Raw genomic sequence first — 72,089 nt, forward strand, 5'->3', positions numbered from 1 at the left:
AGCATCGGAAGTATTTCAGACTTATGATTTGGGTGGTACTCAACTTATGATTTTAGTTGCTATTTGTTACATTTCTTGTATACCACCCAGATCATACGCCCGAAACGTTTCTGACGCTTTAAAGTTGACCAAAAAATAAAATGGTCGGGATTTCCCTCGCGTTTATACGTTGGAAAAAAACAATGGAAATTAGGAATAATCAATGATAACATGCATATTGGCTTGGGCTAATATTTATAGTGGAGCCGAAATATATTGAAATTCAAACTCAAATTGAAATTTAAATTCAAACTCCAATTACATATGAAATGAATTTGAAATGCAGTGTTAAATTGAACATGAAAATTGCATAATTGATTCATACTGTTCAAGTAACATGCTTTATGAACCATCAAGCTAAAAGACAATATTGATTGAGTTCAAAGCTGAGTTGTGAGTTGATGGAGTTGTCACACTTGTCACATGGTTGGAATAAAGTACTCACATGCGAGATAGATTGTTTTGTTATACATAACCCATCTCAACGAAATTAATCCAATAATGTACCCATAACAATGTTCAATTAATGTACCCACAACAATGTTTAATTGATTTGTTGTTTAATTTTCAATTTGAATTATTTAATTTAATAATTTCATTTGCACAAAAAATTATTTGATTGTTTTGATATTTTATAAAATAATATTTAGAATTTTTAATTTAATAATAATATATATCGCAACGTAAAAATAAATCATTAGACGCCTATAATTACTAAATTAATATCTTAAAACTCACTCAAAAGATAACCTTAAATTAATGTTTTCCACAGTGAAAAAAGTATGGACACTTTTATAAAAAGGATAGACACTTTACAATATAACCACTACCTATTACATTATATAAACGATACCTATTACATTATATAAGGGCTACCTATTACATCATATGTTTACCTATTATTGAAAGTGTCCATACTTTTTATAAAAAGGATCGATACTTTTTTAAAACTTATGTAATTTATGTTTCAATTTTTTTAACATTGTTTCATGTTTTCCACCTACAATATTGATTTAATAATTTCATTTGCACAAAAAATTATTTGATTGTTTTTATATTTTATAAAATATTATTTAGAATTTTTAATTTAATAATAATATATACCGTAACGTAAAAATAAATCATTAGACGCCTATAATTACTAAATTAATATCTTAAAACTCACTCAAAAGATAACCTTAAATTAATGTTTTCCACATTGAAAAAAGTATGGACACTTTTATAAAAAGGATAGACACTTTACAATATAACCACTACCTATACATTATATAAACGATACCTATTTCATTATATAAGGGCTACCTATTACATCATATGTTTACCTATTATATTGAAAGTGTCCATACTTTTTATAAAAAGGATCGATACTTTTTTTAAAAATTATGTAATTTATGTTTCAATTTTTTTAACAGTGTTTCATGTTTTCCACCTACAATATTGATTTAATAATTTCATTTGCAGAAAAAATTATTTGATTGTTTTTATATTTTATAAAATATTATTTAGAATTTTTAATTTAATAATAATATATACCGTAACGTAAAAAATAAATCATTAGACGCCTATAATTACTAAATTAATATCTTAAAACTCACTCAAAAATTAATATTAAATTAATGTTTTCCACAGTGAAAAAAGTATGGACACTTTTATAAAAGGATAGAAACTTTACAATATAACCACTACCTATTACATTATATAAACGATACCTATTACATTATATAAGGGCTACCTATTACATCATATGTTTACCTATTATATTGAAAGTGTCCATACTTTTTATAAAAAGGATCGATACTTTTTTTAAAACTTATGTAATTTATGTTTCAATTTTTTTAACAGTGTACTGCGAATTTAAAATGATAATATACTTGTAGTTATTGTACATACCTAAATATATGTACTGCGAATTTAATGTTGTACCCACCCTTTAACTACCACTACCAATGCCACATCCTATTGAAAGCAGCACGACAGAAACATGTTCAAAATGAACCTTCGTTTACATATCCATCAACTCCTGGAGCACTGAACTTGCACAACAAAATTTTTGCCATGGATAATACTGATGTAGACAATGTTAAGCCAACCGAGGAATGCCATGAAGTACATAATGTTGATGAATCTGACAGATTGGTTGGTCAGCTCTTCTGTTCACGTGATCAAGCCTGGCACTTTTACAAGGGATTCGCACGGGAACATGGGTTTAGTACACGTAAGGGAACAACACGGCTTGACGTGGAAGGGAATGTGAAGACACAAGAATTTTGTTGTTCCAAAGAAGGGTTTCGAGTATCAAAAGTCAATACTGTTGATCGTCAACGTGCTCATACGCCAGTCACAAGAACAGGATGTAAGGCTAGAGTCGTAGTTACAGCAACAAATACAAACGATCAGTGGGTTATAAGTAAGTCTGATCAGAAACATAATCATGCATTGTGCACATCTGCTATGACACCATTTATGCGTTCTAATCGAGCTGTAAGTAAGGCTGATATCGATGAGGCAACAACATTGAAGAGGTCGGTGTTGGCACGTCACAAGTAATGAACTATTTAACGCAGCAGGCAGGGGGCTATCATAATGTTGGATTTACACATAAAGACCTCTACAATGCACTTCAAAGAGGTAAAGCAAAGGAAATCGTCGATGGGGATGTGAATGCGCTTATTGCCTACTTTGATTATAAGAAACATGATGATCCCGGGTTTTTATGACATACTCGGTAGACGAATCGGGGGCATTGTATAATCTTATTTGGTCGGATTCTACATCGAGATCGGATTACACATGCTTCGGTGATGTAATTGCGTTCGACACAACGTACAAAGATAATTTGTATGGTCGACCAATTATGCCTATTGTTGGTGTCAATCATCACCATAACACAATTGTGTTTGCCACTGCCATAATCGCTGACGAAACGTCTCAATCTTTCGAGTGGGTGCTACAGAATTTTTTAGAAGCCATGATGAATAAATCACCTATTTCTGTTGTAACCGATGGGGATAGGGCAATGCAGAGGGCTATCAAATCTGTTATCCCTCATGCTAAGCACAGATTATGTTCTTGGCATCTTTCTCGCAATACACAAGCTAACATTGGTGACCCAAAGTTTACAGCAGCATTCTCAAAATGCATGGCTTCCTGGTGGACAACCAAGGAATTTGATATTCAATGGCGTTCGATTGTTTCAGAATTCAACGTCCAAAAGCATCCATGGGTGATTGAGAAGGGAAATACACGACACTTATGGGCACAGCATATCTAACCGGTCATTTCTTTGCCAATATTCGGTCAACACAAAGGTGCGAGTCTATGAATGCTTCACTAGCTATTGCACTGAAACACAAGAAGACATATTTAGATGTTGTTCGTGCAATTGAAGATGGAATTAGTAGAATGCGTATGAACGAGTTGAAAGCGGATTACTTAAGTTCCCATACCAAGCCCTTCCAGATCACAAAACTGGTCGACCTTGAAAGCCATGCCGCTGCGATTTTTACCCGCGAATCTTTTCGTGTGTTCCAAGATGAACTTATACGGGAGACATTGTACCGGATTGAGGCAGAGATTAAGTCCTTATCAGATGAATGTCAACATTATATTTTGTCAAAGTACGCAGAAAAAAATAGGAAATTGAAATTAGTTTTGATTCTCGTACGAAAACTCTAATTTGCTCCTGCAAAAATTCGAGACCGTTGGACTTCCGTGTCGCCATCAACTTCACATTTTGAAGCAATTGGACTACACATATTTGCCCGGGACTTTGATTCAAAGTAGGTGGACTAATGATGCGAAGGCTTCTGCACCCAGCTATGTTGATTTGAATGTGTCTCCAGAAGTGATGCAAATGGCAAGGTTCGCTGCTCTACGTTCAACGTCAAGTAGGTTATGCTACATTGCATCAAAGACAGACGAGTCTTTCAAAACCGCAAGAGATGAGATGAAAAAACTAATAGAAGAATTAGAAAACTCGTTTGGTTTGAATCATTCAGTCAACCAGAGCATTGTAGTAAACAATGTTCGTGACCCTCAACGAAAACAACGCAAGCGAAAAGAAGTGCCGAAGAACAAGGTCGAGAAGAAAATTAGGCGATGTGGGTACTGCAACGGTGAGGGGCATAACAACTAACATGTCCTCAAGTCAAGCTTAGTTTGAGTACAAGCACACAGCCTACATCAACTGATTTTTTCGAAGACGGAATGGAATGACAACGATCTCCATATAATATCGTAAGTATCAACATCACTCCTATTGTATGTACATATAAATATTTTGAATGAAGCAAGAAAAACCGCGTTACTTCAAATTATCGACACTTTTTTAAATGGTATCGACACATTTTTATTCCAATCTGGACATAAAGTACCGACACAATATTATAAAGTGTCGATATAGGTTGTAGACCTATTCGCTCATAAAACCGGTATATTTATACCGGTTATATTACAAAATTATCTATTACATTATAATTATGGGTTGCGATGTGTAAAATGTCGACACTTTTTTAAATCGTATCGACACATTTTTATTCCAATCTGGACATAAAGTACCGACACAATATTATAAAGTGTCGATATAGGTTGTAGACCTATTCGCTCATAAAACCGGTATATTTATACGGTTATATTACAAAATTATCTATTACATTATAATTATGGGTTGCGATGTGTAAAATGTCGACACTTTTTTAAATCGTATCGACACATTTTTCTTCCAATATGGACATAAAGTACCGACACACTATTAAAAGTGTCGATATAGGTTGTAGACCTATTCACGCATAAGACCGGTATATTTATACCGGTTATATTGCAAATTTACCTATTTTATTATAATATGTTGAAAGTGTCCATACTTTTTATAAAAAGGATCGATACTTTTTTAAAGATATGTAATTTATGTTTCAATATTTTTTAAGTATGTTTCATGTTTTCCACCTACAATATTAATTTAATAATTTCATTTGCACAAAAATTAGTTGATTGTTTTGATATTTTATAAATAATATTAAGAATTTTTAATTTAATAATAATATATACCGTAACGTAAAAAATTAATCATTAGACGCCTATAATTACTAAATTAATATCTTAAAACTCACTCAAAGATAACCTTAAATTAATGTTTTCCACTGTGAAAAAAGTATAGACACTTTTATAAAAAGGATAGATACTTTACAATATATTAAAAAAGTATAGACACTCAAATGTATATGTACACATAGAAGCAAATATGGAATAATTAATGAAAATATACATACAATATAATCACACCAAAATATAAATACACAAGAATGTTCAAATAATGTACCGACAAACAAAATTAATCCGATGAAAAAGGGTTGTTTCTAACGAAGTCCGGAACATTAGAGGCCTTCAACAAATTTTCCAAATACTCTCGTATGTTTCCGCCTTTTTCTGAGGACATACATAAATAATTTCAATTATCAAACTAATGAGGTGCAATTTTACTAACAATAAATTAAATTCGCATAAGCATGAATAATTTGTGTCATACCTAGAGCTTTGTCGTTCGAATGGGAAGCAGCGTCAAAGGTATGTGGACATATGTAATTGTATTTCTATATAAACACATAAGTTGTTAAAATAATCAATGTCTGAACACCTGTTCAACTGGAAAAACATATTGCATAAATGCAACTTACCGGATTATAAATCATTTTTTCCGCTGAATCATCGACCAAAAGTGTATTTAGCTCGTTAAATCTGGACACGCGTTCCAAACATCATTGAGATCTTTACAGTAGGTAACAGAATCGTATGTTTTGCATTTTTTTTGATCCTGTTCACAAACAGTCGAACATAAATATGTAGGAATCATAGACAACGAGAAGTCAGCAAACTGTAATGACATTCATCTTACCCACACGAATAGAAAATGCTCGGAAAATACAGGTAGTTTCTCAAGTACACGGTCGACGTTATGCCTGAGATTGTAATCAAGTTTGAATGTTAACATTCAAATGTATATTAACGATTTTGACTACAGTAATTCAATTGCCTCAAACATGTTCTAACCTCATCTTTGAAGACCAAAGGGCAACAACAAAATTGTCGACACAAAATTGCATAAATTCAAATAATCCTCTTCTGAGGACAACATCTACAACATGAAGAAAATGAGATTAAAGTTCTACGATTATATGTTAAAATAATGGATACAAAAGAATAGAATTAAAACCTGCCGGCAGTCTTGGGATGTAGGCAAGGACACCATTGAGATCAAAAATTAAAAGTTTTCTTGAAGGCGGCGTTGCAGACACGATATACTTGTTTGGATCATCATCTTCATCATCATCATCATCATCGTCATCATCTTCATCGCCAACTTCATCGTCATCATCATCATCATCATCATCTTCATCGTCAGCTTCATCTTCTGCGACCGCTTGGTTGTCCACATCTGTTAAAAGATAATAAAATAAAGTTCAGAACGTGTAAATGTTAAGAAACATAGATAATGAATTACCTAACTCGTTTGATGTCGTTGACGTAATTCGTTACGCAACATGGAGACTTCACGTTGCAATGATGAAATATCGGATCGCATTCCACTCACAAGGGAATCAATATGCTCCCGAAAATTGACCATGTATTCCATCACGGTCTTAATTGTGACATCCTCTGCAACTGGAGCTTCTTCCATCATTGCGTCTCCACTTGGTTGCTCTTCTTAATGGCCAACGGGGTCCATTTCCTCCCTCTCTTGATCTAATCCGACCTCCTTGACACGCTTCCAACTGAGTTTTTCAACAAAATCATATCCCTCTTTTTTAATAAATACCATGTCAATCTTGCGGGTTAATCGAATAGGGGCGTCATGCGAAAAATCAACTTCCTTCTTCTTCAACAGATGGGTGATGACACATCCATATGGTAGTGTAGTTGAAATTGTTGCTCCCTTTGACCATATATACAATTGTATTAAATATGAGTTTTGCAATGTTTGGAGCCGTTTTGGATTTATACTTTGCTATCCACCAATCGCTGTCTCGAAGCGTTGAATGTTTTCCCCCACTAGGCCGGATATACCATGTGAGCATTTTGTGAAACACTCTCGACTCTACATCGAGGTGAATTGGGCTATTTCTAGTAACCCGTTTAATTGTAGACCAATCTACACCATTTTCATCTGAATCCCCTGTATTCGCTACACCTAAACCCTCCGCAATAGTTTCTGGAGATATATATATCCTTCCCCATGACATGTGTATTAATTCCTATTATATTAGTCTTATTAGGCTCGTGCTGTAAGGAAGCATTGTTGTAGAAGACTCTAACTAGGTTGGGATAATATCTTGGTTCTACACCAAGGAATTCAAGCCAACCCCAAGATGTAAATGTGGATTTAAAACTAAATGCATATTTATCATCAAACAAGAAACCCAGGTCAATGACACGTTCGGGACGAATCTTCCTTACTTTAAAACTCGTCTGCCATCTTTGTTTCTCCATGTCGGATCTAAAGTTCAGAGTTTCGAAGGACCTGATTTCCTCAGAAGAATCGTTTGTTACAGAAGGAGGTGGTTGAGAAGAACTGGGTTGAGAAGAGCTTTGAGAAAGACCTCGCTTCTGACGCTGACGTTTTGGAGCCATTTTGGTTGGATGCTACCCCTATTACAATGGAACACAAACACATTCAGGATAAAAACTCCAATATAGAAATCAATCAAACCCATAAAATATCGATAAATTTACCTGAATATCTGATCGTCACTTATGATAACGGTAGAAGAAAGAGGAAGATCTGCCTGCTTGCATTTATGTTTAGGGTTTCTCGATTAAGAGTACTATATAAACGGTGGAAAACACTTGATATTTAAATTAGTATCGACACAAACTATATTAGTGTCGACACATTATTTAGACATATCCTCTCATAAAACCGGTATAATTGTACCGGTTAGATTGAAAAATTACATATTACATTATACTTTTGGGTTCGATGATTTTGGGATCGACACTTTTTATATGGATCGACACTTTATGGGTGCACCTTGTTTTCCATTCATTCTGGAAAAAATATCGACACAAACTATATTAGTGTCGACACATTATTTAGACATATCCTCTCATAAAACCGGTATAATTGTACCGGTTAGATTGAAAATTACATATACATTATACTTTTGGGTTCGATGATTTGGGATCGACACTTTTTATATATGGATCGACACTTTATGGGTGCACCCTGTTTTCCATTAATTCTGGAAAAAAATATCGACACAACTATATTAGTGTCGACACATTATTTAGACATATCCTCTCATAAAACCGGTATAATTGTACCGGTTAGATTGAAAAATTACATATTACATTATACTTTTGGGTTCGATGATTTTGGGATCGACACTTTTTATATGGATCGACACTTTATGGGTGCACCCTGTTTTCCATTCATTCTGGAAAAAAATATCGACACAAACTATATTAGTGTCGACACATTATTTAGACATATTCTCTCATAAAACCGGTATAATTGTACCGGTTAGATTGAAAAATTACATATTACATTATACTTTTGGGTTCGATGATTTTGGGATCGACACTTTTTATATATGGATCGACACTTTATGGGTGCACCCTGTTTTCCATTCATTCTGGAAAAAAAATATCGACACAAACTATATTAGTGTCGACACATTATTAGACATATCCTCTCATAAAACCGGTATAATTGTACCGGTTAGATTGAAAAATTACATATTACATTATACTTTTGGGTTCGATGATTTTGGGATCGACACTTTTTATATATGGATCGACACTTTATGGGTGCACCTTGTTTTCCATTCATTCTGGAAAAAAAATATCGACACAAACTATATTAGTGTCGACACATTATTTAGACATATTCTCTCATAAAACCGGTATAATTGTACCGGTTAGATTGAAAAATTACATATTACATTATACTTTTGGGTTCGATGATTTTGGGATCGACACTTTTATATATGGATCGACACTTTATGGGTGCACCTGTTTTCCATTCATTCTGGAAAAAAATATTGACACAAACTATATTAGTGTCGACACATTATTTAGACATATCCTCTCATAAAACCGGTATATTGTACCGGTTAGATTGAAAATTACATATTACATTATACTTTTGGGTTCGATGATTTTGGGATCGACACTTTTTATATATGGATCGACACTTTATGGGTGCACCTTGTTTTCCATTCATTCTGGAAAAAAATATCGACACAAACTATATTAGTGTCGACACATTATTTAGACATATTCTCTCATAAAACCGTTATAATTGTACCGGTTAGATTGAAAAATTACATATTACATTATACTTTTGGGTTCGATGATTTTGGGATCGACACTTTTTATATATGGATCGACACTTTATGGGTGCACCCTGTTTTCCATTAATTCTGGAAAAAAATATCGACACAAACTATATTAGTGTCGACACATTATTTAGACATATCCTCTCATAAAACCGGTATAATTGTACCGGTTAGATTGAAAAATTACATATTACATTATATGGATCGACACTTTATGGGTGCACCCTGTTGGCCATATTGTAAATTTGCCTTTTACTTCCAAGTATCGACATGACCCTTAATGTGTATAAGAAACATGTACAACAACATACTGCTAACTTTTCTCATCTCATTCATAATTATATTCACATACAAAAATATAAATCGTATACAAAATTATAAATCTTATACAAAATTAACTCGACATTTACATCATTGCATCCTTTTGTTATTCTTATGTAATATGCAGCTTTTGTTATCTCCTGTCTTCGTTCATTTGATTGTGGCTTACGAGATCATTTAATACTCGCGATCGATCCCAGTCTCCAACAACCTATATTCAAATTGTCAGAACGTTAAGTATTGTCAACTACAGCATTCAATCTACGACTTTTAACAATTTTACCACAAACAATTTTTTCTATCCACTTACAAAATCACCAGTTGCCCCTGTAGAACCGATCGATTCCATCCACATCATCACATACATGCCGCAATCATATCTGTTACAAAATTTGAAAACCACACATGTCAATTATGATGAATACTGCATAAATTAAGCTTTCTATTTGTGATAACATCTCATACCCATTCAATTGCTTATTCTTCTTATGCTCCACAAATTTGAAGTTTTTCAAGGGATACTTTCCTAGAGATCCACATGACTCAACCCAAATGCGTTTCTTATTATAAGAATCTAATATTTTAATCTGCATTAAATAGAAGAAGTTATGCACCAAAAAATTATGCATTATAATTTACATAATGTCCTTTCATACATACATACATACCAATCTCTTAGCATCCTTCACTCTCTGTTTAGCTGCTTCAGTTGTAAACATACTATCATATATTGTTACAACATGATCTACCATATCCAACACCAACAGATACCAGTGTGAATTATGGTAGTTTATTGTGATCATTATCTGCAACAAATTTCACACCCAATTTGACAAAATTCAACATTCTATATCCGAAAACATCATTTGCAATTGGTATGGTGTCTTACCTTCTCACAGTCGGTGAATTTCACATAGTTATCCAATATGACACCCCAGAAGGTAGAAATATTCTCAACACTTTCTTTATTGTTGGCTTCCAACGCCTGTTGCTGTAATTACGCAACAAACATTATTAATTTACCGTCTATAACACTACTTTTCAATATTATTAATTTAACTCACCACTAAGAGGTATGGAAGGTAGCCAATCCTCCGGTGTGACTTTTGAGAATCGTAGCATATGGTCCAGGCGAGCAAATCGATAACCTAACAAAATTAATTACACAATCAGAACATATTCAATAAGTTTTATTTATTTTTCTACTTTCTACTTACCACACCGCAACCATTCTGTAGGCTTCAACGTTGCAACGTCGTATACAGTAGCGAATTGATTTCCCATTGATATTACAGAATATCTGTATGAATCATTAGGATTAATATCTTGTCATGAAATATTTAAATATCACTCACAAAACAATATTTCACTTACCCCGATTCTAACTCGCTATTCCATAAATAATCACAAATTGCAGCTTCGATGTCATCAATTCCGGTTGGAATGTCCGCTTTTCAACCTACAATTTTGCATACAAATTTTTGTCACAACAACATAATAAAATCAAATTAAGTATTCTTTTATTAAACTTACCTTTTGCTTCTTCTTCTGGGGTGCAGGACATTCCGAATCCAAAACTGCTGCTATGACACTCCGGTGTATAAATGACATCGACTTCCTTCCTCCTCATTCTTCCATCTCTTCTTCTTCCTCCTCCCTCTTTTCTTCTTCATATTTTTTCAGTTCATCGTACTTTTTTCTACATAGCTCTTCATATCTTTTATTTCACCCTTCAATTGAGCTCCTCATCCGAGTATTATCAACCACCCCCTTCACCCCCGTAAGTTCACTCCTCAAATCAACAACCTCCTTCACCACTCCTCAAATTTTCTCCCGTCACCATCTTAATATCACCCCTTAACACCGAAACTTCTTTCACCACTTCACCCCTCAACACCTCTACTTCTTTCACCACTCCATCTATTTTCCTTCCACTACCCCTTATGCCTCTCGAGTTTCTCTACGACTTGATCAAGTTTCTCTTCGACTCTTGATTGTCTTTGCATGATTTCAAATTGGATTTTTTTGATATCAGCCAATTCAGACATCAAAATGTCGAAGTTACTCTGTTTTGCTTCACCGTCGTCCCACTCACCTTCATCCCCCAATACAACCATCCCCCTTTCTTCTCCTCTGCCTCCACTGCCTCCTCTACATCCTTGCCAATAACCTTCAAAAAATTAAATTACAATATTAAGACATTGATATATTCTTAATATTATTTAATTACATTTATTACCATTTCTTGCTTCTTCCCTCTATCCAACTTCAACTTCACCATCACTCTAACCACCTCTTCCTTCCCCCATGCACGGATGCGTGCCACTCCGGTTCTTTCATAAGCCGGCACTGCCTCACAGCCCGACCAAAAATCGAACAGTGCAACCTGCATTTATAATAAAATTTATATTTTTATATAAAAACACAAAAAAGTGATTCAACTCATTTACCTCTAAGATTGCTATGCACCCTTTGAGGTATCTCTGGCTGCCCTTTTAAAGGTGATAATTGATTCAATCAATCTCGAATGGATATATTTAGCCCAATTGAATTCACCCTTCAAGCCTTCATCGCAAATGAGCTTCATATATTCCTTGTTCGTTGACGTATCACCGTTGGACAAAGAAATATACCGACAAGGTACAATAGAACTCGGGCCTTCAGCTCATCCCCCAAGTAAGATCCACTTTGATATCCTCTTCAACTTCAGTATATGTCACCTTATGATTCAAACCATATTTGGAGGCAAGTGCTTTCCAGTTCTTACTCCTACAGACTTCTATAACACTTTTGCCTTTGTTTTGTACCCCCAATACGGCTGCAGCAGTCGATACCCCAGAGGGAATGAATAATCACCATACTTAGCCATACATTGACTGACGTCAAATTGTGCCATCAAGGATCGACACAATTCCCTCCGAATAGGTCGATCCCTTACTCCGATCAACGATCCAAAACCTATTTCTCCAAGCACATTCAACTGACCCTTCTCCTTAAGGTGTTTAATAATAAATTCACCCTTTTAATGCTGCATCTTGTCGACACTTCCTACATTTTTAACAATATATAATGTTATAGTTCTTATATTTTTGTATCAACGTATTTACAAGTTTAATGAATACCTTATTTTCATGTGCTTTCCTCCGTTCTTTGTATTCTTACTATCATTCCTTGACTGTGTGATGTAAGGTTCCTTTTCAGCATCACTCATTGAATTCCATTTGGACCTCACATCTTTTTTCACCTAATATTAAACATAAACGTTTCTTATCAATACATTAACACTAAATACTAATACTACTCAATGTCAATTTCATTTTACATACCGAACCGCTCTGTGTGCCATCTCCCTTCATCCTTTTGCATTCGGCCATACTGTTAACATTTAAAATTTGTAATCAATTTAAAGTTTATCGATACTTTAATCCAATTACCATTTCAACAATAATAACAAAAAGACATTGATACTTACTAGAAGTACATATATCCACCCTTTGGTTGCTTTCGAGTCTCGGCCTCAATTTCAAAGTCATCTGCTCACCAACAATTTTCCAACCCATTGACTCCATTTTTCCTTCATATATCAGTTTACGCAAATCAAATTATTTTGTTACATACACTTTTCAATATACAAATATAGATAACTACTCTTGTGGTAAAACGGTTTTCTTCAAAAGAATTTGAATGGCCACACCAAATGTGTCGGCACATTTACAACCTATAATATCATTTTCTACCTATAATATTTAATAAAATATCGACATTTATATTTTCCTTGAATATCTATTTCTACCTGCAATCGGTCCCAAATGCTTCCTTACTCCAAAACCCCAAACAACACATAAAAAACCCTATCGCGATTACTGTAATAATAAAAATTAGGGTTTCGACAACATACTTTTCGATTCGACTGCAGCAACAAACAAACAAACTTCGCTTTAGAAACGCCTTCTGAAATGCAGCAACAATTACTCTTCGATTTCAAAAACTCGTCCGTTCTATCTTTTTTCAGAGGATATTTAGCTATGGCCTTTATATTTTCATCGGATATGTTATTTATATTTAATCGATACAAACAAAAGTGTTGATACTTTTATGTCAGGTGTCGATACTTTCGAAATGATAATTACCTATTTATTTGAAAGTGTCGATAATTTATTACACGTACTTACGAAAGTATCGACACTTTCAATATATCCGTATCATTTACCGGTTTTAATCATTTTGATACCGGTTTTATCATATTTTACCTGTTATCGTTGTGGATCGATATATTTTTTAAAGTATCGACACATTATAGGCGCTATAACTGCTTCTCTTTTAAATTCACAAAGTGTCGATCCTTATATAACGTATCGACACTTTTAAATTTACGGTTTTATCATTTTGTTACCGGTTTTATCATATTTTTACCTGGTATATCGTTTGGATCGATATATTTTTTAAAAGTATCGACACTTTTAGGATTTAAAACTGCTTTGAAAGTTATGTAATTTATGTTTCAATTTATTTAATAGTGTTTCATGTTTTCCACCTACAATATTAATTTAATAATTTAATTTACACAAAATTTTATTTGATTGTTTTGATATTTTATAAAATATTATTTAGAATTTAAATTTAACAATATTAACCAAATATAATAATAATATGTTTTCAACAGTGAATAAGTATGGACACTTTTATAAAATGATATACTTTTTTGAAAGTTATGTAATTTATGTTTCAATTTATTTAATAGTGTTTCATGTTTTCCCACTACAATATTAATTTAATAATTTAATTTACACAAAATTTTATTTGATTGTTTTGATATTTTATAAAATATTATTTAGAATTTAAATTTAACAATATTAACCAAATATAATAATAAATGTTTTCAACAGTGAAATAAGTATGGACACTTTTATAAAAATGATATATACTTTTTTGAAAGTTATGTAATTTATGTTTCAATTTTTTTAATAGTGTTTCATGTTTTCCACCTACAATATTAATTTAATAATTTCATTTACACAAAAAATTATTTGATTGTTTTGATATTTTATAAAATATTATTTAGATTTTAAATTTAACAATATTAACTAAAGATAATAATAAATATATTTTCACAGTGAAATAAGTATGGACACTTTTATAAAAAGGATAGATAATTTACAATATAACAGGTAAAAATATGACAAAACCAGATTCATTATGACAAAACCGGTAAAATTTACTTGATATGTTAAACGTATGGACACTTTTATAAAAAGGATAGATACTTACCGATAACCAAAGTTTACCGGTTACCAAATTTTTTAATAGTTTTTCATTTTTTCTACCTAAAACATTATTAGTTGTCAACATAATAGGTACCGCTAAACCGAATTTATTAAATACATTTTAATGTATCCGGTAATACTGTATATTAGCCGTATATTAACCCGCCTTTCCTGAGACAATCCCAAATGATATGTATCAAATAAACAAAGCGTACAACCGAAATGGCTAAAAAAACATAAAGAAAAGAAAACATCATTCCCAAGAAAAATAAACGAATCAGAGTTTTATATAAAACCAAAGCCAGTTTCTGCTTTTCCACCATCGAACAGAGAAAAATGTTTTCGCTCTGCCGCTTTCTTCAATCTCAACTCGCCTACCGACTCGCTTCTCTTTGACTCTGTTAGTAACTCGAGTCCCTTAATCATGGATGGTCAAGCTCGTAGGAGACACGGCTCCCGCCACCGATCATGGTGTTGTACGTTCAATGCACCTCCGCCGAGTCCTGAAAACCCACATTTGTCTCAGCGTTATCATAACAATAATAGCAACCGCAAGACTAAACTCGGTCCACAACTTCCATCTCTGTTCCCAACTCACCCCGGAGTTCCAAATCCGAGTTGAGTATCTTGGGTCGGATGGACCCGCGTCGTATCCTTTCACCCGGACGAGTTTCACCAATAGATCACACCGATTCCTTAGAAGAAGATCGCCGCTCTTCACACGCAGTCCCATCCGCCGCCGCGGTTGATTCCATACCCAGATCGCGATCGCAGAGCTTTCGAGCCAAAATAGAGAGCCCGGATACAAATTCGAGTTTGGATCCTAGCGGGGTGGAAGAAGTGGGAGGAGAAGCGTACGATGTCAGGCTGAATTTGAAAAGGAAAAATGGCGGGGTTATGGTGCTGGAGCTGAAGTCGGCGGTTTTAGCTTCGAATTCTGAATTTTTTGCGGGTCTGATTGCAGGTTCTTCGGGAAGGAAAATGTGTAGAATAGAAGTTCCTGAGGTGGAAAATTTAGGGGTTTTTAAAGAAACCATCGAGCTTATGTTCGAAGAAGATATAGCCAAGAGGCTTGTCAAAATTGGGGTTAGTAGAGCCATTGACATTCTCGAGGTAAGCTTTCTTTTTATTTGATTGTTATCCTTTTGTATTGGAATGTCTAGTTTTTGTTGATGTTGTATTGAGAAAAATATGTTAAAAAAGAAGATAAAGTGTTTTAATAACTAAGAAACTTAGGGAGAATTCCTTAAATAGACCACACACACATACAAGTAATTATTCGCTTCAAAAACCATTAGTTGTCAAATCTGAAGTTTTTCTTTTCATTTGAACTTTAAAGATTGATCTAGTTAAGGGGTTGGATTTATTTGAAGATGCAGTTCGTTCATAATGTAGACAATTATTGTATATGATATTTTCTGCCGGAAGTTAATGATTAGGAAGTTCTTAATTTTATTAGAAGCATATGTTGAGCATTGTTCCATACTAATATTTAACAAAGCAAGGGGTTTTAAACAAAAAGCCAGTAAAAAGTTGTTGCCTGTTGTTCTCTGATCTTTCTAAAAAAATTTAAGACTGTGAAGGTCATTTAGGAGAACTTGGTTATTATTGTCAAGTTTATTGTTTTCCTTTTTTTGTCAGAAATTGGACTCTAATGCTCAATATGCTATACTTCTTTTTTTCTTTTAACTGACAATAGTATTACACACTGCAGAAAATAGGACAAGTTTTTGAATATGGTAAAACTTGATATCATGCTAGTAATTTCCCTCCCGGAAATTTAAATATATAGCTACACGTGTGGAAGGAAAGGGTATTATCATAAGGCATATTACGAGAGCTGCAAATTGGGAAGCGCATGAGTTAGCTATAGGTTGATTTTTAGGTTTTCTGTAGTGGTTAAAGGTGATGTGCCTTGGTTCTTCTTCTTAAGGGAGTTTTGGGTCATGTGTTATGTATTAAATGTTATGTTGTAAGCAGTTAGATGTTTAGGTGTGGAGGTGTATTATTGTTCACATTAATAAAAGTCAGAGGCACTCTTTTCCTCCTTCCTATGTCCTTCATGTTACGATTGTAACATGTAGGATATGAAGGGGTTTTTTAATGAGGCCTAATATTCTATCAAAAAAAATTTGTGCTAACAAGGAATTATTCCTATTTACTAAATGTAATATAGTGGAAAATATGGAGTCTTCTTGTGCAGGTTTTAGCAATGACTCCAGCAAAGGTTTGTTAATGTCTTTAGGGGGCAAAAAGAAAATAAACTTTTTCCTCCTACCTCTTTGTTATGTAATTCTATTTAATCGAATTAAGAGTTTTGTTTTATCAGTTGTGTTACTTATTTACAACTTGTTTTATCAGTTGTGTTACTTATTTGCAACTCCTTACCTTATTATCCGGTAACTTCCTAGCTGCAATTTTTACAATATTCTGTGTTTTATCCTTTTCTAGAAAATTCTTAAAACTGAATATCATTCTTGAAAATTCAGTTTCTCTACACAATCCTTTAATGTTGCTTCTTAGCTCTTGAAGCCATTTGTCTCTATAACTGTCATCGACTCCAATTCAAGCTTTATGTCATGTAAAAAACTTTATCCCTTTTGTTGCATAACTATTGGACTAAAACCTTTCTTTTTTAACCTTAGCCCCTCTAGAATAATCACTTAGGCAATTTAAGCTAACCTATTATTCCTTTTTTTGTCGTATGTAACTGCGAATAGATAATTTCATACTCAATAACTCCAATGTTTTGACCCTTGATTTTTTCTTTTGTATCTTTTACATAGAAAATTCCCACGCAATTTTTTTGGGGGGAGAGGTAGTTTATGTGTTGTCTGATTTCTGGAATTCTAGGTCCCCTGTTACTTGTTGCATTTTTACACTTTTCTAAACTGCATGTTCCTAATAATTTTATTTCTAAGTTACATTTATTTTTGAAGAACAAATTAAGATTTTCAATGCGACTTGTTTGATGACTACTCTTTCATGAGAAAGTCAAAAAGATTTTGTTCACTATTTGTGAATTCACTGCGTGATGGTAGGAGATTTTGCAGCTTAATAAATTTATTATCTAAAGATATTCAGTGTTGTTGAAGTGGCTAAGGCATAGCTCCTGAAAACAGAGGACCTCAGCCCATATTGAGCAAGGTACATTTGATCGGATCATGCTTGATGCATCTAGGCCCCTTTTTTATAGGCAAGCCAGTAGGTGCTAAATAGCCATCTAATTACCATCTAATTAAAGTTCTCTTTCTTTTATTCTATCATTCTATTTTTAATTTTACCTTTTATAGTAAAACTGTAAAAGAAGGGGGCAATATCTAACTATCTTCTCAATGTTTGAGAATTCAAAAACAAATTTAGGACCATAAGGATAAAATTCATCCAGTCTTCAGCACTGTTTTTAAGGTGTGCATCTACACATTATTAGTGTCAGACAACAATAGGCTTCATAGCTTTTTAGGCAAGACAAATTTGATTGGGCACATGCTTGGTGCGCTAGACACACTTTTCTGTAAGGCAATGGCACAAAAACACCTGCTTGATTGAAGTTCTCTTTAATTTTGTTAAAAGAATTTCAATAACTTTACATTTACCAATAAAAGGGGGATGATATTAAATTCTCTACTCTCATTTGAGTATAGACATGAGACCATAAAAAACCATGCATATTGGTCAGAGAAGAAAAAATTTAGCGTGTTTTTGGTACATACTTGACCAGTCTTTTGGGTTATTAACATAATTGTATATATTATGCTTAGTTTTACAGATACTTACACAAATACTCACATATACATATTGAACCTTGCTTCACTTTAGCAAGTGTTATTCTTTTTTGTGCCACCTCATGCAATTTTATTGGGTTCTTGCACTTAGAATGCACCTTGCACCCTTAGCAACATTGGTCTTTAGAATTATTAGCTGAACTATATATCATAAGCTTATTTTATATATTATATCCACAGACAGTATCTCATCGTGCCTTATCAATCAATCAAGTGCTTTTTTGCGCTTTTAGCAATATAAGGGTTTTAGTGCCTCGATTTTACTTATGCCCTTTATAATACTAAATAGATTAATTCTGTTATGATTTGGTGGCTTTCTATGTAATCTTTCCAGTTCCCTCATCAGTAAGAATGGCCTTGGCCTGCATTTACCTTGGTTTTGAAATGGTTGTTGATCTATTGTTCTTATCAACAAAAATCATCAAGCAATGCCTTTTCTCCTTTAGTTTTCTTAATTTGGTAGTAGATAATTGGGCTGTCGGTAGCTATAGCCTATAGGTCCTAAGTTTAAATAAATCAGCAAGGTGATGTCACCTACTTGTTGTTAACAAAGTAATCAGTTTCCCATGTAGATCTATGAGAAATATGTTGCACTTTCTATTACTTCATAAATGATATATGCTGAGGAGATATCAAATTATGCAGAGCCTGTAATAGGATAAGTTTGCTTCTCCAACATGGCAGAAAGGGCTTTCCCCTTGTTCATCTTTTTGTCTGTCTCTCACTCTCTCTACCAACCATCTAAACTGTTCTGTTCTCACTTCTCAGATGTAATGCAAACTACTGTGCTTTACACTTTTCCTGGTTTGTTGAGAGCTATTCTTGGTTAGTCAGCATGGTACCAGAGTTGGGCGTGCTACCAGATTTGATATAGTATCCTATAAGATTCCATATTAATCTAGAAGGTTCTTTCGATTACTAGATTGCTCATTCATATATGTGTGTGTGTATGTATTCTTTTTGGCAAATTAAATGCTCTGTGCAGTCAACTTTACTGCCTTGATGCCCATGCTGTGTTACTGTTGAAAAACAATTATATTTGCTTTATTTCAGTGAACTGATCATATATATGGTGATGATTTTCATATTGAAACTTGAAATATGTCGGCTTTAGTGTTCTTTTTCCTCCAGTATACAATATTGCGGAAGAAAAAAAGTTAAGAGAAATAGATGGTCAGGTATAACTGTACAAGATAATTTCAAGCACTTTGCTTGATCACTGCAATGTGAATTTTCAGCCGCCCTTTTAGGTATTACCATTTTCCCCTAAAATTCCTCAGAATACTGACATCATTTGAAACTGCTATCAGGTAGCAGCTGGCATTATGTTTCGCAGAGGTGTTTTGTCTTGTTTAAAGTACCTAGAAGCCGTTCCGTGGACTGAGGAAGAAGAAGAGAAATTAAGGAGCCTGTTTACAAGGTTCAAGTTTGATGATGCAACAAGTAGAGATATCTTGGCTAGATTATACTCTCATCAATCAACAGATAACCCTCAAAATTTAGCCAGACATCTTGTTTCATCCATCACCACCTGTTCTGATGCCAATGCAAGAAACGAGTTGAAGTCACTGGTGAAGGGTCTCCTTTGCAAAAGCTCAGTCTACGAGGAGCAACCCAACATCAACAAGGAGGATTTCTATGATGTTTGCCAATCCTGTTTGAGTGTGCTAGTCAACCTGTTTGAGGAGGCTTCTGATGCTATACCCCATGAAAAGATGGGCAAAAAGGAGATGGGTAAGCCTCTAATTGCACGCGTCTCCAGAGAGGTGGATAATATCAATTGGCTGCTAGAAATCTTGTTTGATCGACAAATGGCTGAGGATTTTGTTGATCTGTGGGCCCATCAAGGAAACTTGCTAAAATTGCATTAGCAAGCATCTCCCATGGTAAGGTATGAGCTAAGTCGTGTCTCAGCCGTTTTGTTCATTGCAATGGGTACAAGAAAGCTGCACTGCTGCTGGGAGGTTAGGTCGGGGCTTTTCCAATCATGGTTTGGGCGAATGCTATTGGATTTTGGTTGGCTACAAAGATGCAGAAAGGGACTTGACATGAAGGCATTGGAGGAAGCTATGGGTCAAACCCTCCTTACACTTCCTTTGAAGCAACAGTATGTTCTGTTTATGGAGTGGTTCAGATGTTTCTCCAAGAATGGCACTGAATACCGTAATCTGAGCAAGGCCTTCCAGATATGGTGGCGCCGATCTTTTCTTAGGGGCTCCGAAACACACGCTGTTGAATCTAGGTAACCGAGTAATATCTTTTCGTCTTTTGTTTCCATTTGTGTGATATTATTCGCATATTAGTGTAGCATGAAAGATTGATAAACATCTGCAAGGGAATGGATAATAATGTAGAATCCATGTGGAAGTGTTGTCATAGGAAACTTGTATCTTTAAGGGTGTGTTTGGTTCACGAAGTGTAAGATTACCAATGGGAAAAGATTACCAGTGGGAATAAAAGATTACCAGGGAATAGGATTACTGAGAATGTTGTATTTTGTGTTTGATTGGTTTAGCAGAAATATAAGATTACCGTGTTTGGTTAAAGGAATAAAAGATTATTAGAATGTATATTTTACCAAATTGTCTTTATTATATATTTGTTTTTTAACAAGTTGAATTCTACTATAATATTACTATATTTAATTTATATATATATTTAAAAATTTTAAATTCATAAAATTTATATAATTTTTTTTACAAAATTAAAAATATAAATAGGTTTAATGAAAAGGTAAAATTTTATTTTAACCCTTGAATTTCATATAAAATTATAATTATGGATTTTTTTTTGTAAATCTAAAATAGTGTAAGGATAAATTTTTAATTTAACATTCGTAGAATTTTTATTATTCAATGATAGAAGAAGTATAATTTTGAAGAAAAAAAAATTTAAGGGTATTTTAGTCTAAAATGTCGGTAATCTAACAATACTTAAGAGAATGGAGGTAATCACATTCCTGGTAATATACCTAAAAAATCACTGTTGGTAATAAAAGATTATCGATAATAAAATTACAGACAAATCAAACAGGGGAATGAGAATTACATTCCTCCGATAATAGAATATTACGTAAACCAAACGGGCTTAATAGTTTGATCAAAGGAGTAAGGTTGGAGTTGGTATTTGCGAGTTTGCAATTGTTCACCAATGTTTCGAAATTTTTAGCCGGCATAGATTACGATTGCAAATTGAAACATGCACTAAAAAAAAATTCCTCTCTCTCTCTATATATATATATATGAAACATTTTCTCAAAAACATGCACTCGAATTAAAGATCACATACATTTCCTCAAAAAAATTGAAACATGCACTCAAAAACACTTTCTCTGCATATAGGGATGACAATTTAATTAGAAACAACGGATTTTAACTTGACTTGATCCAATAGGATTGAATTTTTTTAAAAAAGGAAAATTGAGTTCAATTCGGGCCGGGTCAGATTTTTTAAGAGAGTGAGGTCGGGTCGGTTTTGGGTGAAGGATTAAAAAACTTTGACCCAACCTAGGGTAATGGTGTAATTTCTTTAAATAAATTTATGGATAATTAAAATAATATTTCTTCCACTTATTAGTCTTTTAATTATGTCTTTATTTTATATCGGGTCAGCTCGGGTATATTATAAAATTTTGGATCGGGTCAAAGTTTGATGGAGGATATATATTTTTCAGGTAGGTCAAATCGAGTGGATGATATGATTTCGAATGGAGGATATATATTTTTCGAATCAGATTCGGACTGAAGATATATATATTTTCGGATCAGATTAGATTGACAAAAAACTCGATCCTACCCAACCCGTTGTCATCCCTAGATATATGATAAATGACAAGGTCTCAAAATAAAAATTATAATAATAATTTTTTATAGAAGCTACTATTTTTAGATGAAATATTCAAAATTATAATGAATGTTTATGATCATGAACGTAAACTAACCATATAACTATGACATTTTCCTTTAATCTTTAATACAAAAACTAATTACTTAAGATCACACAATAATTATATAAGGAAAAAGTTAAAAATCTAACAAAAAAATCGAACAAAATATAAATACTAGCATATCTGATTATATCGACAAGTGAACCACAAAAGAAAATAAAGGTACAAAAAGATCACCATCAAATTAAATATAGTTCTTTCAGAAGAAGCTTCCCTCATAGGTTTCGGTGCTTTCCTTGAGCATTACTCCAGTTACCACTCGGTGGAGGCCACAAACAAAATATTAGCGACTGCCTCGAATTGATCAATGCTCCTCTGCTTTTCGATCCTTTCATTCTTGCTTGAGGTTCGCCATAGAAGGATTTCTCTTCCCGTCCCTCTCGCTAACGCTACCTTACGGTACCCCTCGTACTAAGATCGAGTTTCTTAAAGTCCCTTGGTCTCACTATAAAGAAAGGGAGAGGGTCACTTTAAGCTAGACCAAACCAAATATGACAAGTAGTGGGGTCCTGATCTAATCCTTGGCTAAACCTTGGAAATCTTAATGCCATAATGCCTTTCAAATCCTCCTAGCCATTATCATACTGCAATAATTCTTGTTAAGAAGGCAATTCCACCCAAAAGGTGATGGGTTACCCTTATATCACGTCCTTGTACAATGCTCAAGGCTCTAGGCTGAGTAGCAAGAGCAATTTTTAATTTATTATGAGCCTAAGCGATGGATTCAATAAGTTCTTACCAATAATCAGATCTGCTGAATAGAAACATTAAACTAAAAGCTTATATAAAATGAGCACCTAAGAAAAGAAGCTAATATGTAGATAATAAAGAACTATAAGACTGAATTACCTGGGATGCTTGTGCCCATAAGATATTGTGGAGCCACACATTAATAGTAATAGAGCTATGCACAAAATTTCCTCATGTGACATGAGTTACCCAAATCATAAATCATAATCGAGTGAAGTGAAAAGACTATTTACTAATGGAAATCGTGTATTCAAAATCAATTAGATGGTTCAAAGTAGGAAAGATATGCAAGATAACAAATAAATGCCATCTGATTAGTCGTAGCGATGTCAAATCCAACCCTAAAAAAAGATAAACTAAAATATTGACTAAACGATTGAAAACAAATCATGTCATAAAGGCAAAGTTATTGAAAATTAAAAACCAAAGAAAAATAAAGATGTGATATAAGAATTTAAAAGAAAATTTAGAAATAACGAAGAAGACAACTAACACAAAGATTGATATCATCTTCTATCAATTGAAAATGAAGAAAAAGATAAACAGCTTTAAAATAATTAATATAAACATGATTTATTTTAACTCATATCATATAAATCTTAATTCTCTCTCCCTTAAACGCTAAACCCTAAGCAAAGAAAAAATAAAGATGTGATATGAGAATTTAAAAGAAAATTTAGAAATAACAACAGAGACAACTAACACAAAGATTGATATCATCATTTATCAATTGAAAATGAAGAAAAAGATAAAAAAAAAACTTTAAAATAATTAATATAAACTTGAGAAAACATCTAAAGGAATAAGACTAAAGTCCATCAAATTTAAAGGTATTATGTGAATGAAAACCCTACCTTGTTGATTGAAGATCCCAAAATCTAAGTTCAAAAGGACAACCTAATTGCATAACCCGTCTACGATCATCGTGGGGGTTTCTTATCCCAAGTTCGTTCCTATGGTTTAAATAGTGATCAAAGTGGTATAGGCTAAACAAAAGCTTTTAATGACCATTGAGTGCTGCGATGAGGTGAGCAACATAAGTCACATATGCGAGTGTGAAGTAAGGTCGCTTCAAGGAGACTGCTGGGCATAGTTCTCTCAAACTCTTGTAGAACCAAGCTATGTCCATGGCTTTAAGGACATACCAATGAGAACTAAATTCTTGTCAAACGGGAGTTGTGTGAAGTATGTCATCATTTACACAAACAGTAAAACCGTTCAAGGACATTGTGTCTACTGTTTAGCTAGTAAAGTAAATATAGTCACAATAGAAGGTTCATAGGAGGACACCTATCTATCTTATGCAACTATTGATCGTAGATGCTATCACCACATCGTGTCAAAATGTTTTTGATTAAATCATCAATTTGATTCATGTGAGGATTGTTGAAAAAATGGGAAATTACTTTGATGGATTTAATATTTATATTAATAGGATAATTTGATTTGAATATTAATAGGATAATTACACTTTGAATATGTTAATTTAAAAAGTCATTTATTATCTTTTTTAACTTTGAATATTAAATATAATTATATATTTTTGAATATTTTAAAATTAAAATAATATTTATTTAAGCTTGAATAATAAAAGGAGTGTATATCGGTTTAATATTTTAAATTTAAAAGATATTATTATCTATTTAAATTTGATATTAAAATATATATGGTTGGAGTAAAACTCTCTTGAAAATCTCCTATAAGTACTGAGTAAATATGTTAGATTTTTCATATCTTAGAATTTAAGAATATTTTTTTCTTGAAAAATATTTTCTCTTCTTAGAAAATATTCTTTTTCCTCCTTAGGTTTTTGGTGATAGTCGAAGTAAGGATAATTTGTGATCTCTACTGTTGTGTTACTGTAGCTAATCATCTAGTTGTTGTATCTTGGGAGACAACGATCAAAAGATCTCAAGCACAAAGGAGTGGCCGAAAATCTGTTTTAAGAAAACTTTGTAGCGACATGCCTCAACTGATCCCGATTACAAAATAAATATGATTTATTTATGAAAAATAGATTGCGGAAAATTATTTAGAGTAGTAACAAATTTTCATAGAAACGGAAAGATAATAATTTAGAAAATTAATTTAATAGTTTAGGATCATTATTTAAATAGTCTAAAATAATACATTAACTTAATTAATTATTTGACATTTAATAATTTAAAAATTAATTTAATAAATTTTTATCATTATTTTATGGAGTATAAAATATAATATTAAATTAATAAATTATTATTCACGTTAATAAAGTTAGAAATTAAAATAGAAAATTAAATAAAATTTTACATAAATTCTAAAATGATAAACTTTATCATGATTTTTTGAAATTAAAATTAGACTATGTAAAAAATGTTGCAAGATTTAATATTTATATTAAATTCAGAGTCTTTTAGTATTGTAAATTAAAAGATATTATTTAATTTAAATATTAGTAGAATAATTATTCTTTGAATGTGCCAATTTAAAAAGATATTTATTATCTTTTTAACTTTCAATATTAAATATAATTATATGTATTTGAATATTTTAATTTAAAATAATATTTGTTTAAGTTTGAATGATAATAGGAGTGTATATTTGTTTAATATTTTAAATTTAAAAGATATAATTATTTATTTAAATTTAGATATTAAAATATATCTGGTTGGAGTAAAACTCTATTAAAAATCTTTTATAAATTCTTAGGAAACATGTTAGGTTTTTCATATCTCATAATTCAAGAACTTTTCTTTTCTTGAAAAATATTTTTTCTCCTTCTTAGAAAATATTCTTTTTCCTCCTTATTTTTTTGGTGATAGTCGAAACTGATGTGCTACTGTAACTGATCATTTATTTGTTGTACCTTGGGAGACAGATGACCAAAAAATCTCGAATATCAAGGAGTGTCCAAAAATCTATCTTAAGGAAACTATGTAGCAATAGACATCAATTTATTCCGATCACAAGATCAAAAATAAAAAGTCTTTTAATTTTATAATTTTTAAAGAAATTTAATTTCTTCTATTTTCTTTTTTCTCATGTTGGAATTTCGTCTTGGATTATTTTTTCTGATAACAAAAAATTACAAAGTAAGTACACAAATGATTCCTAGACCATATGGAAATGTTTTGTTGAATCTCTCAACTATCAAAAGTTACAAAATGTTTCTTTAACTATAGGGCGTGCTTTGTTGAGTCCCTCGATTAATTAAAAGTTACAAATATTCACCTGACTATTCATTTATTCCAAACTCATCATTTTTCGTTAAAATTTGATAATCATCTGATCTAGACGTTAACATGCTGATTGAGATATGATAATCGTTTAAGATTATGAGATTAGATTTTATCATATCTCATTCAGCATGTTAACATCCAACTCAGACGACCATCAATTTTCTAACGAAATAGGACATGTTTGGAACATATAAATAGTTGAGTGAGCATTTTATAACCTTTAATAGTCGATGGACTCAACAAAGCAACACCCTAAGTCAGAAGACCATTTTAATAGTCGATAGACTCAACAAATCAATGTCTTATAGTCGAGGCTATTTGTGTACTTTACCCAAAATTATTTAATAAAGGCAAATTGATTTCGTTAGAATTAATTATGGATTAAAATTAATTTTACTATATTTTATTTAGTGGATATTTATGGGATATTCAAATTTAGACTTAAAATTTTAATTAATTAATTAAAATAAATAAAGTGAATCAAATTAAATAAATTGAACCTAATTAAATTTATAACATTTAATTAAGTATTTAGATTTAAACCTGAGTATTTGGTTAATATAATTAATTAGGCCCCACAACTCAAAATTAGGGCTAAAGATAAAATATCTAGTTTATGGACCAAAACGTTTGGAGAATTCTTAATACTCTTCCGCAAATCCAAACTTTTGGACGGTTTTCTATCTAAGGAGTAAGTTCGCGGAAAATTTCTTAAAGCCAGGGTATTTAAACTCCGTTTCTTGAATGGAGAGCCAACTCTTCTCCCATTGTTTTAAGCCGCCTTCACCGACTTCTTTTTCTCTCAAATTGTTCGTTGCCAAAATCCTCATCGTCCGTTCGCCGTAGCCGTGGTTCACACCGCTGCCTCCATAGTCTTCCCCTTGCCGTTCCGATCAAAACCTTACCTCGCGTCCTCCATCGTCGGTTGTGTCTCCCGTTCTCAAATAGTTCTGAAGGTTCAAAATGTCTTCTTCGCCATTTATGAACACCGCAACTCTGAGATCGGAACCTGGTGCTGCCTCGCCCTTTCCAAATGCAAGGCCTTCCGCGGCTACCAAATCTCCAATGATACCAAGATGCTTCAGTATATTAACAGCATCAGGAAAGCTCCTTTTGGAGCTCAGATGAAGCGTGTTATTGACATTTTTTTCAGGTTTTGTTAACCTTTTTAATTAAATCTTTAAGTTTTTGATGTGCATAATCAGCACGGACTGATTCAGAAATTTAAAGATTTAAGAATATGATCTAAAATTTTAATTTTAATTTTTTGAAAATAATGAGTAGATAAAAATTGTAATTTTTTTAACACATTAAATTAAATTTAACAATTTTTTCAAAGTAACATTTGATCCTATGTGTTTAATGCATCCGCCACGAAATCATAGTATAATCCCTTATTAACATTTCTATGTGATCTTTATTGTTGCAACTTGCACGTATCCATATAAACTCATGTTTTTCTGACTTAGAGGATGAATCTATTATGCAATATGTAGCAAAGCTGCTTTTGTTTGAGAAATTGACGTTATCAAATAACGGAGAATTCCTCTTATATGTCACACTTACATTAATCTTTTAAAGTTTCTTGTTTCAATTTGCATGTGATGTATCTTCTCTTCTCTGTCATTATCTACTGTTATTCTAATCACATCGAAGTTGTGATAGTTTTTTTACCCTGCACTTCTCATGGTTGTGTCGCGGTTGTCTTTTGGTTTGACTCGAAATTAGGCTTCGACTTGAATAATTGGGTTAGAGTCGTCACCGATCAATTATTTTAAAATAAATGGGTTGATCGGATACCTTATTTCTTATCAGATCTGCGTTTTACCAGAAATGTATCGGATTTGAGAGTCGGTTACAGTTAATGAAGGATTAACACCCTTAACTACCCTTTCGGTACCAATTTATTTGTCGATTGTCTTAATTGCGAAAAAAATTAAAAATAAAAATAAAAATTTAAATACTCAATTCCAATTATTTACCTTTGATTGGTTGAAATTCTTCTAGAAAATGTTGAAAATGTTAGATTGAAAAATAATATATAAAAAAACAAATAAAATAATAGAATAATAAAATCAAAAATCAAAACAAAAACAAAAACCATAAAAACAATATGAAGAAAAATAAATAAATAATAAAATAATAAAAATATACACATATATATAATAGAATGAATTGTTAAATAGTAATAAAAAACATGAAAAAATAAAGCAAAAAAAAGGTAAATAAATAGAAAAGGATTAAATTGAAATAAAAATAAAATGTTTGGTGAAATTCGAAAGGAAATCAGGGCATAAATTGAAATAAGGGGGCCAAAATGAACTCTATTAAAAAAAAATGGGGGACCTAAAAGGGGATTAACTCTATTTTCTTTAAAAACACACGGATCCTCTAGGGGATACGCTCGGGTCGGGTCAGTCCAGTGGGTCCAATAGATAGACAAAAAATTCCCAAATTACATTCATTCCTCACCTCTCTCTCAAAATAACCCTCTTCCCCAACTCTCTTAATTCTCTCAACTCCCCCTTCTTGGTCGAATGCCGGCCACCGCCCGGTGGCCTCCCCGACGCGACGGTCGAAAAATGAAAACTCACCAAAACGCTCTTCTCAATATCCCCGTCCTAAAACCGAGAGCAAAAACTCCTAAAAAAGCTCTGAACGACGTAGATCTACGCCCCAACTTTTGGATTTTACCTTTTAAATCCGACGACTTCTTGACTTCTGATGGCTCTTCCCTCAACACCGCAACTGGTTCGTGCGTAGCTTTGCTTCCGTTGTTTTGGGTTTATCGATGGTTTTTGTATTTGTCGACTGTTTTGGTTCTTTCTTTTGCTTTCTTGTAGTTTTGTGGTTGTTGTGGTTGTTATGATTCGTGATGGTTTTTGGTTGTTTTGTTATGATTGTTTACTATTCGTTCTCGTCGTTTGTTGGTTTCGATGGTTCTGTGGTGTTTCGATTGTGTTCGGTTTTGTTACCGATTGTTTCCGTTGGCAGTGTTGATGGATCCCGTTGCTTGGCCTCATCGGGGCTTTTATAGCCTCAGTTTTAGTCGTTTTGGGCCCTAAAATAAAGGGTTCATCCCGGTCATCCCGGGATAGGTCAGTCCCGGGATAACGGCCGACCGTTTCGCGCTTGACCCTTGGTTTCCTTGACTATGCGGCGCCAGTGCTAAAATTGTGTAACCCTAATACATTTGGGGATTAAGCTGTCAGGTCTAAACCTGATTGATTATCTGTTGGACTCGCACATTGAACCCTAATTTTGGACCTAGAAAAAGAAAAAAAAAACAAAAGAAAATAAATAAATAAAAAAAACCAAATAAATAATAAAATAAATTAATATATATTATATATATATATATTCTAAAATGTTTTCAAAATTTCAAAAACATTTTCAAACTATATATTATATATATTTAAAAATGTTTTTCAAAAAACTATATATTATATACTTTAAAAAATATTTTTAAAAACTATATATTATATATATGTTTTTAAAAATGTTTTCAAAACTATATATTATTTAAGTTTTCAAAATGATTTTAAAAAACTATATATTATATACATATTTTCAAAATGTTTTAAAAATTATATATTATATATATATTTTTTCAAAATTTTAAAAAACTATATATTATATAGTTTTAAAAACTATATATTATATACATATTTTCAAAATATTTTAAAAACTATATTATATATATATATATATATATTCTAAATGTTTTAAAAACTATATATTATATAAATTTTCAAAATCTTTCAAAAACTATATATTATATATATATTTCTAAAATCATTTGCAAACTATATAATATATACATATATAAAAATAAAATTAAAAATATACGGATGAAAATGAGTGTCTACATGTCGCTAATTCAAGAAAAATCAATTATGTTTTAGATTTCTTTTAGAGTAGTCGGTTCAAGTCTTTTTGGGGTCAGAGTTTGGAATAGCAACCGGTAGCTCCTTAATGGACCATTGTTGTATTCCTTTGTAGCGTTTTTAAGTTGAAAATGTAGGCGTTCTTCACAATTTCGTAAACATTATTCGAAGTTCCCTGAAAGGGAATTTCAGGTTTGGGATTCTGCTATATCATTACTGTCAAGAAGCTCTATGTCTGCCAATTTGATTTTACATCAAAGAATGGCCGGGGATTTGAGGTTTCACGGGTTATTCACCTTTTGAGATCTTGAAAAGGAGCTAGTTAACGTTTCTATGGACTTTTTAGATGTTTATTTTCTCTGCTGTCATTACTATCAGATATTATTGATTTGACAGAAGTGCTTTCTAAGAAGCTTAAAATTTTAACCATCTTACCGCCCTGTATTCATTGTTGCATACAAGGCAATCATTCACACCACAACAGATCAATGAAGCATGTTATGTTGATGTCAATGGAAACAGAGATGCCTTTGAGGGTGTGTTTGGTTCACGGAATGTAAGATTACCAGTCAGAATATAAGATTATCAGGGAATAAAATTACTGAGAATGTTGTATTTTGTGTTTGGTTGGTTTAACAAGAATATAAGATTACCGTGTTTGGTTAAAGGAATAAAATATTATTGGAATGTATATTTTACCAAATTATCCTTATTATATATTTATTTTTTTAACAAGTTGGAAAATATTTATATATTTTCTTTAAAGAATTTAAATTCATAAAATTTATATTTTTTTTACAAAATTGAAAATATAAAAAGTTTTAACAAAAGGGTAAAATTTTATTTTAATCCCTGAACTTCATATAAAATTTTAATTATAGATTTTTTTGTAAATCTAAAATAGTTTAAGGATAAATTTGTAATTTAACTTTCGTTGAATTTTTATTATTTAATGACAGAATAAGGATATTTTTGAGAAAAAAAAATTTAAGGGTATTTTAGTACAAAACGACGGTAATCCAACAATACTTTAAGGAAATGGAGGTAATGACATTCCCTGTAATATACCTAAAAAATCAACTATTGATAATAAAACATTATCGGAAATGAGATTCTCAACTAACCAAACATGAGAATGTGGATTCCATTCCCATAGAATCCCACATTAACCGAACAGCCCCTGAGGGCTTGAAGAAAAACCCAAAAGTAAATTTTGATGGAAAGCGCTTCTCTTATAAGGTGACAGTGCTTGGTTGATTCTCTAAACTTATAATAGGCATTGCCAGCATTGCTTAGTTTGAAGGATTGTATTTTTGTATATATGTTAGCAGGCTAAGTATCACGTGAAGAGTAGGGATGAACTCATCATTTTGTTTAGGGAATATCTACAGGCCATCCTTCTGACAGATCTGAAGGATGCATATCCGAATGTGATAGAGGACTTGCAGGCTCTGAAATCTGCTGGTCAAACTTGGCATATATCCGATTTTGACTCTCACAATGAAATTGTCTTTCCCAATGATTCCAGGGTAATTATGGAGGTGGATGACGAAATTAAAAGGCAATTCCGGTCGATCGAATTGCCACGAGACATGCTCGATATCGAGAAAGATCTGCAGAAGAATGGAATGGAACCTGCCACGAACACAGCAAAGAGAAGAGCTGCTGCTCAAGTGCAGGGCATTTCCTTCAAGCCCAAGCCTAAGCAGCAGGTCTTCTCCAGTAAGGCGAAGCTAGCGAATGGTCATATTCCTGAACTTTTTCAAAATATCAAAAATTCGCAATGACATTTTCTAGTGAATTCACATTATATTGACAGACTTTAAATTTGACTGAATCTGCACATCATTTTATTGTTATTCAAGGGTACGAAGGCCTACTGTACACGATTTAGTGATAGAGGGTAACATTTTTTAATTATTTATTTATTACTATTTGAATACAAATATAGTTATAATTATAATTACAAACAATATATTTCATACTATTTATCAAGACATTAATAAAAACATAAGCTTTAAACCAAAACAATTTTCTTTTTAAATCTCCAAGCACATGAATTAAGAACATCACGATAAGGTTGAAAGATACGTGTTTATATATAGGGTCACGATACGGTTGAAAGATACGTGTATAGAGAGAGAGACCAAGCACCCAATAATGAGATTTTAAAGCTCAATATCCCGTGAAGTTTCAAGTCTGAAATATTTCCATCATTGGTCTAGTCCAGCCGTTTCATCCTCGGTTTCGGTACTGTCCACTTTTTGATCGGATTCGTCTCCATCCAGGGTTTTCTTCATCGCTTTGTGATCGGGTTCGTCTCCATCCAGGGTTTTCTTCATCGAAGTTGCCTTTGGGAGGTGACTGTAACTGCCCTTCTCCTTGAACAACTGAGAGAAATGGTGCCACCATAGGACGATGTTGTAGGAAATCAACCCGGTCATGAGCACAGTTCTTATGATTTATTTCACCTTCCACATCTATAATTAATTTCTAGGATCTGACCCTCGTACGCATATCTAAATACGAATATATTTTATTTACTTTCATGACATAAATCTCACCTTTGGATGTATAAGTGTTGGTCGCCTTGCAATAAAGGATTCCATCCCTTGCACAATATGTGCTCATCTGTTTAAAAACATAATGAATTGTGATTCACAAGCGTGGTTATGGTAAATAAATAAAACATTTTTAAAGCGTAATATAGAGAATAAAGGATCGATCCGTAGGGACTTAAAAATTTACTACGTCGGTTTGTATTGATCTTGATCCAAGAAAATTGTAAGAAAAAAGTAAAAAGGGTTTAGTAGAAAGACAATTAAATAAATTGAATAAAGTAAAAAAAATAAATTAATGAATCAAAGTAATTGTTGAAAATAATTATGATGAAGGATAGCCTCCAGCTTCGCTTCGTCTCAATTTGTCTCGATCACTAAAAGAAATTGTACTTCGAGATTCTTGCCGATTACAGTCTACAAGGCCCAACCTTTGTAACTTACTATTCTCTATGGTAAACTAATTTTCAAAGTCAATCTTCAGAATTCAGTCCTTGTTTGGATTGACTACGGTTATCTTCGTTAACACCAAAGTAATTTTAAGTGTTAGAAAAGACTGTGCTCAGATTTTAGTGTCAATCGAATCTAATCTCAATTTCCCTTAGCAGATCGCTACTAAGTGTGTTCTTAGGAAGTTGAATTTGCTACAAGCCAACTCTTCTCCCCAACGGTAAATCAGAACATCAATCAAACCAATATGTGCTTTTTGAATTGAAAGTGATAAGATTTTTAAAGGAAAGATCGATTCTCAATCCAAGTTTGTAGAAAATCAAAAAAGATATCCGAAGGTATGAATTGCTTTTGAATTCTCATGAAACGAGTTGAGTAATCGATAAGCCATCGGGTAATTGGAAAATTAGCCAAGCATGATAGAAATCATACTTAATATATTTTAAAGAAAGTAAAATAATAACTTAAAATAAAAACGAAGTTGAAAAAGGAAGCAAACTTTTATTAAAGTAAAAGAAAACCCAAGAACAAATGAAAGCCAAGTACCTCCTTCAAGCTTTAACCTAAGATGTATTTATAGCTTGAGATAACCTAAAGATAATCATAATAATATATTCAAATAAAAACCTAAATAATTGAAAGATGAAATCCTAAATAATAAGTTGATAATTCCAAAACATTCAAATTCAAACTAAATCTTAATTCCTAAGCAATTGTCATCCGCTCGTCCTTCCTTCTAGATGTTGCTGACTGTATCGTCTTCTAGAAACTATCACTGACTGGACTACCAGAATCTGCCACTCCAGTCATCGTCAAGCCCCAAGTCTTGCTCATGTGCCCAACCTTGATTCTAAAAATAAAAAAGCTACAGAACATGCTCGTTTAAAGTTATTTTCTAGAAATTAAAATCATGTGCAAAAATGAATAAAAAAACCCAAATCAACAATATCAAAGAATCAACAAGGACTAATTATATCAAGGAATCAACAAGGAATAATTAACAATAAAATAATAAAAAAAAACACTCATCAAATTCTCCCTCATTTATTCAATGCTTGACCTCAAGCATGCCTTAATCAAATCTCAAAATCTCAAGTTATCATCTGTTATCTCACAATATATCAAAGAATACCAAATTAGTCCATGATCACAACAACTATAGGAAGCAAAGTGTCAAGTAAATAAAAGGCACAACTGGCAACAAGTATAGGCAAAACAAGATATCTCAATTATCCATCAATTTCATTGTAACAATACTCAATACCTCATAAAGATTAACTCATTTTCGCTCATAGTGTTTTGAGTAAAAGAAATCTCTCAAGCCGAAATCAAATATGACATTATCATATGCTTATAAGAAAATCAAGTCTCCACCACTAAAGTGAACAAGATGCATTTAGTCAAAGGGTCTTTGAAAAGGCTGTAACGAGGCTTTGGTTAAGATAGAGAAAAATGGCCAAACATAGGGTGAAAACATCAAGACAAGAGATATAAAAATATATAAGTTCAAGCACAAAATAAACCAAGTAAACAAATGCAAAAATCAAACAACCAATTTCCCTTTTTTTCAATCTTTCTTTATATATATATATATATATATATATATATATATATATATATATATATATCATTTTTCGGTTGTGTTAGAATATTGTTCGAATCATTTCTTTTGTTTTTTTTGTGGAACAAATCAATCTTTGTCTTGAAAATGGTAACAAAAGAGGGTAAAAATAAAAAGTAAAAAGGTTTCAGTTTTTTCCAATGTGATAAAAACAAAGAACGGGTAAAGACACAAAATTGATTCACTAATGAATATACATATATGGGTAGGCAATTTTGGGAAGAGAATTGGGTAAATCCAAAATTCCCCTATCATATTAAAGCGTCAAGTTCAAAACATGTAGTCTCAATATGCATTTACTCACAAGTTCTAGAATACCAACATTAGTCTAGAACACTCAATCAAACAAATGACCAAGAATAAAAATATACTCATTTAAACTCAAACTTCACATGAAAGTGTAATGTGTATCGAGTCAAGAAACATATCAATCAGCAAACGTATGAGATATCAAGCAAAATTTAAAGTAAACACTAGTCAAACCATTTTACTATCATGCACCCTAATTCTGATAAAAGCGAGATCACAAACTCATAAGGTAATCAATGAAACAAGGCAAAAGTCAAGATTGGTAATAAAACATCTCAACTAAGGCAACTCAAATCAAACATATAAACAAGCGAGAGAAAACCAACGCAATCAGTCTCTACCCCCTCACTTAAAGCATATTGTCCTAATATGAAAAATTAAAGCATAAGAAAAGGAATAGAAATACTCCTTGTGTCTAATGACAGTCGCGGCCGCAATGAGAGGTACCCGGGCAGAGGTAAGACAAAATCTTGCAAAGTTGGTCTCGATGGAGTTGAGATGACTATGCACTTCATCACTACAACAAATTTGTCAATTTATGACAAAAATTCTATATGACATTACGTATATCGTCACAAAACATACTATAATTTGACCTTTTTTTTATTTTCGTCATATTTATTGATTAATGGTATATCTTTTATGACAATTTTAAAAATGGTCATTGATTTTTGTCACTATATGTTTGGCGCCAAAATCTTCCCACAAATTCTTTGGTGGGAAACCTTTTAATGACATTTAAATAAAATAATGACGTTGTAAAATCGTCTCCAATGAAAAAACATGTATTAGTGACGATTTCTTATAATGAAGATTGAATTTGAATTAGTGGCGTTACACATTTGTCACTAACAAGTTTTATTCGTGACAATTTAATTTGTCATATTTTATAAGACACTAAAAGTGACATTTTATTATTGTCACAAAAAATAGTTTTAACATGACAAAATTAATTATTTGTCACTTGTTTTATCTTTTTTTTATGTAATGATTTTAAAAGACGTCATGAAATTATGTCAGTTAATGTTTAAAAATAAGATAATCTAACAACCTTATTAAATAATGTAATTTATAGAGTTTTTTGTGTTTTTTTTATTTTATTGTCATTATTCTTTATTAGATTATCTTACATTCAAAGTTTTTTTTAGAGTAAAACATAAAATAATAAATCGTTAAAAGAAATGAGCAGATGATTTTTTATACTTCGATGATTTTCATGATGTTACATCAAAGTGTTTAGGAAATAAATAGATATTTATACTTGATCATAGAAATACCCATAAAGTTTTAGTATATTTAGATACATATAACATCAATAATTTTTAAAATATAAAATAGTACTCTTTTATATAAAAAAAACTAATATTATAAAACAAGTGTCATAAAAAATTAAATTATAAAACTCTTAAATTATAAAAACAATAAGATGGAGGCTTTAAATCTAAAATCTAAGTGTTCATTGGGACTAATTAAAAAAACTAAACCTGTGAGTTAATCTAAGGTCAAGTAACCTAAATTTAAAAGAAGATAAAAAAAAATGCATACTCATAAATGTTGTGAAACAAGTAAATAAAATACAAACATAAATATAAAATAAAAGGTAAACTAATTATAAAAAGGAAACACAATCAAGCTAGATCAAAATTTTAATCTAACAAAACGAAATCATAAATAATAAAGATCATGAGTTGAGCTTTTTTTAAAAAACTAAAATATTAAAAAAATGAATCAGAATCATAAAGACCACTGGAGAGTTTTCTTTAAAAAATTAAAATAAAATACAATAAAATTAGAAATAATGGTGAATGGAAAAATAAGATGGGTGATCACTAATTAAGGTCTTAAAAAATCCAATAAAACAAAGAGTGGAATATTACACTAAATCATAATAAATGGCAGACGACAAACTACGTTATTTAAAGCAATAAACAAGCGTATTTAAAACATTAATAAGGTATTAATACACGCCTAATATATCATGATATAAATAAAAATCTTAGTTAACATAAACATGCAGACTGAAAAAGCGTAATAATGGTGACGAAATTTGAATAAATACAAAAATAAAAGGTAAAAAACAGATAAAATTAAAAGGCATTCAAACTAGTCGAGGGGCTCAATTGATATATGCTAAAACTTGGACGGATTGTAAGCGTAAATAATCCACAAAGCTAACTCTAATAAACAAATAAAAAAAAAGGAAATAGCAAAATAAGGACAAGTATTTTGAATTAAATTAAAAATAATAAAACAAATGACGAACATAGAAATCTGTGGGTAAATATGGGGATCTAAACATGAATTTCTATTTCTAAACCATTACAAGTCGCATGAAAACAAAAGGAAATATAACATAAATAGGGCATGTAAATTCGAAATACAATAAATAAAAAAAAGAACAAACAGATAATCATTTTGTAGAAACATGGCAATAGTGAAGGGACCCTAGGAGAAATAATCCCTACACTTATGTTATAAAATCCATCTTTTTTTTTTGTTTTGATTCATTTTGCGTGCAAACCCTAAAAAATTCACTCAGATACTCTCCATTCTTCTCTTCTCACCAACGTTGCAGACTTTGTCAAAAAAACGCCACCGGGCACCATCAGTGGTGGCCGGACGGACCCTAAATACCCAGAACGACCCCCAAAAGTTTTAATCTCTTCTCCTAACACCAAACCCGAAGATTAGGAGTTCAAAAAATGACCCTAAACGCTCTAAAAAAGAGCCTCGATCTCTCGATTTTGTTAACTCCAACGACCAACGTTGGTGGAAATGCTCCGGCAAGTTTATCCTACAACCAAGGTAATGAAACTCTCTCCCTATTTTCATTACTTTTGTTTCAGGAAAAAAAAAAGGAAAATAAAGAAGGACGCCTAGAGGAGAGGAGGAGGTTCAGGTGGAAGGGGACGAGTATTCTGTTTATTGTAAGGGAGGAAGGAGAGGGAAAATGGAAGACCGTTACTCTGCTGCCGTTGATCTTGACGGATATCCCAAACAGGTATTTTTTACCTCTAAGTTTCTTCTTTGAATCAAACATTCTCTATCATTTTACATTAAATGCATAGAAAATTTAAGGTAGAAACTAAGAATTAGAAAAAAAATTGGGATTCTGTGATGAAAAAGGCTAAAATAAAGTTAGTATTAATTTTTGACAGGGACTACAAATGCAAATTTCCCATTTAATCTTTGCATAATTGAAATTTTAGCGGCTTGTTTTTTTTCAGGCTTTCTTTGGTGTTTATGATGGGCATGGAGGTTCAAAAGCAACTGAATTCGTGGCAAAGAATTTAGATAAGAAGGTTGTCGTAACCGGTTTTCGTCCGGGCACGAAATATTTACTTGACGGGAAAAGTGATGTGAATAAATGTTTTTGAAAATAATTTGAGAGTCGCCATCGGCCTTTTGGGTCAGGTAGGTCGAATACCTAAAAGTTATTTTTTAAAAGAGTTTTAAGAAAACACTAATAAAAAATGAACTGATCTGCGTTTATAACCAAAATTCGTTCTTTTAATAATAAAAAGGGATTCGTGGTCGATTACGTTTAGGGAAGGATTAGCACCCCTACAACGCCCAAAATTGGTACTTTTAATTATAAATTGTCTCTATTATTAAAATTCAAAATTCAAAATATATTTAATTTATAATCCTATTATTTCAAAATTATATAAAAAATATTTATTTATTTAAAAATATCAGAAAAGAACTTCTAGGTGCCTTAGACAGCTCTTTTCTTTGATATTGATTAATTACATAAAATTAAATAATAATTTTTTTTTATAATATTTAATTTAAAATACCAGAATAGGACATCCAGTTGTATTAAGACTGTCATTTTCTTCGATATTGAAAATAAATATTAAAATAATTTATTTGAAATAAATATTTATTTATTATATATATATTTATTACTATAAAAATATTTAAATAAATAAACAAGTAAAATTAAAACAATAAAAATACAACTAGAACGATATATTTAAAATAAATGACTAAATTATAGTAAAAATAAAATTAAAAACCTAATTCATAATTAATCAAAATATTAGGGATTAAACATGCTATTTCTTTATTTTATTTATTTAGTGACTAAAATAAAATTATCTAAAATTTGGATATTATAATAAAATAAATTAAAAATATAAACTAGGGATTCAAATATTATTTATTAAAATTAAGGGATTAATTTTGTTATTTATCCTAAATATATTATTTTAATAAAAAGGACTAAAATAAATAAAATTAAAATCTCGAGATCAAATTAAAAGTATTATAAATTCAATTCAGTGACTAAAATGTAAAGTTTACAAGTTAGAAGGACTACGGACGGGGTTTAACTATTATCTAATTACGCGCATAGTCCTTCCCGAAACGACGTCGTTCGGGAAGGCCTATAAAAGGTCCAAAACGGCTGGCCGAAGGGCCAGCCTCATTTCATCTTTTTCTTTCTCTCTCAAGCAGAGAGAGCTCTGGCTTCTCTCTAGCTTCCTCATCGGAGGGAAGCCGGTCATCGGACGGCAACTGTCTGCCGCCGTGACCGTCACCGCCGGCCACCGTATCTGGTGGCCGGAAATTTTATTTTCAACCATTAATAGATCGGACCGTCCTAAGGACGGTCCCGATGTTCTTTTCTTCTAAAGGCTCCTAATCGGAGCAAATCTACAAAAGTACCTTCGGTTGTTCGAAGGTTTTGTGAGATCCGGTGGTCGGGGCTTCCTCGGTAAGCTTCTCTTCTTTTTTCTTCTTTTCTGGTTCTTTGCTGCTGAGATCGTTGGTAATAGTTTTTTTTTCTGTATATATTTTTTTCTTTTCTCTGTGTTTGTGTTTCTGTTTCCGTCCTCTCTGTTTTTTTTTCAGGTTCGGGTGGTGGCTTTTATAGCCACCACCGGTGTGGCCGTCGGACTGGTCCGAAGAGGGGGTTTCGGTGAGTCACCGGACTACCAGTGGTGACTTACCCTTAGCCATGGCGTGTGGAGGGCAGTTGGGTCTTCTGGAGTCTTCATTTGGGACGTGGCAGTGGCGGAGGCGGCGAGAGCAGCAGCGACGGCCGTGTGGCCCTAGGGTATCATACCCTAGGGTTTCCATCTGGAGGCTCTTGGACCGTTGGATTGTACCAGATCCAACGGTCAGTCTGAGGCGGCTGGCTAGAGGCGGCTGAGCATGGGATTAGGGTTAGGAAACCCTAACTGAAACCCTAAATGTTTTGGGTTTCAGTTTGGTTTGGGTTTTGGGCCGGTTGATTGGGCTTTGTAATTAATTATTTTTTAATAATATTTATATATGTATTTAATATATTTAATAATAATAATGATGATAATAATAATAATAATAATTATAATAATAATAATAATAATCAATTAATATGGGTAAAAATTAGTATCTTCAGCTGCCCCTCTTTGCTCATTCTTGTGTAACAAGAATAGGGCAAAGATGAAAAGATAATAAATTTTTATCCATTTGGCTTCACTTGATCATAATGGAGATTGAATAAATCTTCTCTTTCTTTCAAAATGAGTTCTTTCATTATGAACTTTCCGCTGGGGATGATGTTGACCTATTTCTTTTTGTGATAGAGTCATTCAAAAGGTTGAATAAACTCTTGATGAGTTCTTCTCATTATGAACTTTCTCCAGAAAGGCTGATGATAATCTATCTCTTTATGTGATAGAATTATTGAACAAGTTCTTCTATTATGAACTCTTCTTCCTTCTTCAGATGACGAGTTCTTCTTATTATGAACTCTACCTGGCAATGTTGATACATCAAATGATGAATTCAAGAAAAAGGTTGAACAAGTTCTTCTCATTATGAACTTCTTCTTCCTTCTTCAGATGACGAGTTCTTCTCATTATGAACTCTCTGGAAAAGCTAATCCATCAATTTGATGAATTCAGGTAAAAGGTTGAACAAATTCTTCTCATTATGAATTTCTTCTTCCTTCTTCAGATGAGTTCTTCTCATTATGAACCTTCTCTGGAAAAGCTAATCATCAATTTGATGAATTCAGGTAAAAGGTTGAACAAATTCTTCTCATTATGAATTTCTTCTTCCTTCTTCAGATGAGTTCTTCTCATTATGAACCTTCTCTGGAAATGTCAATCCATCAATTTGATGAATTCAGGTAAAAGGTTGAACAAATTCTTCTCATTATGAATTTCTTCTTCCTTCTTCAGATGAGTTCTTCTCATTATGAACTCTACCTGGCAATGTTGATACATCAAATGATGAATTCAAGCAAAATGTTGAACAAGTTCTTCTCATTATGAACTTCTTCTTCCTTCTTCAGATGACGAGTTCTTCTCATTATGAACTCTCTGGAAAAGCTAATCCATCAATTTGATGAATTCAGGTAAAAGGTTGAACAAATTCTTCTCATTATGAATTTCTTCTTCCTTCTTCAGATGAGTTCTTCTCATTATGAACCTTCTCTGGAAAAGCTAATCCATCAATTTGATGAATTCAGGTAAAAGGTTGAACAAATTCTTCTCATTATGAATTTCTTCTTCCTTCTTCAGATGAGTTCTTCTCATTATGAACCTTCTCTGGAAATGTCAATCCATCAATTTGATGAATTCAGGTAAAAGGTTGAACAAATTCTTCTCATTATGAATTTCTTCTTCCTTCTTCAGATGAGTTCTTCTCATTATGAACCTTCTCTGGAAATGTCAATCCATCAAATGATAGATTTGAATCTTTGCTAAAATCTTTGAAATTCATGTTAGAAATTCAACAAGAATAAAAATGAATGAAAATGCATCTATTTTTGAAAATGCCTAAATATGATGCATGAATGTTAAATTGTTTGATTTCAAATTGGTGAATTGAGTATTTCTTCAATTGTAAAAACCCAATAGATCTTTCTTCTTCAAATCAGAGAATCTATCCTCTTTGACAAATGTAGATGTAGATATTATGTCACAAAACCTCTTGAGAATAAAACTCAATAGTATAGGCTCTTGAAAAGCTTGTATTCAAGCAACATGTTGATTCTGATAACAATTCATCTGATTATGAAGTGACCTTTCAATATGATTTCACAGATATCGATAGTTCTTCTAATACCGAGAAATCTTGAATTCTGATTCTGATGAGGAGAATAAACTGTTATACTTGACAAAAATGGGATTCTCAGAGGCTGAAACATCAAATAGCCCTGAAGAAACGTGGTCCAGATTCATCAATTGCAAAATTGATAGATTTTATATGTGCTGCTCAAATGACTAATGTTACTGACACATTTCTTTCGGTACAAGATGGGAAGCCATTATGCAATGATCCCAATTACAAGAAAAGGCGAAACTTGGGCTATGATTTTTGGGAAAGGAATAAGCAAAAGAAGCTTGAAAAGAAACTTCTTAATGAAGACGATCATGCAGTTCATCTTTTAATTCCAATGATTGGTTCTGTAGTTCTTACCAAACCAGATCAAATAACTCAAAGAACACTTCCAGAAGATGCTATTGGCAAATTCATCTTTTAAATTCAATGATTGGTTCAACCAAACCAGATTAGATAACTCAAAGAACACTTCCAGAAGATGCTATGAACATTCATCTTCTAAATTCAATGGTTCTGCCAAACCAGATCAGATAACTCAAAGAACACTTCCAGAAGATGCTATTGGCAAATTCATCTTCTAAATTCAATGATTGGTTCTGTCCAACCAGATCAGATAACTCAAAGAACACTTCCAGAAGATGCTATGAGTACATTCATCTTCCAAATTCAATGATTGGTTCTGCCAAACCAGATCAGATAACTCAAAGAACACTTCCAGAAGATGCTATTGGCAAATTCATTTTTCAGTTAATGTTTGGACTAGGATATCACAATACTTATTTGATGTAGAGCCAGAATTTGTAGATTCGAGGCATTTCCATGCTACTATACTAAAAAGGGCTATATCATAATTCTGCCAATTAAGAACAGATTTTCTCTTATTCTGCTTCCTCCATGTGCTGATGCTTTTCCATTGACAAAGAAATGATGGCTTTCATGTGATCCAAGAACAAAGATGAACTGTTTATAAACATGTACATGAAATGCCAAATTGACAGAAAGGATCTGTAAAGCTCTTGAAGCTTATGACAATGAATCACCTTTGAGTATCCAGAAGTATGTTCTTGATGAGTGCTGAAAATGGAATCTAGTATGGGTTGGAAAGAATAAAGTTGCTCCACTTGAACCTGATGAGTTGGAAATGCTTCTAGGTTTCCTTAAAAACCATACACAAGGATCTGTACAGAGACATGTTTCCCAGTGATATCAATGTCTTGTTTCTTTTTGCTGGAATCAGTGCTGCAAAGATCGCCTTTTATTGTCTTAGTATATCTTTGAAAACAGAGGTGCAAGAACTGAATGGTGATCGGTTGGAGCAATTGATGAGTAGATTTGGCGGATTCGACCTTGTTGTCGGTAGCATCTCGTGTAACAATCTTGATGTTCATGGCTTTAAGATGGTGATGATTGGCTTACTTTGTATTCCATGTATTTAAAAGTATTAACATAAAGTGATATTCAGAAATCTTTAAATTATTTCAAAATTATGTTAATTCATAGAAGAATAAATTAAAATTTCGAAAATAAATTGAATTTCAAATAAATTGAACTTGAAATAGATAGAATTGTATTCAAAGTTATGGAAAGCATAAGAATGATAAAAATTCAAATGTCTCAACAAATTATAAGCATAAGTATTTCTAATTAATCAAGTGACACAATTTAGAGAAATAATGTAAGCTTTTGTCTGGAAGATCTCAAACGTTGTCGAAATGCTTGTAGATGTGATGTTTCTCCCAAACTGTCAAAATCTTAAGAGAGTTCAATTGCCAGATGCCTAATATCAACCTGTATTTGAGCCTCCTTTTCAGGTTTTCAACTCAAATCCTTCCTTTGGTTACAAGATGCCCTTTGCGGGTTTTCACCTTGACCCCTTTTTTTTTTTCTCTCTTTCTTTTTTTTTCTTTTTTTTTATTTTCTTTCTTTTCTTTCTTCTCTTTTTTTTCTTCAAGCATAATATTTCTTGACAGAATCCGAGTTTATTGGATTTCTTAGAATTTTTCCATCCATTTCTGCCAAGATCAACGCTCCTCCGGAAAAGGCCTTTTTCACAACGTATGGCCCTTCCCAATTAGGCATCCATTTCCCACGGAAATCTTTATGTATAGGCAAAATCTTTTTTAGTACTAGATCACCCTCTTGGAATTCTCTTGGATGTACTTTTTTGTCATGAGACTTCATCATCCGTTTCTGATACATCTGTCCATGGCAAATAGCTTTCAATCTTTTCTCCTCAACAAGGTTCAATTGATCAAATCTAGCTTGGATCCATTCAGATTCATCCAATTTTGTTTCTCTCAATATTCGAAGCGATGGAATCTCAACTTCAATTGGTAAGACTGCTTCCATTCCGTAGACTAAAGAAAACGGTGTTGCCCCAGTAGATGTTCTAACAGTAGTTCGGTATGCATATAAAGCAAAAGGTAACTTCTCGTGCCAATCTTTATAAGTTTCAGTGGTCTTTGTAATTATTCTCTTGATGTTCTTGTTTGTTGCTTCAACTGCCCCATTCATCTTTGGACGATATGCCACTGAGTTTGCATGTTTGATCTTAAACTGCGCACAAAGTTCGGTCATCATTTTGTTGTTCAGGTTCAGAGCATTATCTGTAATGATCCTTTCTGGTAGGCCATACCGGCAAACTATCTCTTTCTTTATGAATTTACAGACTGTGGACCTCTTAATATTGGCATATGAAGTAGCTTCAACCCATTTGGTAAAATAATCAATTGCCACAAGGAAGAAGCAATGTCCATTCGATGCTTTTGGTGTGATTGCCCCAATGACATCTATTCCCCACATAGAAAATGGCCAGGGTGCTGTCATTACATGTAAAGGAGATGGGGGTACATGAATCTTGTCTGCATATATCTGGCATTTATGACATTTCCTTGCATAATCAATGCAATCTGTGTACATGGTAGCCCAGTAGTATCCATATCTCATTATTTTTCTGGCCATGGAAAGACCATTTGCATGTGTTCCACATATTCCACTATGTACTTCTTCAATGATGTTTCGAGCTTCGCTGGTATTTAAACATCTCAATAGCATTTGATCATTGCTTCTTCTATACATAATCTCGCCATCAAGAAAATATCCAGCAACCATTCTTCTCAAGGTTCTTTTATCAATTTCCGATGCATTTGGTGGATAACTTTGATTTTGATATATTGCAGTATCATGATACCATGGTTTACCATCAACCTCTTCTTCCACACTATAACAATGTGCAGGAATTTCATAAACTTGCATTTTGATTGGCATCATATCAACTTTCTTAGTTGCTTGAAACATAGCAGCTAATGTAGCCAAAGCATCTGCCATTTGATTTTCTTCTCGAGGAAGATAATTGAAGGTAACTTTCTCAAATTCTTTCACTAATTTGAGTGTAAAATTTCGGTATTCCAACAATTTGGGATCTTTTGTTTCCCATTCTCCTCGCAATTGATACACCACCAAAGATGAATCTCCATATATCTTGAGACATTTTTTTTCTTTCTATAGCTGCTTTCAACCCATGACACAAGCTCATATTCCGCCATGTTATTGGTGCAAAAGAACTCCAGTCTACTTGTAAAGGGATAATAAATATTTCTGGAGAAATTAACACTGCCCCGATTCCTCGTCCCAAAGCATTAGATGCTCCGTCAAAGTAAAGCTTCCAAGTTGCAAATGCATCATTTGTTCTGACTTCTTCATTCATGGATATGCACAACAAATCTTCATCAGGAAAATTGAAGTTCAAAGGCTGATAATCATTTGATACACGACTGGCCAGAAAATCAGCTATGACACTTCCTTTTATTGCTTTTTGGTTGACATATACAATATCAAACTCAGATAATAACATCTGCCATCTAGCCATTCTGCCTGTCAAAGCTGGTGATTCCATTAAGAATTTCAAAGGATCAAGTTTTGATATCAGCCAAGTAGTATGATATAACATATATTGTCTGAGTCTTCGAGTAGTCCATACCAAGGCACAACATAATTTTTGTATTGGTGGATATCGAATTTCACAATCGGTAAATTTCTTGCTCAGATAATAAATAGCTTTTTCTTTTCTTCCAGATTCATCATGCTGTCCTAGTACACATCCCATCGAATTTTCGAAGACCGTCAAGTAGAGAATTAATGGTCTATCAGGCATTGGTGATACTAATATTGGGGCATTGGATAAATATTTCTTAATAATATCCAAAATTTCTTGACATTCTTCATTCCAGACTCCAGGGTTGTTCTTTCGAAGTAATTTGAACACTGGATCACATTTGTCAGTTAATTGAGAAATGAACCGAGATATATAATTTAATCTTCCCAAAAAGCCTCGAACTTCTTTTTTTGTATTGGGTGGTGAAAGATCTTGAATTTCTTTTACTTTATCTGGATCAATCTCGATTCCTTTTTTGCTGACCACAAATCCCAAAAGTTTCCCAGAAGTTACCCCAAAATTGCATTTTGCGGGGTTGAGCTTTAATTGATACTTCCTCAATCTCTGGAAAAGCTTTCTCAGATTTTGAATATGTTCTTCTTCAGTTCGGGATTTGGCAATCATGTCATCTACATACACTTCAATCTCTTTGTGCATCATGTCATGAAACAAAGTTACCATGGCTCTTTGATATGTTGCCCCTGCATTTTTCAATCCAAATGGCATCACTTTATAACAGAATGTGCCCCACATGGTTACAAATGTTGTTTTTTTCATGTCTTCAGGATTCATTTTTATCTGATTATATCCTGAAAAGCCATCCATAAATGAAAACCATGCATGCCCTGCAGTATTGTCCACCAATGTGTCTATGTGAGGTAATGGAAAGCTATCTTTCGGACTAGCTTTGTTGAGATCTCTGTAATCCACACACATTCGAACTTTCCATTTTTCTTGGTACGGGAACAATGTTGGCTACCCATTCTGGGTATTTAGCTGCATGTAGGAAACCTGCATTGATCTGTTTCATTACTTCTTCTTTGATTTGCAACAACATTTCTGGACTCATTCGTCTGAGCTTTTGTTGGACCGGTTTATATTCTGGATTGATTGGAAGCTTGTGTATCACTATATCTGTGCTTAAACCAGGCATATCTTGATAAGACCAGGCAAAGATATCTTTGAATTCTTGAAGGAGATTTATCAATTCTTGTTTTATCTGGATGGTTAGAGTAGTACCAATTTTCACCTCTTTTATTTCTTCATCTGTTCCCAAATTCACAGTCTCAACCTCTTCTTTGTGGGGTAGAATTTGTTTGTCTTCTTTTTCTACCAATCTTAATAGTTCAGTAGGAACATCACATTCCAGTTCATCCTCACACCCATTGATTTCTTCCAGACATATAGGCAGCTCTAAATTTATCACTGGATTAAATTTAGGAATAAACATGCTATTAACATGGTGACACCTGCAAATTTAAGTCGGACATATTTCCGAAAGAATATAGTAAATTTATGAAATAAATGTAAAAATGTAAGAAAATGTAAAGAATGATTGCCATATGAAAATTTTAAAGAAAATTTCTTATATTTAACATAATTTCTTTTACAAGATAACAAAAGTTTTCATATTTTTGAGCTAAACATAAAGATTAGTTCTGAATATTACTCTGCGTTAATATTAAAAATTATAGGAAGATCTTCAGTGGTCCAATTGTTGAGTGTTTCTCCAGGAAAACATGGGCGAATCCTATCCAAGTATTTGCCAGTCTTTTTGTCATTCATGATCATGTTGATAAATAATCCATTCATAGCTTCTTCAACTATGTTTTGATCTTTCGTCAACTTTTCTTGTTTAAAGGCTTCAACAAGCTGTTCTACATTAATTGTTCCCCTGATCTGAATGTGGTCTTCAACTGTGGGAAAACATGTGTTCCCAAAGGATTTCTTTCCTTTCAACCTTGCCTTTCTGTCTTCACATATTCTTTTCATCTCTTTGTTCTTTTGCTGAAAATTGGGCTTAAATCCAAGCCCAAAACGATCTTTCTTCATATGTATATTTACAAGAACTGAAATCCCTTGAAGATTCTTTCCTAAACCTTTCCCAGCTTTAGCTCCGATGCCTAAAGTTTGTTGTACCGTCATTTTTGTGCAATCAGACAATCTGGGATATGGAATTTTGCTTCCTTCTGCAATAAATGTTGCATTTACAAATTCAAGAGCTCGGAAAGAGCATTCAAGAGCATCTTCATTGGTGTCGATATATGGAACATCGCTTGTTACAGATGCAATGATTCTCTTCAGCACCTACGCATATTAGTTGTCCATCAACAACAAATTTCAATTTCTGATGTAATGAAGAAGGAACGACTCCAGCTGAATGAATCCATGGCCTCCCTAATAGACAATTATATGTAGGGTGGATGTCCATCACCACAAAGTCAATATTGTACACGACTGGGCCAATTAACAACGGTATTTCCATTTCCAAGCACCTCTTTTTGAGTACCATCAAATGCTCGTACATTCTGATAACTTTCATGTGTGATGATCCACAGGCATTCTTTGAAGTGTGACTAGAGGCATTAAGTTGAGAGCGGACCCATTGTCAATCAATACTCCTGGCAACACATGACCATGACAATGTGTTGTGATGTTCAAAGCTTTTACTGACCCCATTCCGCCTTCCGGTATTTCATCATCCGTGAACGTTATGTAATTGTCAGTGGCTATATGTCCCACAATTCTGTCAAGTTTATTGAGGGATATATCTTCAGGGATAAATGTTTGATTGAGAATTTTCATCAAAGCATTTCTATGTGCTTCTGAATTCATCAATAGATCAAGAATAGAAATTCTCGCTTGTTGTTTGTGTAGTTGTTCAACCACACTATACTCACTATGTTTCAGGAATTTCAAGAATTCTTGAGCTTGTTTTTCTGTCACAGGCTCATTGAATACTGGAGGGGATTCATCCTCAAATACCTTCTGAGGTATTGCCATGGCTTTTCCTTTTGTTTTCCCTTGTTCTGAAGCATTGGATGTTTCGGGAGAGTAACATCTCCCACTTCTTGTAAAGAAACCGACTTCGCTTATTGCTTCAGACGTCGATGTTGTATCAAAACTCTGTATTTTCTCTTCTGTTTTTTCTAGAGAAACAGATCTTCCTACCATTGAAACATTGGTAGTATAATTCCAAGGTACCCTGCGGGTATCTTTGTATGGAAATGGTAGAGGAGTGGTGATAACTACTTTCGGCTTTATTGGTGCAGGAATCACTGTAGATGATTTCACATGAATGATCACAGGATCATTTATTCTTTGACTTGGTTTAGAATCCTCTGATGAGCAAACATCATCTTCTTTTTTGCCTGGTTCTTCTTCAAAAAATTCTATTTCTCTGTTGTTCATTAATTTTTGCACCAAATCTCTAAACTCAGGACATAGTTGAATTTTATGCCTTTTCTCCTGATGATATTCACAATAATTCTTGCCTTCATTCTGCTTTGGTCTGAATTGTTGTGGAATTATACCAGCTAAAGAGAGTTGTTGGAATACCCAAACAAACGGAGATTTAATTTCAGAAATGTCAGTTTTTGCTTTCTTTCTGTTCTCTTCCTGAATTGCATTCACGTTTTTATCTCCATGATTTGGCAATGGATGATTTGATGCAGATGGTGTATTGAATTCCAACTTTCCAGTGTTGATCAAATTTTGGACCACCCTTTTGAATGCCAAACAGTTTTCAATAGAATGACCCGTGATTCCTTCATGGTAAACACAGTGTACTTTTGTATCATACCAAGGAGGGAATGGTGGTTGCATGGGAACCAAAGGATAAGGCCGTATGACATCTACTTTTAACAGTGAGTCATAGATCTCAGCATATGGTACTGGTAAAGGTGTAAAAGACAACCTTTCATTTTCCTTTCGAGATCCTCTGGAATCTGCTCGATTAGTGTTTGTTTCCTCTTTCTTAACCCTTGGCTGGGTTATTGTAACACTTTTCGATGAATCCTTGTTGTAAGAATTTGCATTGTTGACTTCATTCTCTTTTTTTCGGTACATAGGTCTTTTGGAAATAGACCCCTCATTTGATTCAATTTTGCCACTTTTCAAGACATTTTCAATGAGTTCTCCAGAAATGACCAAATCTGCAAAATTTTTGGTTGCATTCCCCATTAGATGATTTAAATAAGGAGCTTTCAATGTATGGACAAATATTACTGTGGCTTCTTTTTCTGACAAAGGTGGTTGAACTTGGGCCGCAGTGTCACGCCATCTCTGGGCATACTGTCTGAATGTTTCATTATTCTTTTTCTCCAAATTTTGGAGAGTCCATCTATCAGGAACCATGTCTGTTACATGGCGGTACTGCTCTAAAAATGCTTTAGCCAGATCTTTCCAGGATCTAATGTTGGCTTTGGTCAATTGAGTATACCATTTTAAAGCCGGTCCTGTCAAACTATCCTGAAAGCAATGAATTAGCAATTTCTCGTCTTTCACATATCCTGCCATTCTGTGACAAAACATTGTAATGTGGGATGAAGGGCATGTAGTACCATCATATTTATCAAATTCAGGAGCTTTGAACTTGATGGGGAGGATTAAGTCTGGAACCAAACTCAACTCACTAGCATCAAACCCATAGAATGATTCAGTTATTTCCACGGATTTCATTCGTTCTTCTAAGCTCTTGATCTGTCTGGTCAGTTCTTCATTTACTTTTTGTTTCTCATTCAGCTCATTCAAATCTGGGATTAAATGCTCAGTATTAAGATCCCTTATTTTCACATCTGATATAAGCGGATTTTTGCTTGAAGATGCAGGATTCACTTGTTGATCTTCATGTGGTTTGGTTTCTTGTAATGCAGATGTACGAGCATTAATTTGTATAGGTGTAGTACCAGAGTGATAAATGGTTCTGGTGGAAAACCTAGAGGATATATGGGTTCTTGATCAAAAGATACAGAGATTTTCAGGCATTTTTCCAATGATAGCCTGCCTTTTAAACATGTCCTCTATTTTCTTCATCATACTGTCTTGTGAATTTGCAATACTGGCTTCAATTTTTCCAGCTTCATTCTCATTTCTTCTTGTTCTTTATGATGCTGTTCCTCAATACGCTGTATTTTATCCTCCATAATTCTTTTAGTAGCTTGTCTAGTACCGTAGTGATGTTGTATTTCTCTTTTGGCCAGAATAACTGCGATTGAAAAATCTTTTGATATTATTCTTTCCAAATTTTAATTAATGAATTTTATCTTAATAATAAAAATTATAAAATTATTCATAGAGAAAATTATGAAATGAATGATGAATGTATGCAAAATGTATGTATGCAAAAAGGTATTGATCCCAAAAAGTTAACTGTCATAGAACAACTTTCATCGGCATACAAAATTTCTTTATAATAGTTCATAACTACAGATAAGGCATAGCTTTCCTATTAAGCTCTATAACTTCTTTCATTAACCATGACACCTTCTTTCCGCACTTAGAAACTGGATCAACTTGATGCTCAATTATTTTGGCTTCAACAGCTAGTTCCCCAACATATCTAGCAACTTCGCTCATTTGAACCATGGCCTCGAACACCATATTACTTCTTTCTTCACTTCTTTCCACATAGAAATCAGTTGACTTTTGCCATTGTTCATTCATTCCTTCAAGAGTTTGCTCTAACTCAGTGATTCTGACTTGACAATTGTGCATAATTTTTTCAAGATCTCTAATGCGTCTTCGCAGTGAAGCATTTTCCTCATTACTTTCTTTGAGATCATTAGGTCCTAGACGAACCTTTTCTTGAAATAATGACTCTTCAAGTTGCAAAATGTAAGCGTTAAACTCTGAGTTTTTGTTTCTAGACTGATCCAGATCTTCTTCGAGTTTTGTTCGTGCTTCTTGCATTCTTTGATTAAGCTTCTGGATTTGAACATCCTTGTTTCTGCATCTTTGCATCCAATTTCTAGCCACTTCCTGTTCTACCTCAAGTCTGGTGTTGAAATTTTTTCTTTCCAGCTCCCATTTTTCTTTTTCAACATTGTATTCTTCCATCTTTTGGCCTCTGACTTCAAGTTCAGCAATCAACTGGTTCATTTCAGATTCAAATCCCTTGAACATGATATTTTCTCACCTTCAAATTTATTAAAGATTCTTCATTTCTTCTAAATCTTTGGCTCGATCTCTTTCTCTTTGCATTTCATTCATGATCTCGCGGTGTTCAGCCTTGTGTTTTATAATTCGCTCTCTTCTATCGACCTCAAAATCTTCCATTTTTTGCTTTCCCTTCTCAAGGCTTTTGAGTAGACGGCTATTCTTTCCTTTCAGATCTTCAACTCGACTTTTCTCGATGTTCAACTCTCTAGTCATCTGTACCGTTGATTGGCTTGGTCTTGATGCTTTTCGGGATTTGTATAACTCCTGGTAATTTTTCTGTAATGCTCTGAATTCATCATCACCTTTTCCTTTATCTTTTCTCAACATTGCACATTGTGATGAATGGAAGTCAATGTCAACCCCCAACATAGCTTTATCTTGTCTCATTTGCTCTAATTCTTTCGACCAGCCTTTTCTTTCTGCTTCAAACTCAGCTCTCAAGATTTCAATCTCTGACGGAACCACCTTAATGCGATCTTCCATAGAGATATCCTCATTTTGATCTGGTAGAGGAATATTTTCGTTTTTCCTGACAGATCTCCATTCTTCATAATCAGGAGTTAACATTTCTTTTGCTGCTTTAGCTCGGATACAAAAAGTTGTTTTCCAAGCTGTAACGGCTTCCATGATACTTCTTTTATAATTTTTGCTATGGAATGCGAACTCAGATGACTGTAATCCAGCAGTGACAGGTATAAATTGGCGACCTTCATACTGTCTTATAACCAGAAGTGGTGCATATCCAATTCCTCCCCATAATCCGAGCAGCATTATCCAGTTGTAATCTCCACATTTGTAAAAGAATTCCCTTTGTATTTGCCACGGGGCTCGCCAAACAATATCATTGCTTTGCAGATTTCGAAAGGCATTAATCCACATATCTTTCTTAATTTCTTTCGGCCATTCCTGCTCCAGAAATTCTTTTAATGGTGAGTAATCCGTATTAAAGCGTCGGTATGAAACCTTTTCTGTCTTCCAGAAATGACTACGGATCCAAACATATAACAACTGGGTACACCCTGAAAATCGTCCACCTCCTATCTTTCTACAAGCATTTAACGATCTGAAGGTCTCTGCTAGGATTGCAGAGGCAGGATTAATCTTTTTCGGTAACTGTTCAAACAAATCTACCACTGCAGCTTCAACATATCCCAATACTTTTGGGAAGATGACCATACCATACATACCCAGAGCAAATAAATCGAATCGTACTTTAATATCTGGATGACTCTGAATAAGTTCTTTAATGTTGGTCCAAGCAATGCCTTCGCTTTCTCCTTTTTGTTTTGTACGGGATACTACCCATTCTTCTCGTACCCGGCAATCTTTGCTAATTTAACTCGAAGGGTTGAGTTTTAATTGACTTTGAATAGATTCGATTCTCCAAAGCCCCTTCGATATGTAACAAAGTTGTATACTCTTCAATAGTATGGACCAAGTCTTCTTTATTGAGAGTGAAGCAATTGTACCCTGGATTCCAGAATTGAATTAGGGCTCTGAGTAATTCATCATCAACTTCAACATAGAGCAAATATGGGATGTCTCCGTAAGTCTGATAAAACTGCAATTTTTTGTTTGAATCCCAACTTTCCCAAATGCTTCGCAAATCTTGCATATAATTTCTTTTTAGTGAAACTGGAGCATAACTGGCCAAGTCAGATACATAATCATCCTGCAGACTGTCTCCTTCTTGTCTTTGTAAGTCCTCAGCCCACTGTCTTACTTCTGAGTTTAGAATTATTTGATTTGAACACTTTTTATCCATAGATGAAGGCTTTCCAATGAGACAATTAACACAAGGATCAATGTCTTTTATCCTGTATGATGCTATGCAAACAGAAAAATAAAGAACACAAAAATAAAATAAATTAGTTTACATAATAAAGAAATTCAATAATAACATTTACATAAATATTTTTTTATTTAAACATGCTTTTCTAAATTTAAATAATTTAAATATACATGTAATTTAATCAGTAAAATAAATAAACTAGAAAGTTAGAATTCATTTCTCCTGTGTGTACACCTATTTTAGACAAAATTTCGGCATGACTTCGGATCGGAAGAGTTTCTAAGGTTTTTTATATGCAAGGTTTCAGATCTAAGAATAAAGGTACCCGAATTGTCCTTGTTAGTGCCCCCTTGGGTTGCTAACCCTCAACCCTAGTCCATCACAGACTAAAATGGATCGAGTTCAATTCGAGGGAATACATTTCTCTATGCCTGACACGGAGAATAAATTCTCACGAAGACATAAAGCATATGAACCCCGAAAGTTTTGCTAGGTCTGACACGGAGAATAAATTCTCACGAAGACGTCGCTTTCACTCCACTTAAAAGGGACAACTCAATTTTAGAGCTTTATATAATGCAATGCAAGTGTTGTGTGTGAGGAGAAATGTTCATACCTCTGACAGAAAAAAATAATAAAATAAAATACTTACAAATAAAATGAAATATATATATAAACATTATAAAAATAATATGTATATAATAAAAAAAATTATAGATTAAATATATGAAATTTTAATTTATAATTAATAGAGACAATTTATAATTGATTTTTAAAAGTTTGACTGGTCCCCAGCAGAGTCGCCAAGCTGTCGTAACCGGTTTTCGTCCGGGCACGAAATATTTACTTGACGGGAAAAGTGATGTGAATAAATGTTTTTGAAAATAATTTGAGAGTCGCCATCGGCCTTTTGGGTCAGGTAGGTCGAATACCTAAAAGTTATTTTTTAAAAGAGTTTTAAGAAAACACTAATAAAAAATGAACTGATCTGCGTTTATAACCAAAAATTTGTTCTTTTTAATAATAAAAAGGGATTCGTGGTCGATTACGTTTAGGGAAGGATTAACACCCCTACAACGCCCAAAATTGGTACTTTTTAATTATAAATTGTCTCTATTATTAAAATTTAAAAATTCAAAAATATATTTAATTTATAATCCTATTATTTCAAAATTATATAAAAAAAATATTTATTTATTTAAAAATATCAGAAAAGAACTTCTAGGTGCCTTAAGACAGCTCTTTTCTTTGATATTGATTAATTTACATAAAATTAAATAATAATTTTTTTTATAATATTTAATTTTAAAATACCAGAATAGGACATCCAGTTGTATTAAGACTGTCCTTTCTTCGATATTGAAAAATAAATATTAAAATAATTTATTTGAAATAAATATTTATTTATTATATAATATTTATTACTATAAAAATATTTAATAAATAAATAAGTAAAATTAAAACAATAAAATACAACTAGAACGATATATTTAAAATAAATGACTAAATTATAGTAAAAATAAAATTAAAAACCTAATTCATAATTAATCAAAATATTAGGGATTAACATGCTATTTCTTATTTATTTATTTAGTGACTAAAATAAAATTATCTAAAATTTGGATATTATAATAAAATAAATTAAAAATATAAACTAGGGATTAAAATATTATTTATTAAAATTAAGGGATTAATTCTGTTATTTATCCTAAATATATTATTTTAATAAAAATGAGTAAAATAAATAAAATTAAAATCTCGAGATCAAATTAAAAGTATTATAAATTCAATTCAGTGACTAAAATGTAAAGTTTACAAGTTAGAAGGACTACGGACGGGGTTTAACTATTGTCTAATTACGCGCATAGTCCTTCCCGAAACGACGTCGTTCGGGAAGGCCTATAAAAGGTCCAAAACGGCTGGCCCTTCGGGCCAGCCTTCATTTCATCTTTTTTCTTTCTCTCTCAAGCAGAGAGAGCTCTGGCTTCTCTCTAGCTTCCCTCATCGGAGGGAAGCCGGTCATCGGACGGCAACCGTCTGTCGCCGTGACCGTCACCGCCGGCCACCGTATCTGGTGGCCAGAAATTTTTATTTTTCAACCATTAAATAGATCGGACCGTCCTAAGGACGGTCCCGATGTTCTTTTCTTCTAAATGGCTCCTAATCGGAGCAAATCTACAAAAGTACCTTCGGTTGTTCGAAGGTTTTGGTGAGATCCGGTGGTCGGGGCTTCCTCGGTAAGCTTCTCTTCTTCCTTTTTCTTTCTTTTCTGGTTCTTTGCTGCTGAGATCGTTGGTAATATTTTTTTTTCTGTATATATTTTTTTCTTTTCTCTGTGTTTGTGTTTCCGTCCTCTCTGTTTTTTTTTTAGGTTCGTGTGGTGGCTTTTATAGCCACCACCGGTGTGGCCGTCGGACTGGTCCGAAGAGGGGGTTTCGGTGAGTCACCGGACTACCAGTGGTGACTCACCCCTTAGCCATGGCGTGTGGAGGGCAGCTGGGTCTTCTGGAGTCTTCATTTGGGACGTGGCAGTGGCGGAGGCGGCGAGAGCAGCAGCGGCGGCCGTGTGGCCCTAGGGTATCATACCCTAGGGTTTCCATCTGGAGGCTCTTGGACCGTTGGATTGTACCAGATCCAACGGTCAGTCTGAGGCGGCTGGCTAGAGGCGGCTGAGCATGGGATTAGGGTTAGGAAACCCTAACTAAAACCCTAAATGTTTTGGGTTTCAGTTTGGTTTGGGTTTTGGGCCGGTTGATTGGGCTAATTAATTATTTTTTAATAATATTTATATATGTATTTAATATATTTAATAATAATAATGATAATAATAATAATAATAATTATAATAATAATAATAATTATAATAATAATAATAATCAATTAATATGGGTAAAAAATTAGTATCTTCAAAGGTAATGGAGGAGGTGTCGAAAACTGGCGAAGATGATGCCATTGATGATGCGATTAGAGGCATATTTATCCACTGATATAGATTTGCTCAAGGACGATGTGGGTGGTGGTACTTGTTGTGTCACGGGATTGGTTCGTAAAGGTGATCTTTTTGTATCGAATTCAGGCAGGCAGGCGATTGTCGTGCTGTTTTGAGCCAAAACGGTGTAGCAGAGGCCTTGACGTCCGATCATCAACCTTCGAAGCAAGACGAGAAAGATAGAGTCGAAGCTTTGGTAAACAAACAATTTCATTTGGTTTATCTTTTGCTCAAATTCAATACAATGAAGATTGAAAGAAAAAAATGACAACTCGATGTTTAATTTTGTAGGGTGGTTATGTGGATTGTCGCCATGGTGTTTGGAGAATTCAAGGTTCTTTAGTTGTTTCAAGTGGGGTACAATTTTTTCCAAATCGAAAAGTTCTCTCCCTTTACATGTTTTCTTTTTTTGAGGGATTTATATAACCATCCCGTGATTTTAAAAAAGCATAAATCAAAACCTAATCTTCTTGCTTTCTGACATTCCTTCATTGCTTGTGCATGGTGGTTGGTCAGATCGTACGGGCAAGTTTGACACTGATGGAGCGGGTCGCAGCAGTTGGGGTAGAGAGCAACAGCAGTCGGCGCATTCAATTCCCGGATATCAAGAAATTTATGTATTTAATTTTTGTATTTTTAATTAATAATATATTGGGATAAAAATAGTGATTTCAATTATGTATTTAGTGAAATATTTGTTTAAATTTTATTATTTTGTAATAATTGAACGATTTTATATTTTTTAGATTTGTATAAATAATTTTATTTCAATATATATTGTCATTAAAAATATGACAATTTTTTGTTTTACCACTATATTAGTGACATTATATATGGTAGCATTATGCATAATCATCATTTATAATTTTATCATCATTTATAATTTTATTAGGTAGTGATAACGGTATATTATGTCACTAAAAATATAAAAATATCTCTTTCGCCACATATAAATTGATTTTAATGTATTATTTATGATAATATAAATTTTCATTAATGAAATCTTATTTAACTTAAAGACGTAGCAAACTCTCATATAATATAAATTATAAATTTATTTTATTCATAAACGTCATTCATAATTTTATTAGGTAATATTTATATGTCACTAAAAATGTGAATATCTATTTTGTCACATATTGATTGATTTTAATGAATTGTCTGTGACGATATAAATTATCAATAACGAAATTTACATAATTTAGTGACATAATTGTCATTGAATATCAATTATATAGTGACATTGTACATAAATGTCATCCATGCTACCATTAGGTGAAGATATACTACGTCACTAACAATGTGACAATTTTATTTTCGTCACATAAAATGATATTATTGTGTTATTGGTGTCGATATGTTTTATTAATGATAAAAATGTACATCATTTGGTGACAAAAGTAATTGTCAAAAAATGCAAATTAAATGGTGATGTTATACATTAGCGTCGCTATATATTTAATAATACATGACGATAACATATACATCGTCACTTTTAACATTTAGTGACACACCTAGGGTGATGATCGTCGTGACATCGACTTTTACGTCACAAAAATACATCTAATGACGTAAATTGATGTTTTAGTGACAATAACTTAGATGCCACTGATAAGAAAATTTGTTGTAGGGATGGATTTGAGTGTGCACGTCCGATTGTGGATCCTCAGCCGGTTCTGGTGGTGGTGCAGTCCTCCGAAGGAAGACAACTCACTGCAAGGTGTCATAGTATCGGGAGGAACAATGTAAGGTGCATTTGGAGTGTCGGTAAATAGCCCAATCATGTCCAAACATCACACATCTAGACCATCCATAGAGAAAGCACAAGTAAATTGTTCAACATTAAAAGATAAAGGAAAAAGTCGAGAAACAAGATTAGTGATGTAAGGGTCAATAATAAGTGGGCAATTGGAGCGCACAACACGCTCAAAAGCGAAAGCAAACCAAAAATCCAAGTTTACGTGTTAAGAATACATCATAAAAAGAATAATTCAACTTTACTTAAGCATGACGTAGTGTCGTTACGTCCTGAGTAATTGTTTGCAAGAAATCAATGGATGTATCGAAGTGCCAAGTCATGGACGTGCCACCCTTTGTTGTCTTAGCATTGTAGATTTGCACCGTCGAAACAATAAGAGCCGAGTAAGCATCATTAGCGTCAAAGTCTTGTGGCATCTCAAGTAAATATGTCAAATAACCTTGATCCATGACATTCAATACGAACCTCATAGAAAAATTAAAATCGGAAATAGACATTCGAAAATACTGCCCAACAAGCGAAAGGAAATAACATCCAGAGAATTAACGCAAACAACACGATGTTGCAAAAATGTAAATGTGGCGAAAACTAACTCATAAAACGTTCCATATTTAATCTCATAATACAAAGTCCAACCAATAGCATCAAAATAACGCATAACAGAATCTCTCAAATGTATAAAGTGCGGGTAGGAATATACTTACAAACTTGAAACTTAAGATGTTGAATATTGCTAAACCGTACGTATTCATCATCATTGAATTACAAAAAGCCTTGCAATTCTTCTTAGACCAGGACAGCGTAGGTGCGACCTTTGCGGTGTCGCTTGGGGTTCTCAACATGATCGGGTTCATCATAGGATGGCATAGCATTTTCTCCAAAACTTGTTGCAAATTAGGGCAAAGCGGGCTGTCTAGTGTTAAGGTGTGACGACGAGGCGAAATCCGGTTGTACCGTCGATGGCCCCCCATCAAAAATTTGGCACCGATATTCTTTGTGTAACCATAAATGGGATGATATATTAGTAATAGAACAACAGAAATTGGTTCAGAATTTACCTCATTGGAGTGTTCCAGCACTGTTGTATGCATTGAGAAGGAAAGAGCAGCATCCGACATTAATTGAGACGATGCAGCCGTTGGTATAGAATAAAACGATGATGATGATGTCGGGTGTGAAGTATGGTGCTTCCGTGAGTAAGAAGTGCTGGCAGAACCTTGTGACGCACGAGAAGAATGACTGTGATGGACGAACAGTGACGATGGCAAAGCAGGGACACAGACAGGAAACTGCTCGTGTTCATCCGGAGGAGGCGTGGGTGCTTGCTATCGACGTCCACCGTGACGAGGTGAAGGCGAAGACATGGAGTCGGAGTCGCTGGGCAGTTAGACGAACGTTAGAGTGACAAACCGGCGACAACCACTGAGATTAATCGATGGTAAAGAATTCTTGACGTTTGCTTGATTCCTTGTCTGGACCATAATGATATGTAGAGAAAGACGGTGATGGAGAGCAACTTAAGAATGAGTGAACAGTGACTTAAAATGGGAGAATGGCGCGATCGTGAGATGCGACGGTTGTTAGCAAAGAAGAAGAAAGTCACGGCTGAAAAGAGTTTCCTTGTTTGTTTAAAAATCATGCGCGGGTAAACGGTTTTTAATAAGAAGGAATTTGAATAGAGGTGGGGTGTTTAAAAGAATAATAAAAAATTGAGAGATATAAGGGTAGTTTTTAACGCATGAGACCCATAGAATTTATTTAAAACTTAAAAAATAAGGTTGATAAGGTGCATAGGCCTCTAAATCAATGTTTTGAAAAACCGGACCGGATCGGACCGGCTGGTTCGAATCGCTTCCTAGTCTCGTTCAATCTACACTAGTTGAATCGCTATTAGTGAACCGATCGGAACCGTTGAACCGTTCAAACCGGACTGCTGAAAACCAGAAAAAACCGTCAATTTGTTTTTTTTTAAATTAAACCAAACGAAGACGTTTGTTAAACGAGCCAAGTCGAACTCGAGTATTGCTGAGCTCGACTCGAACTTGAAAACTTTAAAAGTAAGCTCAACTCGACTCAAACTCACGAGCTAAAAATTATCAAGTTCAACTCGAACTCGAAATATAATATTGAAACTTGAACTCGAAAAGGCTTGAACTCAAAAAAAAATTAGAAACTCGATTGAAGGCTAAAATTCGAGCTTGATTGAAGTGAAAGAATAATTCACTCAATGCTCACCAAAAGGCTCCATGATTTTGAATGACAAATTACCTCTATTATTTATAGAAGTTAGTTGGGATGTTCTTTTATGTTTCTTAGTCATCTGGATTGTTTTGTTCTCATATTTTTACTCTTTAGACTTTTGGGATGCTCTTTTATGTTTCTTAGCCATGTGAGATTGTTTTTAAAAAAAAATTAAACCAAACAATATCATTTTGTTATGATTTTTTAGCCCCAAATTTATTTTTTAATTATAGTTATATAATTATATTTATTATTTAATATGTTTTACCTTAAATATTATGTTGTAGTTAATTTGAATCATTTTGTTTCACTTGATTTTATGGTTTTTAACTTATATATGTTATGACTTGCTTTGAATATGACTTGTGATATAAAAAATTATTTTTTATTAAATATTTTTGGTATTTTTATTTAATTTTTTAAATATGACGTCGTCCGGTTCTTCCGACTGGTCGGACCGGTTCGACCGGTTGAACCAGTGAACCGGTAGCATGGCCGGTTCGCTAACCGGTCCGGTTCTGAAAACCATGCTCTAAATGAACTGAACGTTCAGCGAATCGTTCATGAACCGTGCGGCGGGAAGTTTGTTTATGTGCATTTATTTATTAAATGAACGAACATGAACAAAATTTTGTGTTCGTTTAATTAAATGAACGAACATGAACATAGGTCTCGTTCGTTCATTTACGTTCGTGAATGTTCGGTTATGTTCGTTCGGTTATGTTCGTTTATGTTTGTTCGGTTATGTTCGTTTATGTTCATTCATTTATGTTTAACCCAATCTTCTTAAATCAATTTTGGTGACCAATTTGTAAGTATCTTAAAAATATTAATTAATCTGATATTCTGATGACCAACTCCATAATTAACCTAATTTTATTTGGAGATTAAATCCAATATGTTAGCATGTGAGGCACCTCGCACCTATATTCATTTTCCCCCTTTTTTTCCCAAACCCTAGTGTTCACTGGAGAGTGGAGACGATCGCTGAAAGCTTCAAAACAACTTATATTATAGTGCAATCTGAAGTTTTACAGGCATATTTTCATCTCTTTCTCTGTTTTGTTTGGCTTAATAGTTAATATGTAAAGTTATTTGCAGGTATATTCACATCTAAAACTCAAGAAAACATCATACTTCTTTCTAGAAATAGATAGGAAGATAAAAGTAACAATCAGAAGTATATGAGCATCAGTAAAGAGAAAAATATATAGAATTTGCCAGAAAACAAAACAAAGGTTTCTATACAATTTCTGAAAAATAGCGTAATAGCGGAAGTAATGAGTTTTCTAGGAAGAACCCATTAATAAGTAGAAAATACACTTTGACAATGAACTTTTGTTTTCATAGTTCTTGTGTGACCTTTAGTTGTGGAGTAGACTTTAGGTACGTTAAAATTTTGAATGGTGGTTTAGCAATAATATCAGTTACGATATGTAGCATGGAAGGGATTTCGGATCTATGTTATTGCCTTGTAGTCCAATTTGTACCGTTCGAAATCTTCATGCTGTTAAATTTTCTACTCTGCCAACGGAAAGGACCATTATTAACAAACCTCACTAAAGTCTGACATTGATGTCACAAAATTTTTAGCCGGCGAATTTATTAGAATAACGTAGTGGAAAATGATTGTTCATATGTAATCATGAACCACTGCTAATCATTTAAAAGATCGATCGAAATATTGAATATCTTCAAACATTTCATCACTGCTAATCAGCCCTTATGCTATTTATCACTGTAGATTTGGTTGATTAGCATTGTCGACTATTTTTCATGAAAGAACAATGGAAGGTAGGGTCTCCAACGTTTATGTTCGTGTTCATTTATGTTTTTGTTCGTTTATGTTCGTTTATTTATTAAATGAACGAACATGAACAAGTTATATTCTTTAATAAACGAACATGAACAAAAAAAATTGTTCGTTTATATTCGTGTTCGTTTATTTTTTAAATGAACGAACATGAACATACCTCCGTTCGTGTGTGTTCGGATGTTCGTGTGCGTTCGGTTCGTTTACAGGCCTTAGGTGCACAAGTTATCAAAAGAAATAGATGAGAAGGAATTTGAACTAAGTGTGGATCTCATGGGTATGCTATTGACTGGTCAAAAAGGTGATGAAAAAAGATGAAAAAATAATAGGTTAGATCAAGGTATCAAACATTGTTCTGAAAACGTGATAGCGGTCATGATATTGCGCTCGCATCACCGTTCAAAACCACCTTTCATGGTTTTTACGGTGGGTCACGAATTCACACCAATCTCGATCGATTGCACCCATAATTTAACGAGAAACGGACGATTCCGCCGATAACGAGACGCAACAATTGTTATTCAGCCGTGATTCCAAGAAAAAAAAACAAAAATCAACATTCCCTCTGCAATCAAGCATTCAACCGTATACAAAAACAAAAAAGAAAATGAAGGGAATATATTCCCTGCAACTTGTGAGCCCACAAGTATATTGAAAACTGAAAAGTGAAAACTGAAAAGAAAGAAAACAATTGACTTATAACCAGGACAGGGACAAAACAGATTAACAGAGGCTATTAGTATTTAGTGAATGGTAGAATCAAATACCCATTACCCACACATCATACCAAAAACCAATCGGGAAGGGGAAGAGCTGGAAAAACAAAGCCCAGGCAGTAGGAAGTCTTCTGTCCGTCGAGCTTCGCCGCCGATGAAGGAGTAAATCAAACTTCCCGCTTCCATTTAAGAAGGCAAAAGGTTTTTTTGCTATTTAGCTTAGGAAGATTGAAGATGCAATCTTCACTTGAGGATTTGGGGTTTCGAATATACAATCTTCCATTCAGTGAAGATTGAAGAAAAGTGAAATGGGTGTGGTAAAACAAAGAAGATTGAACTGGGGAATGGGGATGGGAAGAAAGAAACGAAGAACTAAAGTGAAGAAGATAGTTTGAGAGAAATGGGAACAAGGGGCTGACCAATTAATTATATTAAAAAAAGGAAAATAAGAAAAATTATTTCATGCACCAGTGAAGAAAATTTGTTTTACAAGCTAGGTTCTAAAGAATCTAAACTTCTAATATTGTCATATATTTTATTTAAGATTTATAAGTTAGCATTTTAGACTTTAATTCTTAATTCTTTTTAATTCTTTAATTTAATTCTTAATTTAGATAGTAAAGTTTAATTTTCATTTAATTTAGTCCTAATTTTAGTAATCAAAATTTCAAATATTTAAATTTTACACTTTTATTTTAATTCTATTTGATTTAATCATTTTATGTTCTTTAAATTTATTTAGATTCCATTCAACCTTCATTTTTCGTATTTCTTTATATTTTTATTAACATGTTAAATTATTATAATTAAATAATAATCAAAGTTTAAAATTAAATTATTTTTGTTTAACTTTACGTATATATTATTTTTAGTTTTTTTATTAAAATTGAAGCATGCCACCACGTATTGAAAAGTTCCCAACTGAAGGATTAGAAGGTGCACTGAGTAGAAATATAGGTTGGCACTTTGGAGATCCAATTCCAAATACGAAAGAAATTTTGTATGTAAACTTTGTGACAAAGTTTTGAAAGGAGAAATAATATGGTTTAAATAGCACATTGCTCATAAAATCGGTGAAGTCGCACCATGTCCTAATGTTACTAGTATGTGAATATGTGATATTGATACTTTATAATTTCTTAGATTTTCCTATGTTGATAGTCTTATTTCTTTTAAATAATAATGTATTCATCATTTCATCGTTAATTAATTATCTTATCCTAACATTAAATTTTTAAAGTCTTCTATTTGGTTAAACTATATTATAAATATGTCAATTTCGCTTAGGTAAACATTTTAAAAATCTTTAAAAATGATTCCTTATAATTATAATTATATTTATTATTCTTTAAGATAACTTGTGCAAAATTTTAAAAAAAAATCACGACGCAACACCCACAGTGAACGCGATGGCATCTGTTATGTCTGCAATCGCAATAGACACGACGCAACTGAAAACGTGACTGCAAACTCTATTTAAAACCTTGGATTATAACGGACGGCTAGAGAATGATGTTGGAATTTTGGAGAAATAGGTAATAAGGGCAGCAAGAAGGAAACAAAACTTGATTTGGGCCAAACAAAACTTCATGTAGTCGATGCAAACTCTCCACTCATTTTGAACTCGTGTAGGAACTAGCTCACCTTTAGAATTTTCAATAACCGTCACTCATGTTTTCTTAGGAACCACATGGACTAGACTTACACAATTACTATCAGATATCAGGTATATGACATCAGCATCTAATAACTTTTGAATTTCTTTCTTCACCACCTCCATCATTGGAAGGTTAAGACGCCTCTGGCCATTTTGGGATGGTTTTGAGCCTTCTTTAATTTTTATCTTATGCATACATGTCTATGGACTAAGCCTTTTATGTCGGCTATAGTTCATCTGATTGTCTCCTTGTAGTTGTGAAAAAACTAATTCCTCTTACTCCTCCTTAGAAAGCTTATTCGAGATTATAACCGGCAAGGTGACGTTATCTCCCAAAAATACGTGCTTGAGATGATCCGATAACTGCTTCTTGTGGTGCCTGTAAGATGGAAGGTAAAAGTTTAGATTTAGAGTTAGATTAGATGGAGTTAGATGTTAATCAGAATGAACAAAAAAATATTTTTCTAACTCCCAAATAACGTCGTCTTCATCTTCCATTTCCTTATATAAATCATCAACAAAGTTTGTTTCCACATACTCATCAACAATATATTCAATAACATCAATGAAACTAATATTCGCAATAGTATCTTGATACTTCATCGCCTTGTAAACATTAAATTTAACAACCTCGCCATCGAATTCCATGGTAAGGATAACACTCTTTACGTCGATTTTGGTATGTGTCGTGCTTAGAAAGGGGCAACCAAGAAGGATTTCAGAAGAAGTGCTGGTTTGGTCATTCTTCATGTCAATGATAGAGAAATATAATGGAAAAATCAGTTCATTTACCTTAACTAGTACATTCTTAAGGAGTCATTTGGGATAAATTATGGATTGATCAGCGAACTGGATTGTTACTCTCATTTTCTTCAAAGGTTCATCAGAAAGTAAGTTGTAAATAGAAAGAGACATAATATTTCTGGAAGCACCCAAATCACACATTGCACGTTTAAATTCCACCTTATCGATTTTACAAGGTATATCAAACATACCTTGGTTCTTTTACGTTGGTGAAAGCCTACATTGAAAAACAACTGAGATATTTTCACCAAAGTTTACATTTTCAATACCAATAAGTCTCATTTTAGTTCTGCACAGGTCTTTCAAGAATTTGGTGTATCTCGAAACTTTTCGGATTACCTCAAGAAGAGGTATATTTATGTATACTTTTTCGAAAAACTTCAAGTATCGTCTTCTCCTCGACTTGTTTGTCACGTTTAACCAACCTCGAAAAGAAGAGAGGTGGGATGACATAGGGAGATGGTGTGGAATAAGATTACAATTTATTCTTCTTTTTTCTCTAGGATCTTGCGTCAATTTCTTCTTTCGCCCTCTAGGATCTTGATTCATCTTCTTTCTTCTGGGATTTAATGGCAACATATTTGGACTGGTGGTGCAATAACATTGTCATTCCGAATAGTGATGGCACTAATGTTTTCTCGTGGGTTTGTCACAGCCTAATTTTTAGAAAAATTGGAAAGAAAATGAAATAATAAAAATGGTTGAAATTTTGGGGACTAAATTATAAAATTTAGTAATTAGTAGACCATTTAAGGAAGTCTCAAGGAATGCAAGGACTAGAACCTAAATTTTCTATTTTTAATACCCGGTGAAATTTATTTCCCCCCGATCGAGCAATCCCATTTTCCCCAAATTAAAATCCCTAAACCCCCAAATTCTTCCTACCCGTCAATCACTTTCCTACCTCAATTTGTCGCCGTCCAGCCACCCTAGCTCGAACCACCACCACCAAAATACTCACTGATCAAACAGTGATCAAAACCTAACCTCTAGTTCATCGATAAACGAAGTCGTTCTTTGTGGATTAGCCATCGAAAACCATCCGTCGTCGAGTGTGTCTACGCCTATTCCGATTGCGTCTGACATTATTTTGCCTCACCACCCTCACAGTTGTCGTTCACCATCGTAGGTTTCACCGACCGTCGGCATGGGTAAGCGTTTCGAGCCTTTCATTTTTAATTCCGATTAGATTTGGGTGAATGATGATGTTGTTTGGTCTGATTTTGTTAAATGCATGAATAAGGGTAATCGGTCGACCACCCTAAGGCCGTCACCGTCCACACGCGCCGTCGTATGCGTATGGGGCTTGTTTTGGTATGGGGAAATTTCCAGAATTGGGTCAACCCGACCCGCTTGACCCGACCCGAACCGGTATGACCTAATTGAACCGTTGACCGATCTGACCGTTGATCGTCCACCGATTAGACCATTGACCGTTGACTTTGACCAAAAAAGTCAAATTTTCCAAAAAGCCTTATTTTATGTTTTTTGACGTCATGAGCCTGAATCCGAAGTTCGTTTTTCCAAATTCACACCCGATAAGCCTTTTTTCAATGTTTTATCTTCGGATTCAAGTTGGTTCTTCATTTAAGTTCAATTTCTGACATAAATTTTTTTTCTATGTATCCGAGGAGTTATTGGATGTTGAATTCAAGTTCAAGGGTGAATTCAAGTTCAAGGGAGATCAAATGAAGTTTAAATGGTCGATCGATATGGCACAGAAACTGAGGTAATACATTACTACCTGTTTCATGCTTTATGGAATATGTTGGTATTGATTTATGCATGGATGAGTATAATTGGTCGCATATATGTAGTGATCAATTTCTAAACTCGATCCGAATGTTAAATAAAGTAAAGTAAACTAAATAAGGCTCGGACTACAAGCTTAAACACAAGAAGACTAATAAGAAATGATTTCAAGTTCGGTGATTATCTGGGGAAAAATAACCTCAGAATCTCTAAATTATATTTGATTTTGTTAAAAAGCTTTAATACCAAAATCACCTAATTAAGAAATTACGAAAATACCCTTATAAGGTAAAAATGACCAAAATATCCTTGAAGTGTAAAATGACAATATATTATAACCAAGTTGAACTAAGTGGAAATATTATATGTATTCAAATTATGGAAATGATTGAATTACTCTGGAAACTCCAAAGTGATCAGGATAATCTTAACTACTAAATAACATAAGAACTCTCAATGACGTAGAATTAAACGAATGAATTGGATAAGTCAGGAACCTTGATGAGCTTATATGTTATACATCTATAAGGGTTTTGATTCATGAAATAATCATGTCAACATTTCGGAATACCGATGCAACACAGAAATGAAATAAATACCATGAGAATAAATGTTCGTCTCCCTAAGAACCATTCAACGATGATCCTGATATTGGCCAGTTCAGCTAGTGCATTCAATGTTAAGAAATGAATTAGTGAAGTATCACGGTACGAATGATTGATAAGTATTGTAGTATTGGGACTTGTAGCTTAAATGGGACTTGAATCATGATAATTCAAAATTATTAAATCTTGAAATTTCAAATAACTCTGAATGAATATCTATCAATTTACCATAAAAGATACACAGGCTTGGATTGAAAAGAAATTACCGAAATATTGTCGAGATGTGGAAAATTAAAGTAACTCTGATATACAAATGATTGTAGTACCCCTAAAACCCCAAAAAGAGTTAAATACTTAGAGCTTCAAGGTGACTATAGTAATCTATATTACAGAAATGATCCAAATATCTTCATGACTTAGAAATTAAGAATCTATATTTCAAGGTGACTATAGTAATCTATATTACAGAGATGATAACTAAGCTTAAGGAAAGCTTAAGTTATCTTAACATCAAAGGATGATTGAGTTAGGAGAGATTTAAGATTTGAAGTTCTTAAATAAAATCTTCGAATAGAGTTCATAACTAGAATTGAAAGTTATATTTGACTTGTCATCAATCTAGTTAAGATATACGAAGTGTTAAAAACAGAATTCAAACATGTTGATTTGTTAATGTAATTCTTGAATTACATATGAAGGATAGGATTTGAAGGTTTAAGATGAAATAAATGAGTATAAATTGGTTTAAGGATGTGTACTAGAGTTAAGAATGAAAAAGGGGATTAAACATGAAGGTTAAAAAGAGGATTCTGGGCAGAGTGCACCGATGCACATTCATGGTGCATCGATGCATCAAGGTTAAAACCCAGAAATTGTATGAATATGCATTGATGCATTGGTAGTGCATCGATGCACTTTTTTAAAATAAAAAAATCGAATGCAATTGGTAAATCGATGCATAAGGAGTGCATCGATGTATCCCAACAATAATACTACATCGAATACCTTTTATGCACCGATGCATCAGTAGTGCATCGATGCATACCTTCATTAAAAGATGAAATTGACTTTTCTCTTAGTCTAAAGAGTGAATCATTAGAGTATATTAGTTATAATACTGATATAGATCCATGTGCGATTATGTAGATACTAAAAGTAAGCTTATTCCGGAACGATCAAAGGATTAAAATCGAATCAAAGCAAAGCTAAGGTGAGTGCATACTATATGTATATTACAATGGAATAAGACTTGTGATAAGTCTAATCCCTATGTTGATTTTTATAATATAGTAGTTGTGAACATGCATACAGGATAATTATTGTGATACATGCATAATATATATATATGTTCATGTGATATGATATGTGATATGACCTGTGATATGAGAACATGATATGAAGTGATATGAGATACATGATCACAAGAGAAATGATATGAGTACATGAACATATGAAATATAAGAATAATGCCCATAGTATACGATATGAGAATTATAGGTGCAATTGGCATGCCAAGAGTCGATGGTATAATAGTCCTTCGGGACGTAGTCCTTTAGGATGTAGGAGTCCTACGGGACGAATATTGAACTAAGGTTCGGTGCCCCATGAGGGAATAGATACGAGCTGTGGTGACAGCATTAGTGCACAACCTCAATGCACTCACATACCTCTAATCTCAATAATATACATGGGCTATGCAATTGAAATACCGATTTACAGTGAAAGTGATACAAGAAGGTAAGTTTCGTATGTGCATTATATGTTATCGTGCGATAGATACATGCATATTAAAATGTCATGATCCAATGGTAAGTATGAACATTCATAAGTTTATTGTTGCATATTCATTTATTACCTCACTAAGTCTATGACTTAGCATGTAAGTGATTTACACGTAGGTACCAAGAATCCGGAAAAGTGGAAATAGAAGTAGCACGGACAACAATACTACTAAGAGATCAGATCAAAAGTAATTGACAAAGTATGTACTTGGTTATGTATAGAGTGTTGGCATGTAATAAGTGTTAATTACGAATACTCTGATCGATTTTGTATTTTATGGTCTTATGTAAATTAAAGTATTTCTTTTTAATGAAAGTTTTAAAAATTCCCAGGATTTTCTATAAGAGTCAAGGTTTTGAAAAGTCAATGTGACACCTCAGACTTGTATTCGAGTTGGATATGAGTTAAGGGTGTTACATTTAATGGTATCAGAGCTACGGTTTAGTCGATTCTCGGCATAAACCGAAGTCTAGAGTATCTTATAAGGTATACATGCCAACAAAATAATGGAAACTTCTGATCTGATGGAATAGTAAGTATGTTGTTTTGCTAATAGAACTATATGGTTGTATTTTTATAGATGTCCGGACAAAGTAGATCTAGAAATGAAGCAGGAGACGATAGACCCGCTGAAAGCAGTAATTCACCTGCCCTGGCCAGGCAGAGTGAAGAACAGACATCCTCTTGAATGCCTGTCAATGATCAAGATATATTCTTTAGAACGTTAGACGTGGTATTGACGCGTTTCCAACCTCCTGTTACTTCAACTCCAAAAATAAATGTTACGAAAGAGTTGAAGGGATTGGGAGCTCCAGAGTTTAAAGGGGGATCCAATGAAGGTCCTGTTACTGCGGACCTTTGGCTTAATGACATGAAAGTCATGCTTACGAGACTTCATTGTTCCGATGCTGAGAAGTTGGATGGGATAATTTCATTATTGAGAGGATAAGCAAGGATCTGGTGGACCAATGTTACATTGAGAATGTCTAACGCCCAAGTAACTTGGTCTTTATTTTTAGAAGAATTCAAGCATAAGTACATCGGAGATCAATTTGTTCGTCAAATGAAGCAAAAGTTTATGAATCTGAAGCAATGGAATCACACTGTATATGAGTATGAGTGTGAATTCAATAAGTTGAGCCGCTTTACTGCCGAGCTAGTTCCTACTGAAAAGGATGCTTGTGAGTGGTTCGTAGAGGGTTTACGTCATCGGTTAAAGGAAATATTGATTGTCTTGAATTTATCATCATTTCAAGAAGTAGTTAACCGTGCCAAGGCTCTGGAAAGAGCTCAGAACGAGAGGTTTGAAAATTCAAGAGCTCAGACAGTCAAAAGAACGGGTGTTTCTTTGAGTTCCGCACCATCAAAAAGGGGCAAAGATGCTGGTTTTCAACCCCAGGTTAGATCAGAATCAGTGGCATCCTCCGCTAGAGGATCAAATCAAATGAGAGGTAGACAAACTCAGTCAGTGGAATCTGGAGCTGGGAGAACTAATCAGAGTCATGCCAGACAATGCCCGCATTGTGGAAAGAATCATTTACGGGTAT

General features: G+C 33.3%; 1 long non-coding RNA gene and 3 pseudogenes across 1 annotated transcript; all 4 read left to right on the plus strand.

The window, feature by feature from the left end:
- Nucleotides 1–15,251: 15,251 nt before the first annotated feature.
- On the plus strand, nucleotides 15,252–21,124 carry LOC120146484 (annotated as a pseudogene).
- A 6,494-nt stretch (nucleotides 21,125–27,618) lies between these two features.
- Nucleotides 27,619–32,329, plus strand: LOC120146489 (annotated as a pseudogene).
- A 6,026-nt stretch (nucleotides 32,330–38,355) lies between these two features.
- LOC120146485 lies at nucleotides 38,356–57,373 on the plus strand. The gene is made up of 3 exons (XR_005518228.1): nucleotides 38,356–38,481; nucleotides 38,708–38,782; nucleotides 57,337–57,373. It is a non-coding gene; the product is annotated as an uncharacterized LOC120146485 (long non-coding RNA).
- LOC120146490 lies at nucleotides 57,371–59,188 on the plus strand (annotated as a pseudogene).
- The last annotated feature ends 12,901 nt before the right edge of the window (nucleotides 59,189–72,089 follow it).

Source organism: Hibiscus syriacus, unplaced genomic scaffold (assembly GCF_006381635.1).
Source record: "Hibiscus syriacus cultivar Baekdansim isolate YM2019G1 unplaced genomic scaffold, ASM638163v2 tig00110927_pilon, whole genome shotgun sequence".
NCBI lineage: Eukaryota > Viridiplantae > Streptophyta > Magnoliopsida > Malvales > Malvaceae > Hibiscus > Hibiscus syriacus.